Genomic DNA, 71,085 nt, shown 5'->3' on the forward strand with positions numbered 1-71,085 from the left:
CGATAGAGACAGAAAGCCTTCCCTTGGAGCTGGCACCCTGAATTTGGATTTCTAGCCTCCTAAACTGTGAGAGAATAAATTTCTCTTTGTTAAAGCCATCCACTTGTGGTATTTCTGTTGTAGCAGCACTAGATAACTAAGACACTATCTATCTATCTATCTATCTATCTATCTATCTATCTATCTATCTATCTATCTATCTATCTATCTATCTATCTATCTATCTATCCATCTATCTATCTATCTATCTAATCTTTATATATCTATTATCTATCATTTCTTTTTCTATCTATCTACCTGTGCTGAGCTAACGATATGGGGGTTTGATCTAGAGACGAGATCAGCCTGATTATGAAATATCTTTTGTAGAAATACCTTCCCAAAACCAAGGCCCTCCCCCCAGTTGGAGGAAGCTGAGACAGATCTTCCCCTTCTTCTGAGCCTGTTGACATTAAAACTCCATGACGTGGCTCTTGCAAACACCTCCTGCACACTTGCTGATCTGCAGGGCTCTGTCCTTCCATCCACAGGACAAGGACAGAGGAGACAGCCCACAGGCAGTGCCATGTACCCCAACCACTCCACTCTCCTCGGCCTTGGTGAGTCTGAAAATGAAGGGAGAGGATTATAGGAAAAGAGGGCGGGAGTACTATAGGGTGGGGTCCAGGCCTTTGCTTACTCCTGAATCCAGTTCAGGCTGTGCTGATCCCCTGGGGAGGAAATCACCCCCTCTCACCTGCTCACTGAATGTCAACTTGAGCTTATACCTTACCACAGATATAGACCTTTGATATGCGTTAGAAATGGGTACCTGGGTACCAGGATGAGTTAAATAGAAGAAAGGATAGAGAGGGGCCCCCTGGTTGGGAAGGGGCACCTTGGGAACTTGTCTGGAACCTGTTGTATTGGAAGGAAATTTTTTTACTGGGCATTAATGTTGATTGAGGATGACTTAGGAATTGTGTGGCTACATCTCTCCCCTCATCAAACTAATCCTGATACCTCTACTATAAGAAAATCAAGTGATGGGCATTTTTCTCACTGGGGCTTCTCTTCCAGCATTCTATCTGGGATCAGCAACCCAAGCACAAAAGGGTGAGTCATTTCCTCAAAGTTCCTGACCCCCGTGCACCCCAAAGGCAGCTCTGGATGGGAGTGATGTCCATTCCAAGACAATTCAAACCCCAAATTATAGCAGATGAATATCTTTCATCAGTCTTCTCTTGGCTAGCTCCAAATACCTGCACAATATAAATACATAATTGATTGATTCCTAGACCCCTCAAATTGAGTATATTCAAAATTGATCCCAAGGTCCTCCTCCACCACCCTCCCTTCTTTCCTTGTTGAATGTCATATGTTCCAGGGCCAAATACCAGATGTTCAGCCTTCATTCTCCCCATGTCAACCACATATATAATCTGTTTCAGAATCCCGTTGATTTTACTGCCTAAACTGCTCTCATGTCTGTCCACATATATCATAGGCACCCCTCCCCAACCTGAAGCTTGATCATCTCCCATCTCAACTGCAGCTGTTGCTGCCCCACAGGCCATGCTGCCCATACTCTTCTTCTTGTCTCTGCCCACCCTTTCCTCACCCTACAGGTATGATGACTGTAATTTCCAGCTTGAAGCCTTTCAACAGTTTAGCTTCACATCAAATCAGATCTCTTGTCAGAGCACTTTGCCTGACTCCATCTTTTCAGTCATGGAGTCCCTGGGTGGTGCAAGTGGTTAACACATTTGGCTACTAACTGAAAGTTTGGCGGTTTGAATCCACCTTGACTTTTTTTCAGTTTCTTAAACATACCACATACCTGGTGAATTCAGGGCCATCTACCATGCTGATTTCTCTACCTTGAACACTCCAGAATCTATCTGCTCAGCTTAGGTAATTCCCACTCATTTCTCAGATCTCAGTTCATTACCTCTTCCTTGGATGAAGCCTCCTCTGGGCTTGTTACCTGCTCTCCCTGTACCTGAAGGACCTTATCATAGGCATGTCTGGCATCAAGGCTTTTCCTATCACTCAGCATTGTCTTATGACACGATCCTGGCCTGCCCATCAGCACTGAGGCCCAGATTCTAGCCTTTTTTTGGCCCAACTTACTACTCTCTCACACTCAAAGCCTATTAATGAGCTAGTCATCTCCAGTCTTTGCTGCCCCCTCTCCCGTTTCTAGGCCTCTCTCAGAAGGTAGTCGTGGGAAGAGGGAAGAACTGGCTCTGCAGGTGGACACATTTAGGATCTAGACCTGGCTCTGCCTTTTACTAATTGTGTGATTTTGAGCAAGATTGTTATTTTAATGTCTTCCTTTCCCTTTCTGTAAAACGAGAATTTAATAGGATGGTGATTAGGATTAAAATGCATGTAGAATACCATGACCAGATCTTTGCAGACAATCCATGTTCAACAAAGAGAAGTCTCCTTTGTATCACTTAAGATTCATGTCAACTGCATGTAACAGAGCACGTTGGCAGTTCATTACTCTCTCACAGAAAGGCTGTCTCTAGGGAGTGGCCACAGGGTCAGTGATCATGTGGCTGCTCTAGGATGTCACCAGGGATACAGACTCCCTCTTTCTGCTTCACAGTCTTAGTACATGGCCATCAGCATGAAGGTTACTTCTTGGTCCATTATGGCTCCTGTTACTCCAGCCATCATCTGTCTATTTGCTGGGTGGAAGGAGTAAGAAAGGCAGATAAATGAGAAAAGGCATTTGCACATATGGGGTCAGAATTGACTCAGTGACAACTTACTAACAACAGCAACAGCAATAACCATTAGTTAAATCAAAAGAAGAAAAGGCAAAAAGTACACAGGACCCTCTAGGACCACTCAACTCCCTGTAAGCTTTCTTCCATGAGCTCCACAAAATAATTCTACTTACATCTCATTGTCTTGAACATGGCCATACGTACCTTTTTGTTTTTGCAGCTATAAACTGTTGCTCTGATTCAAAGAAGAAAGGGGTGTGAATTTGGGATAGGCAACTTGTGGACTTGGCCACACCTCTTTACACCTGTCCCACATAACAGAGAAAGAGACAAAAATGCTTTCCTCACAATGGACCCTGAGGCCCCTGCTCTGATTCTCTCCTAGTGGTCCTACCTAGACCCTCCATCTTGGCTAAGCCAGGCTCTGTGATCCTCTGGGGGAGACCTGTGACCTTCGTATGCCGGGGCCCTCCTCGAGTTGATATATTCTGTCTGCAGAAGAGGGGAAAGCTTTCCTATGTGGATGTGAAGAACCATCTGAGGTTGAAGACAGAGGCTGAATTCCCCATCACCTCAGTGAGTGAAGACACTGCGGGACTTTATCGCTGCATCTACTATAAACAGTCCAATTGGTCTAAGTACAGTGAATTCCTGAAGCTGGAGGTGATAGGTGAGGAGTCATCTGGGGCCCTCACCTATCAGGTTCTGCCCTCGAGTTTGTCCCCAGGCTCCTGGGTCCTGTTCCCAGCTCCACCTTCTCTCTTCAGACCCTCCACCCTCCTCCTTGCCTTCTCCTCCCACACCTTCTGGGTCCCTCTATCCCTCAGCAAAGAGTCCCCTCTGCCTTTCAGACAGCATTGAGGTTCCCGGAGATCTGGGTCTCATGTGGACACCATGAAAAACCTGAAGAGTCGACTCCAGCAACAGGAGGGGCACAGGGTGGGGTACTGCTGGGCTGGGTGGGGGAGTAAGGTTTCCAGCTCCTTCTGGTTCCTCTGGACCAAGAAAGAGCTGTGGACACAGAGGTCATTGAGGCAGAGGACAGCGCCTCTGTACGAGCTGTCTTTTCTCCTTTCTCTTCACTATGGTGAACCCTTTGCTGGGGATTTGAGAAACAGAAGGTGATGTGACTTCTCTAGATTAGGAGCTGAGTTTGATCAAGGGAAGGGCTGAATTTTCCAGCTTCACCCTGCCACCAGGTCCTATTGTTGAGTGGGTTTTGGGACATGGAGGATGGGAACCTAGGGGTTTAGAGACACTGGTAGAGAGATCAGGGAGAAGGGAGCCTGGGGAGGTAGGAGCATGAGCATTCAGGATGAGGGAAGGTCATTGGGAGGACTCAGGTTGCTGAAGTCAGCCTGAGAAGGGACAGGTAAGGCCGCCCAGCTTTGCACCAGCCCTTTCTGATTCCTAGGTGCACCTGGTGACATCAGCCCCTCACCCACAGAAGCAGACTCCGTGACAGGTAAACCACCTGGAACTCTGCCAAGATGGAAGTGCTGGGTGGAAAAAGGGTCTGGCCAGCAAAGCAAGGAAGGAGCTTCCATCTCTGGGGTCTGGGTTGAATGAGTCTTGTCCACCTTTCCTGACCTCGCTGTCCTGCTTCTAGCCCCCACTTCCAGGAATTACACAGTAGGGAATCATGTACGCCTGGGCCTGGCTGCTGTGGTCTTGCTGATCCTGGTGGCGATTCTAGCAGAAGCTTGGCACAGCCAGTACCAATCCCAACATGACCCCATGGAATGGAGACAAAATGGCGCCTGTCAGAGGAGTCAGACTCCAGGCCCAGGACAGAGACAAGATGATGCCCACCAGAGAGCTATGACTTCAGATTCAGGGAGGATTTAGCCAAGCAATCTGACGCTCACAGTTGGGCCCAAAAGTGACTAGGACTTTGTGTTGTGGTCTGCATCCTGTGAGAAGGCTGCTGGTGAGACAGTGTGGGGCCCCTGCCTGGATCCTAGACCCCACCCTCAGAAGCCACTGGGGAGCAGCAGTGAAGTGCTCCATCCTCTCCTTGGTCAGTCGCCTGTCTCCATGGGTTTGCTTCAACGTCTGATACTGATAATCACACCCACTCGCCTCATTTCTTCCTGAATCTCTCGTCTTTCCCGCTTTCTAAACCACAGATTACGTTTCCCTCTAGCGTCTGTCTTCCTCTTCATTTTCTTCCTCCTCCCACCTCATTTCAGAGACTCCCCAAAGCTAGTGAGTGCCATATCTTCCGTCTCCACTCTTTCCCTTTTGTGACGTCAGCATTTGGGGGGCATCCCATTTCACATCCAAGCAGATGACTCCCACATTGGAATAACCCATGAAATTCCCTCCTTCTGGAGCTTCCTGTTCCCTGCTACCTGCTAGGTGTCAGAACATGACGCTCATGGACACTGACAACCTGTCACCAGCCTTATCCAAGGCTTTGAACTATACCTTCCCTTAGCCTTTGCACATCCTTCCCATTTTCTTCTCTTCCTGGGAAGGTCTCTGTCCTTCTCTGATCGGATACTTCCTAATTGTTCTGTCTTGGATTGAAAGTTCAGGGAAGCCTTCCTTGACACTGATTTTCTCACCCTGCCTTACATTTGAAGTAAATGTTGCTTCTTATTATCAGTTATTAAAATGATTACTGAACTTCAACCCAAGTATTGGATCAAAGATTTTTTTTTTTCTCTATTTAAACACACTTTATTGTGTCTACATAAAATTTGGAAATGTTTAAACAGCAAAGATTATAAACAACCCTGACAGAGTTCTACCTCTAAGCAAAACAAGTACCTGGAAATCAGGGCAGACCATCAGTGGGGCAGGGAAAGGGGTGGGGGAGGTTAAATAAACCAGTGCTCTCTAGTTTTTCTCTGGTCACTACTCAAGTAGAAAGAGTTACAATTTATATAGACCATTGGAGGAATGGAAAAGTCTGGCTACAGTCAGAGCAGACCAGCCTATGAGCTGTGGCCAGTCTAGGCCATACCTGGCCCCCCAGAAAACCAAGTAGATCCAATCAGTGTCATGCCGTAACAAAACCCATAGAACTGAGAATGAATGAACCTGGATCTCCAGACCTGGTTCTGCTCTTCAATAGCTTAGTGACCTGGAGCTCCAACATTATAAACAATATTTGAAAAAAGCAATGCAGATCATAAAACATCTTCCTAAAGAGTATCCTATTTAACTGTAAGCCTGACTCTCCTATGAGGCTGATAATCCCACCAAATTGCTAAATCTCTTTTAACTGATAAATTTAGATTAAATTTCTTCTCTGTGGGTGTTGTTTTTCGGTGTAGTCAAGTCAGTTGGAGTCAGTGACCCTATGTACAGCAGAACGAAACACTACCTGATCCTGCACCATCCTCACTATCATTGCTATATATCTTTTTTCTTTTTTAAAATTTTATTGTGCTTTAGGTGAAAATTTACAGTGGAGATTAGTTCCTTATTCAGAAAATTTATACACAAATTGTTTTGAGACATTGATTGCAATTTCTGCATTGTACCAGCACTCTCCCCCTTTCCCTTTCCACTCTGGGTTCCCTGTGTCCATTCCTCCAGTTTTCCAGTCCCTTGCTGCCTTCTGATCTTTGCATTTGGGCAGGTTTTGCCCATTTGGTCTTGTATTCTTGACTGAACTAAGAAGCATGTTCCTCACATGTGTTAATATTTACTTTACAGAACTGCCTTATCTTTGGTTGAAAGCTGAACTTCAAGAGTGGCTTCAGTTCTGAGTTAGCAGGATGTCCAGGGTGCTATAGTCTTGGGGATTTCTCCAGTCTCTGTCAGACCAGTAAGTCTGGCTGTTTGTTTTTTTTTTTTTTTTGTGGATTTGAATTTTGTTCTACACTTTTCTTGTGCTCTCTCTGGGACCCTCTACTGTGATACCTGTTAGAATGGTCGGTGGTGGTAGCCGGGCATCATCTAGTTCTTCCAGGCTCAGGCTGCTGGGGGCTGTGGTTCATTACTCCTTTGGGCTAATATTTTCCTTGTGTCTTTGGTTTTCTTCACTCTCCTTTGCTCTGGACAGGATGGGACCAATAAATGTATCTTAGATGGCCGATCAAAAGCTTTTAAGACTCCAGATACTACTCACCAAAGTAGGATGAAGAACATTTTCTTTATGAACTATGTCATGCCAATTGACCTAAATGTCCCCTGAGACCATGATCTCCAGCGCTCAGCCCCAGTAACTGGGTCCCTCAAGGTGTTTGGGTGTGTCTAGGAAGCTTCTATGACTTTGCATTGGTCGAGTTGTGCTGACTTTCCTTATATTATGTGTTGTCTTTCCCTTCTCCGAAATCAACACTTGTCTACTATTTAATTAGTGATTTCCCCTCCCCACCCCTCCTCTCCCCTGTAAACTTCCAGCACAATGTCAGATATGAGTGGTGATAAAGGGCATCCTTGTCTTGTTACCATTCTCAAGGGGAATGCTTTTAGTCTCTCTCTATTCAGAATGATGTTGGCTGTTGGTTTTGTATAGATGCCTTTCATTATGTCAAAGAATTTCCCTTCTATTCATATTTTATGGAGAGTTTTTGTCAGGAATGGGTGTTGGACTCTACCAAATGCCTTTTCTACATAGATTGAGATGATCGTATGATTTTTTTCTTTTGTTCTACTTATGTGGTGGTTTACACTGATTTTCTAATGTTGAATCATCCTCGCATACCTGGTGTGAATTCCACTTGGTCGTGGTGTATTATTTTTTTGATATGATGCTGAATTCTATTGGCTAGAATTTTGTTGAGAATTTTTGCATCTATAGTCATAAGAGATATTGGCCTGTAATTTTTTTGTGTGTGTGTGTGGCTTTGGTATCAGGGTTACGCCGGCTTCATAGAATGAATTTGGGAATACTCCTTCCTTGTCTGTGCTCTGAAATAGTTTGAATAGTACTGGTGTGACTCTTAATCATTGCTATATTTAAGCCCATTGCTGCAACCATCTCACTGAGGGTCTTCCTCTTTTTCACTGACCCTCTACTTTACCAAGTATGATGTCCTTCTCCAGGGGCTGATCCCTCCTGATAATATGTCCAAAGCATGTGAGATGAAGTCTCACCATCCTCCCCTCCAAGGAGCATTCTGGTTGTACTTCTTCCAAGACAGATCTGTTCGTTCTTTTGGCAGTCCATGGTACATTCAATATTTTTGACAACACCATAATTCAAAGGCATCAATTCTTCTTCGGATACATACTATTAATTTGCAGGGTTATATTTTGAATCAAAATCATCTGATCTCCAAGAAAATTTGTGTGCTTTTTTTTAGGTAAAAATTTTATATTCCTTAATGTGAACATTTTCTTTTTTCCCCCACTTTTAAAACAAAGGAATTGGTAAACATTTTCTAAGGTCCATGTAACTAAAAAATTCTCTAATACCACCTTCATTATTTTTGATTCTTAGTATAATAGCAAAGTGGTCATTTTTTCCCATATGTATATTTACCCATTTACTTAATGAGCATTCAAGGAACAACTCCCATGTGACAACTACTAGTGCTACAGAGACAAGTGACTCACATTTGGTCAAGGGGACGTACAAGTTAACAATTACAACATACTGTGGTTTGGAGCCCTGTTGGCACCGTGATTAAGAGCTTGGCTGCTAACCAAATAGTCAGCAGTTAGAATCTACCAGCTTCTCCTTGGAAACCCTATGGGGCAGTTGTAGTCTGTCCTATAGTGTCACTATGAGTTGGAATTGACTCAATGGCAATGGGTTTGGTTTTTGGTGGTATTATAGGAGCCAGTGTGATCTTAGAGAGGACACCTAACAGGCGGAAATTGTGGAGTGGAGATGGGCCAAAAGCTCAGTCCTGTGGGGAGTTACAGCTTCATTCTTGAAGGATGGTTTTGTCACGCATAGGATTCTTGGCTGATACAATTCTTTCTTTTTTTTTTTAATTTTAGGAATTTAAATACGTCATCTGCCTTAGTTTCCTGGTGCTAGTATAACACAAATATCACAAGTGGGTCACTTGAAAGAACAGGCATTTATTTTCTTACAGTTCTGGAGGCTAAAAATCCAAATCAGGGTCTTGGCCATGTCTAGTCCTGCCTTGTAGGTAGCCCCAGGTGTTTCTTGGTTTCTTGGCTTGTAGACAGTTCTCACACAGTGTCTGTTTTCCCCCATTTGTGCATGCATCTGTGTCTATGTTGCTATTTATACAAGTCAGAAGCACTGCCAGAAGGCAGTGGGATAATGCGGACCTTCTATGTTTGTTTGAAAGCCGCTCCCTCCACCTGTGAGGTATTGTCATAAGCATGCTATGGTAATTTTTTTACAGCAGCATATAGAGAAAAACTGGCATAGCAGCACTTACCAAAATACCTTGCAGGGGGAGGGAGCAGCTGGCAAACAAACATAGAAGGCTCACATTATTTGCATAAAAATAAATCATCAATAAGTTGAGGTCATACAAGTATGGAATGGATCCTAAACCTAACCACTTCTGAGTTATCAATTTGACTAGGTGATGATTCCCAGTATTGTGTGATTGTCCATCATTTTGTCATCTGATGTGATTTTCCTATGTGTTGTAAATCCTGCCTCTATGATGTTACTGAGAGAAGATAGGTGACAGTTATGTTAATGAGGCTGGGTTCAATCTACAAGGTTGGATTGTGTCTTGAGCCAATCTCTTTTGAGATATAAAAGAGAGAAGTGAGCAGAGAGACAGGGGGACCTCACATCACCAAGGCAACAGTGCCGAGAGCAAAGTGAATCCTTTGGACCTGGGGTTCCTGCTTGGAGAAACTCCTAGTCCAGGGGAAGATTGATGAGATGGACCTTCTTCCAGAGCCGACAGAGAGAGAAAGCCTTTTCCTGGAGCTGAGGGCCTAAATTTGTACTTCTAGCCTACTTTACTGTGAGGAAATAAATTTCCCTTTGTTAAAGCCATTCCCTTGTGGTATTTCTGTTATAGCAGCACTAATTAACTAAGACAGGAGTTCAGCTGGAGAATGGAAATGGCTCAAGTAGTTTGATTTTTCTCTTAGTTATTCTGCCTTTGTCTGGCCTCTGCCTATCTAAGAGCTCTTTAATCCCAAATCTGTACTATAGGAAATCTGGCTGGAAGATGAGGAGTTTAGATGCCCTGAGGCCACTGAGAATGTTAGAGGCTAGAGCTTTTTTGCCTTTAAGGGCCCCAGGTAGAGAAGGCAAAAGAAAAGCTGTTGGAAGAAAGAGAAATGTTGGAACGTGAAAGATGCTGAGCTCTTATGGAATATGAAGAGAAGGGCATGAAAGATTTTTTTCCTCTCTATCTCTCACCCTAGTTGTAGACATTGTGGTCTCCCTGAGTAAATCTTTTTTGTTTGTTTGTTTAATTTTTTATTGTGTTTTAAGTGAAAGCTTACAGAGCACATTAGTTTCCCATTTGATAGTTTGTATGTAATTTTTTTTTTTATGTAAAGTGTTCCATGACACTGGTTTCATTCCCCACAATGTGTCCCCACTCTCCCTATTTCCATCCTAGGTTCCCCGTTTCCTTTCGTCCTGGTTTTCTACCCCTTCCTGCCTTCTCATCTTTGCTTTTGGACAAATGTTCCCTTCTGATCTCATATAATTGATCGTTGTAAGGGTGTTATTGTTTATTTTATGGGTCTGTCTATGATTTGGCTGAAAGGTGGTCTCCAGGGATGGCTTCAGTTCCAGTTCAGAAGGATGTCTTAGGGCCATAGTCTCAGGGGTTCCTCCAGTCTCTGTCAGACTAGTAAGTCTGGACTTTTTGAGAATTTGATTTTTTGTTCTAGGATTTTTCTCCCACTCTGTATGGGACTCTCTGCTGTGATTCCAGTCAGAGGGGTTGGTAGCAGTAGCCAGGCACCACCTAGTTCTTCTGGTCTCAGGGCCATATAGTCTGTGGTTCATGTGGTCCATTAGTCCTTTGGACTAATGGCTCCCTTGGGTTTTTGGTTTTCTTAATTCTCCTTTTCTCTGGACATAAGAGACCAATAACAGTATCTTAGATGGTCACTCGCAAGCGCTTAAAGACGCCAGACACTACTCACCAAAGTAGGATGTAGAACTTTGTCTTTATGAACTATGCTGTGCCAGCTGACGTATATGTTCCCTGAGTCTATGGTCCTTCATCTTCAAGCCTGGGAGCTTCGCCTTGTGAGGTGTGTGGTTATGACTAAGAAGTTGCCCTGATTGTGGTCCTTGTGTGCTGAATTGTCTATATTAACATATACACAGCACCTACAGTTATGTATGTAGAAATATTTGCGACCAAACATGTATCAGTAGGCGGCAGTGTTCCCTCATATCCTCCCATACCTCTTGGTGTATTTATCTCCCTTTGTATCAATTCATAATTTAGTCTTTGTTGATACTGTTGTTGCAGGATTGTCTATGCTATAGTATTTACTGTTCTTGCACTTTGTTCTCGTGTTCCTCTCAGTGTCCTCCCTCCTGATTTTCTTTTGTTCTTAGCCCACAGTTTCCTTTAGCACATTGTGTTACAGTCTGGGACCCATGGACCCCAAAAAGTAAGTCTTTGTCTTGCCCACGAGAAAAGAATTACTCGGGGAGACTTGGCTGACTATTAAAAGGAAAGCCTTTATTAGAAATGAGAGCACTGTGCAGTGGGGCAGCAGCTGAGTGTATAGCACTCTAGCAGGCTACTCCTGCACACAAGTCTTTGTCTCGAGTTTTTATTGTTCACTAAGATACGGAAGTGGGGTCATAGCGGATCAGCAGCTAGGATTTTTGATGTGGCTCTTTAGTTTCTTATCTGCGTAAGCATTTTGCCAGTAAGACAGAGTCCATGACGAAGGCTTCTGGGAAGGTTGGCAGCACTTATTATGGGGTGTCACGCCTGTGCAGTCACCGGTTCCCCGAGTTCAATTCCCAGCTGCAACTGCAGCTCTTTACTGCCTCTGGTGGAAGGTCATATTGTGGAGGGGGGGAGAGTGTGCACTCAGGAAGAGGAAGAGGCAGGGGGTGGTGACATTCCTCAGTAAGATGGTCCCTACATAGTTAAACCTTAAGCCAAAGAAATAGCCTCCATAGGCGGTCCTGTCCTGGCTTTTAAATATTAACAGGGACAGATAAGAGACAAGAAGGGTATAAAACCCTAAGAAAAGGACTATTGGGGCTCTCAGATTCTCTCTATATCTGAGTAGCCCATTTGATGCTTCCTAGTCAAGTGTACTTTTACTACTAACCCTCTGCTTGCTAATAAACCTCTACTTGCTTGGCACTATTTGTCTCAGTGTTAGAATTCTTTCCTACACCGAAGACAAGAGCAGAGACCATTCTTCGGCAACAATATAGTGGTTGCAGGTGGATGTTCTGCGCATGTCCCTGGGACTGGTTCTATCTGGCTGCTTCTGAAAGACAACTTTGAGGAAGTATATCTTAGGCAATCTGAAACTCTAACAGCCTTTCATGGGGTTGTTTTTCTCAATTGTTCTAGGGAATGGTTTGATCTCAAGAATGTTTCAAGATTATGGACGTAGGCTCCCCAGGGCGACCCGTCTGTCTCAACTGAACATATGTAAGATGGTTGATTTAACATCTTTGACTAATAATTTCAATATCTGCACTTCCTCAGGGAAAGTTTCTCCCAATTTCTATTTCTCCTGTGAATGAGCCATCCATTTCTGTTTCTTTGCATGTTTTGTAATATTTTGTTGAGAACCAGACATTCTGAAGATTATGTTTTTGGTAACTCTGGATATTAAATACTCCTAATTCTCAGAGATCGCTGATTTTTGCTTGTCGAGTGCTGGAGTGATCTGTTTGTCTATTCCAAATGATTTTTGCAAAGTGTGTATTCTTTATTGTGTGTGGTTACTGAAGTTTCTCTTCTGTTACCTCTGTGGCCAGCCAGTGACCTGAAAAAGATTTCCTTAAATCTCTGACTCTCAAAAGAGTAAAAGAAAAAAAAAAAAGTACACTATCTTTAAATCCCTTGAGGGCTTCAGCTTGTGGAGATTGAAACAATGACCACTCTTTGTATTGCCCTCTTAGTGATCAAAAGCAGCAGTCAGCAATCAAAGCACACAGCTCCGATTTTTGTAGAACAAGGTCCTTACTACTCACTCTGTGTCATGGATTGAATTGTGTCCCCCATAAAATATGTATCAACTTGTTTAGGCCATCATTTCCAGTATTCTGTGGTTGTCCTCCATTTTGTGATTGTAATTTTATGTTAAAGAGGATTAAGGTGGGATTGTAACACTCTTACCCAGGTCACATCCCTGATCCAATACAAAAGAAGTTTCCCTGGGGTGTGGCCTGCAATACCTTTTATCTCTCAAGAGATAAAAAGGAAAGAGAAGCAAGCAGAGAGGGGGGAACTCATTCCACCAAGAAAGCAGTGCTGGGAGCAGAGCGTGTCCTTTGGACCCGGGGTTCCTGCTTGGAAAAGCTCCTAGTCCAGGGGAACATTGATGAGAAGGCCGGCAGAGAGAGAAAGCCTTCCCCTGGAGCTGATGCCCTGAATTTGGACTTTTAGCCTACTTTACTGGGAGGAAGTAAACTTTTGTTTGTTAAAGCCATCCTGTTATGTATTTCTGTTATAGCAGCACTAGTTGGCTAAGACACCCTGGCACCAGCAAGCTGAGAAACACTGACTTCAGCCCCCACCAGAGGAATATCTATGGAAAATAGTGCCTATGGCAAGCACTGCAGGGGCATAGGGAAGGTAATGAGTGCCCAGGGGCAATCTCTAAGTTGCACACCCCCTCCTCACCACTCACAATTTCAAGATGAATAGACTTTGATAGCAGCAAAACCTCAGCAGGAACGCCTTCCTGCCTCTTGTCTGGCTACCTCAGTCAGGTGACTTTCATATTTGTGGCCCCTTGGAATGTCATTCCGTGCCTCCTGTGATGCTCCCTTGGACTTGCAACCAGAAGCAAGTACCCCCTTTTACCTCCCCTCACCATGCCTCTGTGTCTACCGTGCCTGAGGAAGGACTTTGGGCTGTACCAGGTTAATAGAAACTGCCTCCGCCCTCAAGTGGTATCCAGCACACATGCCATACCTGCTATACCTTAGATAGATCTCTGGTCCCCACAGCTATCTGCCATGAAATATCAAAGATCACCAGAATTTACCAGCCTCTTCAGGCACTGCTCTAGGTGCTACAAGTATTCCACTAGACTCTAGAGTTCAAATTAGTTGATTCAGACAGCTGCTGCCAGCTCAGTAGTTGTTTTGGTCGAGGGACCAATTCCTGGAGTTTCCTACTCCTCCACCTTTCCACTTTCTTCATTAATTTTCATGACTATCTTGTCCCCGGAAACCCTGGTGGCGTAGTGGTTAAGTGCTACGGCTGCTAACCAAAGGGTTGGCAGTTTGAATCCGCCAGGTGCTCCTTGGAAACTCTATGGGGCAGTTCTATTCTGTCCTATGGGGTCAGTATGAGTCAGAATTGACTCGACGGCATGGCGCTGGATTTTATCTTTTCCTCCAGATGCCCGAGAGTAATTTCACTTTTTAAAATAGAGCTGAGCAAGAAGCTCACTCCTTCCCGGTATCTTTGTGTTTATATACCTTCAAGACAGATATCTAGAGATAAGATTGTTGTGTTAAAATGTTGCTTATTATGTAATTTTCTAGATATGGCAAAAAAGGTTTTGTTTCATTTTTCTGTCCTGCCAGACAGACATAAGAAGAATGGCAGTTTTCCCAAGCCCTCCCAGTAATATTTGTGGTCAAGCTTATGAAATGCTACCAATCTGATGGATTAAAAACCATACTGCAGTGTAGTTTTTGTTTATTTTTCTTTTAAACAAGTGAAACAGCATCATTTTTTATGTTTGAACTTTATTGTGTATATTTGATATAAACTGTCAGTTAATACCTTTTTTTTTTGGTTCTGGATTTTTTTTTGGTAACTGGTTTAATAAGATATAGTTCACATACCATACAATTGATGTATTTAAAATATACAATTCAGTGTTCTTTAGTATATTCACAGAGTTGGGCAACCATCACCACAATCAATTTTGGAATCTTTCCATATCCCCAAAAGAAACCCTGTATTCATTAGCAGCCATTCCCATTTTCCTCCATCTTCTCCAGCCCTAGGTTACCAGTAATCTACCTTCTGTCTCTATAGATTTTCCCATTCTGAATATTTAATATAAATGGAATCATATAATACATGGTCTTTTGTGCCTTGCTTCCTTCACATAGCGTAACGTTTTCAAGACTCATTCATGTTGCAGCGTGTATCAATACTTCATCCCCGTCCACCCACCTTGCCTTTTTTTGCTGAATAATATTCCTTTGTATGGGTATACCACATTTTATATATCCATTCATATCTTTTGACCATTATTCTAAGAGGTTCTTTATGTTCAATTTTCCTTTAGAGCTTTAAAGAAAATATGATTTTAATTTATCCAGTACTTTCTTGCTATTACCATGGGAGTGACTATGTTTTCTGTCCTACTTTGTAACAGGAGATAGAGCTCTTGGATAGTTTCTGTGTCTAAAATTCCAGCAGATGACATGGGGAGGAGGAGCAGGGGCACTGGTTGCAAGAGATGTCTGCATTTAGCTTCATAGCATACAGCTCCAAAACACTGTGTGCTTTAGAATCAAAGTACCCCAACTCGACAGTCTGAGATATGGCCCTATGTAAATCTCTGAAGTGTTTCGAACCCCAGTCAATTTGGGTTCCCTTTCTAGTAATTTGAATTATTAGGGCTAGCACAGTTCTTCCATTCTTGTCCTTCAATATTGCTATGATTATATTTGGCCTTTTGAATGCCTATGTAACTTTTAGGATTATCTCATAAATTTTCACTAAAAACTGCTAATGAAGCCTACCCAGGATAGCAATGCTGTATGATTCATATGCATAAAATCCTAGAACAGTCAAAACTAATCTATGAATAAAAATCATATTCATAGTTCCATCTGAAAGAGAGTATTGTTTGCCCAGGAGGATACGAATTCATATGGAGGCCATGGAACAGGTTTGACAGGAAACTTGAAAGGGCAGAAAAAGATAAAGACTCCTTTTTATCTTTCCCGCTTTCAGGCCAGAATTAAGAGATATTTTAGGAAAGAATTAACACCTCTTTAAATTCAAGGTCTTTTCTGTTCCAGAGCATTCCAAGGATAAACACTCCCTCAAAGTCCACCAGCTCGAACACCACATCTGGGGTGGACATGACCTTTCCTGTAGACAGAACAGAGTGGGACAGCATAGCTGTGCCCAAGATGGCAGAGCTTCCCACACTCAGCCCCATGGAGTGCTCTTCCGGGCCAACTTCCCTGTACAATGCCCCTGTCATACTACAGCTTCCCTGTACAACACCCTTGTCATAATACAATTTTAACAATGTGTCCCCCAGATAAGGCCAGTCTCAAATCTAATGGGACTTGTTGAAGGAGATATGGCAGCCCCACCCAGGCACATTTCTCTTCTGGGATCCCAGGCTGCTTGTTCCCTTCTACTGAGAAGACGTAAAGATATATAGGAGAGGTGAGAAGAGAGTAAAGGGAGGAGAAAAGCCAAATCATGTACTCCAAATGATGGTGTTGGAGGGTGCAATTCCTCTCCTCCTACCTCCCAGAGACCCTCTCTACTGGCATCCAGATAAAGAAGGCAGTGGGGGGTAGATCCTTTAATTTTCAGGTGTCATTGCCTCTCCAAGTAGTCGAATCATAGCCTTTAATTGAAGTAAGAAAAAAGAAAGAATAGGAAGCTAGAATGAGAATAGGGCATTTTCAGACATATATATACAACTATGTATATTTTCAGCATTGATTTACTTTGCCATTTTTTCTCTCTTTTGAATCTTACTTTCTCCATTTTAGATACGTTTTTCTTGTAGCTGAATTACATCATTGTGTATTGATTTCAATGACAGTATAAACATTAGAATATGTATGACTTTGTATTCTTGAAAATGCCCCAATGTCTTCCTTACCCTCATGAAGATGCAGCCTGACGTGACACGAGTCTCAACAGGTCAGCCATGCCCCAAGTTTCCCCATCTATAGAGATTTATCTCTTGATGACCCTTTCACCACTTTCTTTTAATAAAAAATTGGCTCAGTACAAAATAGACTCAATGGCAACTAACTACAACAACAATAGAATTCCCTACTCACAATTAGGTCTTTTAACTTATTTTTCCAATATCTTCTTGCACTTATTTTGCTGTTGGGAAGCCTGCTCCCAAGGAGCTTGTCATTCTAGCGAGGGCAAACTACTTCTCTAGGAAGTAATTTAAAGACTATTTTAAAAATTTAACCTTAATTTTCTTCACTTCACCATGAAGAGTTAATATAAAAGTTCTTTTTGAAATTTATGCACCTTAGCATTTAACTGGTCTTTCTTAATCTCTATAAAATGTTCAAATGTATATCTTCTGGAAATTTGCCAGACATTATTCTCCTTTCTTTCTGATAATAGATGTACATCGGCCCTTCCCATTCCAGCACCCATTGTGATGGTTAAGGTTGTGCGTCAACTTGGCTGGGCCGTGATTCTCAGTGGTTAGTCAGTTGTGGTGTAGTTTTGCAATCGTATAATTATGTAATCACTTTCATGATGGGATCTGATATAATGTGATCACCTCCATGATGGGATGCTGTGAGTAGCCAATCAGTGGAAAGTCAGTTTCCTTGGGGGTGTGGCCAGCATCCAATATATGTAGACTTTCTGGCAAGGCTCACAGGCTTTTGCTTGCTCCGGATCCTGCAGCTGGCTCCTGTTCATCTGATCTCTGGTTCTTGGGACTTGAGCTAGCAGCTTACCTGCCGATCTTAGATTCATTGACTTCTGCAGCCTAGGAGCCAGAAGCTTGCTGTCTGGTCTGCTGATCTTGGATTTGCCAGCCTCTTCAGCTATGTGAGTCAGGAGAAGCTTCCAGCCTGACCCATGGCCTTGGGACTTTCCAGACTCAACAACAAGTGAGCCATTTCCTTGATAAAAATTTCTCTCTATATATGTATATTTATAAAGATGTCACCTTGAGAACTAAGGTGTGCCTGACTCAAGTCATGGTGCTTTCAATCACCTCATATGCATGTGAAAGCTGGACAATGAATAAGCAATACCGAAGAAAAATTGACATCTTTGAATTGTGATGTTGGTGAAGAATATTCAATATACCATGGACTGCCAAAAGAATGAACAAATCTGTCTTGGAAGAAGTACAACCAGAATGGTCCTTAGAAGCAAGGATGACTAGACTATGTCTCACATACTTTGGACATGTTATGAAGAGGGATCAGTCCCTGGAGAAAAACATCAGGCTTGGTAAAGTAGAGGGTCAGTGAAAAAGAGGAAGACCCTCAATGAGATAGATTGACACAGTGGCTGTAACAATGGGCTCAAGCACAGCAACAGTTGTGAGGATGGCACAGGACTGGTCAGTGTTTCATTCTGTTGTGCATAGGTTTGCTATGAGTTGGAACTGACTCGACAGTACCTAACAAACAACATATATATTTATATGCTGCACTGGTTTTGCTCCTCTAGAGAATCCAACCTAAGACACCCATGTAGCTTAACGTTCTATTTGTGTTTATTGTAACCATGGGTCCAAATCAGTGAGCAGAGGTGTTCCACTGTCTGTCCACAAACAAGTGAGAGGGAGTACCACAGCTTCCCAACTCACCAAGATCTCCCTGAATCATCTTCCTGCCCATGAAGATTTTGAGGTTCCTTCCCTGTCTCCACCTCTTGCTAGTCCCAGGTACCAGTGACCACTCGGCTTTGGTCTCTGTTCTTTGCTATGGTTCCCATTCCATTTTGGAAATGTTCATTTCTCTTTTCCTTCCTTTGACTATGCATACACATTTCATATGTATTACATGTAAAATCTCTTTATGTTTGGAGCAGACACATGTTTGGGCTCTTGAGTAGGCTCATCTAACCACCACCTTGACTATAAAGGCCAACACTGTGATCCTCTCATATTCCAACCCCCACATGTCTTAATCCAGTCTAGAAATTAACAAGAATCAAAACCCTTCCATGCCCCAGGCACAACTGCTCCCACAGCCACTCTGAGGAGTGGGGTTCATTACATCCTCCACATGAAGAATATGAGGCTCAGAGAGGAGATGTTACTTCTAAAGATCACACAGCAGTGGATGGTACCAAAAAACAAACAAACCCACTGCCATGCAGTTGATTCTGACTCATAGCGACCCTACAGGACAGAGTAGAACTGCCCCATAGAATTTCCAAGGAGCGCCTGGTGAATTCGAACTGCAGACCTTTTGATTAGCAGCCGTAACTCATAATGACTACGCCACCAGAGTTTCCGCAGTGGATGGTGGCCAGAAATTAAATAAAAATCACTTTCTCCCATATTCAGAGTTCTAACCCCATTCGTTGTCTCCTAAAGCTTGAAGACAGAGCCCCTATATGAGAAGAATATTATCGAAGGACACAAGAGGCACTGAGGAATCAGAAATGACTCAGAGATTTGTTTGCGTGGAGATGAAGACAAAGCTTTTGTTAAGAAAAAAGAGAAGTTGGTGAACGGGATTGTTTAGTAGAAAGAAACCCCACAATCTAGGGGCAGGAGGGTAGGAGACCTAGTGGCAAAGTGATTAAGAGCTCAGGTTGCCAACCAAAAGGTCGGCAGTTCAAATCCACCAGCCGCCCTGTGGAGACCTTATTGGGCAATTCTACTCTGTCCTATAGAGTCACTATGAGTTGCAATCCACTCGTTGGCAAACAACAACAGTGGCAGGAGGAAGAGTCATGGTTTCTTCACATATTTCCCTGTATTTCTCTTTGTACTCACAGCCACAGTGTAAGTAGACTTTAGCTGACTTTAGTTGTTGAAGGCTTGTCTTTGCAAATATGAGCACTGCAGGGCAGATTATGAATCTGTGTCTTCCTGAAGACATGATAACCGGCAATGGTTGTTGTTAGGTTCCAGTTCATAGCAATCCTATGTACAGCATAGCAATCCTATGTACAACAGAATGAAAACTGCCCGGTCCTGCCCCATTCTCATAATCGCTGTTATGCTTGAGCCCATTGTCAATCCATCTCATTGAGGGTCTTCCTCTTTTTTGCTGACCCTCTACTTTACCAAGCATGATGTCCTTCTCTAGGGACTGATCCCTCCTGATAAAGTATCCAAAGTATGTGAGACGTAGTCTTGCCATCCTTGCTTCTAAGAAGCATCCTGGCTGTGCTTATCCCAAGACAGGCTCGTTTGTTTTTCTGGTAGTCTACGGTGTATTCGCTCTTCTTCAGCAAGGCAGTAATTCAAAGGCATCAATTCTTCTGTCTTCCTTATTCATTGTCCAGCTTTCACATGCATATGCCGTGATTGAAAACACCATGGCTTGGGTCAGGCGCACCTTAGTCTTCAAGGTGACATCTTTGCTTTTCAAAACTTTAAAGAGGTCTCTTGCATCTGACTTACCCAGTGCAATGTGTCCCTTGATTTCTTGACTGTTACTTCCATAGGTGTTGATTGTGGATCCAAGTAAAACGAAATCCTTGATAACTTCAGTCCTTCCTCCATTTATCATGATGTTGCTTATTGATCAAGTTTTAAGGATTTTTGTTTTCTTTATGTTGAGGTACAATTCATACTGAAGGCTGCAGTCTTTGATCTTCAAGACCTCTTCACTTCCAGCAAGCAAGGTTGTGTTATCTTCATAACGCAAGTTGTTACTGAGTCTTCCTACACTCCTGATGCCATATTCTTCTTCATATAGTTCAGTTTCTCAAAATATTTGCTCAGCATACAGATTGAATAAGTATGGTGAAAGGATACAACCCTGACCCAGACCTTTCCTGACTTTGAACCGTGCAGTATCCCCTTGTTCTGTTAAAACAACTGCCTCTTGACCTATGTTCAGGCTCCTCATGAGCACAATGAAGTGTTCTGGAATTTCCATTCTTTGCAATGTTATCCATAATTTGTTGCTATCCACACAGTCGAATGTCTTTGCATAATCAATAAAACACAGGTAAACATCTTTCTGGTATTCTCTGCTTTCAGCCAGCATCCAACATCAGCAATGATATCCCTGGTTCCACGTCCTCCTCTGAATCTGGCTTGAATTTCTGGCCGTTCCTTGTCAATATACTGCTAAAACCACTTTTGAATGACCTTCAGCAAAATTTTACTTGTGTGTGACCTTAATGATAATGTTTGATACTTTCCACATTCTGTTGGATCACCTTTCTTTGGAAAAGTGGCATAACTATGGATCTCTTCCAATCGATTGACCAGGTAGCTGTCTTCCAAATTTCTTGGCATAGGCAAGTGGGAACTTTCCGGGGCTGCATCCATTTGTTGAAACATCTCATTGGTACTCCATCAATTCCTGGAGCTTGTTTTTCACCAGTGCTTTCAGTGCAGCTTGGACCTTTTCCTTCAGTTCCATCAGTTCCTGATCATATCCTACCTCCCAAAATGGTTGTACATCAACCAGTTCTTCTTGGTATAGTGACACTGTATTCCTTCCATCTTCTTTTGATGTTTCCTGCATCGTTTAATATTTTCCCCATAGAATCCTTCAATATTGCAACTAGAGGTTTGAATTTTTTCTTCAGTACTTTCAGCTTTTGATTTTCTAACTCCAGGTCTTTGCACATGTCATTATAATACTTTACTTAGCTTTCTTGAGCTGCCCTTTGAAATCTCCTGTTCAATTCTTTTAGTTCATCATTTCTTCCATTTGCTTTAGCTACATGACATTCAAGAGCAAGTTTCAGAGTCTTTTCTGACACCCATTTTGGTCTTTTCTTTCTTTCCTGTCTTTTTAATGAACTCTTGCTTTCTTCACATGTGGTGTCCTTGATGTCATTCCACAACTTGTCTGGTCTTCAGTCATTAGTGTTCACCACATCAAATTTGTTCTTGAGATGGTCTCTAAATTCATTTGGGATAAACTCAAGGTCATACTTTGGCCCTCCTGGACTTGTTCTAATGTTCTTCAGTTTCCACTTGAACTTGCATAGGAGCAATTAATGGTCTGTTCCACCGTCAGCCACTGGCCTCGTTCTAACTGATGGTATTGAGCTTTTCCATCATCTCTTTCCATACGTGTAGTCAATTTGATTCTGATATATTCCCCCACATGTCTGTCAGTTTGTCGTACTGTGGGGGCTTGTGTGTTGCTGTGATGCTGGAAGCTATGCCACTGGTATTCAGATACCATGAGGGTCACCCATGGAGGACAGGTTTCAGCTGAGCTTCTAGACTAAGACAGACTAGGAAGAAGGACCTGGAAGTCTACTTCTGAAAAGCATTAGCCAGTGAAAATCTTGTGAGTAGCAGCAGAACATTGTCTGATATAGTGCTGGAAGATGAGCCCCCCAGGTTTGAAGGCACTCAAAAGATGACTGAGGAAGAGCTGCCTCCTCAAAATATAGTCAACCTTAATGAAGTGAATGGAGTAAAGCTTTTGGGGCCTTCATTTGCTGATGTGGCACGACTCAAAATGAGAAGAAACAGCTGCAAACATCCATTAATAACCGGAACATAGAATGTACGAAGTATGAATCTAGGAAAATTGGAAACCGTCAAAAATGAAATGGAATGCATAAACATCAATATCCTAGGCATTAATGAACTGAAATGGACTGGTATTGGCCATTTTGAATCAGACGATCTTATAGTCTACTCTGTTAGGAAGAGGAATGGTGTTGCATTCATCGTCAAACAGAACATTTCAAGATCAATCCTGAAGTACAACGTTGTCAGTGATAGGGTAATATCCATACGCCTACAAGGAAAACCAGTTAATAAGACCATTATTCAAATTTACGCACCAACCACTAGGGCCAAAGATGAAGAAATAGAAGATTTTTATCAACTGCTGCAGTCTGAAATTGATCGAACATGCAGTCAAGATGCATTGATAATTACTGGCGATTGGAATGCGAAAGTTGGAAACAAAGAAGAAGGATCAGTAGTTGGAAAATATGGCCTTGGTGATAGAAACAATGCTGGAGGTCGAATGATCGACTTCTTCATTGCAAATACCTTCTTTCACCAACATAAACGGCGCCTATACACATGGACCTCGCCAGATGGAACACACAGAAAGCAAATTGACTACATCTGTGGAAAGAGACAATGGAAAAGTTCAATATCATCAGTCACAACAAGGCTAAGGGTCAACTGTGGAACAGACCATCAACTGCTCATTTGCAAGTTCAAGCTGAAACTGAAGAAAATCAGAGCAAGTCCACGAGAGCCGAAATATAACCTGGAGTATATCCCACCTGCATTTAGAGACCATCTCAAGAATAGATTTGATGCATTGAACATTAGTGACCGAAGACCAGACAAGTAGTGGAATGATATCAAGGACATCATACATGAAGCAAGAGGTCATTGAAAAGACGGGAAAGAAAGAAAAGACCAAGATGGATGTCAGAGGAGACTCTGAAACTTGCTCTCAAACATCGAGCAGCTAAAGCAAAAGGAAGAATTGATGAAGTGAAAGAACTGAACAGAAGATTTCAAAGGGCCTCTTGAGAAGACAAAGTAAAGTATTATAATGACACGTGGAAAGAACTGGAGATGGAAAACCAAAAGAGAAGAACATGCTCGGTGTTTCTCAAGCTGAAAGAACTGAAGAAAAATTCAAGCCTCGAGTTGCAATAGTGAAGGATTCTATGGGGAAAATATTAAACGATGCAGGAAGCATCAAAAGAAAATGAAAGAAATACACAGAGTCATTATACCAAAAAGAATTAGTCGCTATTCAACCATTTCAAGAGGTGGCATATGATCAGGAACCGATGGTACTGAAGGAAGAAGTCCAAGCTGCTCTGAAGGCATTGGCAAAAAACAAGGCTCCAGGAATTGATGGAATATCAATTGAGATGTTTCAACAAACAGATGCATCGCTAGAGGTGCTCACTCATCTATGCCAAGAAATACGGAAGACGGCTTCCTGGCCAACTGACTGGAAGAGATCCATATTTATGCCTATTCCCAAGAAAGGTGATCCAGCCGAATGTGGAAATTATAGAACAATATCATTAATATCACACGCAAGCAAAATTTTGCTGAAGATCATTCAAAAACGGCTGCAGCAGTGTATCGACAGGGAACTGCCAGAAATTCAGGCTGGTTTCAGAAGAGGACATGGAACCAGGGATATCATTGCTGATGTCAGATGGGTCCTGGCTGAAAGCAGAGAATACCAGAAGGATGCTTACCTGTGTTTTATGGACTATGCAAAGACATTCGACTGTGTGGATAGCAACAAATTATGGATAACATTGCAAAGGATGGGAATTTTAGAACACTTAATAGTGCTCATGAGGAATCTTTACATAGATTGAGAGGCAGTTGTTCAGACAGAATAAGGTGTTGCTGATTGGTTTAAAGTCAGGAAAGGTGTGCATCATGGTTGAAACCTTTCACCATACCTATTCAATGTGTATGCTAAGCAAATAATCCAAGAAGCTGGACTGTATGAAGAAGAATGGGGCATCAGGATCAGAGGAAGACTCATTAACAACCTGCGTTATGCAGATGACACAACCCTGCTTGCTGAAAGTGAAGAGGACTTGAAGCACTTACTAATGAAGATCAAAGACCACAGCCTTCAGTATGGATTGCACCTCAACATAAAGAAAACAAAAATCCTCACAACTGGACCAATGAGCAACATCATGATAAATGGAGAAAAGATTGAAGTTGTCAAGGATTTCATTTCACTTGGATCCACAATCAATGACCATGGAAGCAGCAATCAAGAAATCAAAAGACGCATTGCATTGGGCAAATCTGCTGGAAAGGACCTCTCTGAAGTGTTGAAGAGCAAAGACGTCACCCTGAAGACTAAGGTGCGCCTGACCCAAACCATGGTATTTTCAATCGCATCGTATGCATGTGAAAGCTGGACAATGAATAAGGAAGACCCAAGAAGAATTGATGCCTTTGAATTGTGGTGTTGGCGAAGAATATTGGATATACTCTGGACTGCCAAAAGAATGTACAAATCTGTCTTAGAAGAAGTACAGCCAGCATGCTCCTTAGAGGCAAGGATGGCAAGACTGCGTCTTACTTAATTTGGACATGTTGTCAGGAAGGATTAGTCCCTGGAGAAGGACATCATGCTTGGCAAAGTACAGGGTAAGCAGAAAAGAAGAAGACCCTCGACAAGGTGGATTGACACAGTGGCTGCAACAATGAGCTCAAGCATAACAATGATTGTAAGGATGGCTCAGGACAGGGCAGTATTTCGTTCTGTTGTACATAGGGTTGCTATGTGTCAGAACCTACTCGATGGCACCTAGCAACAACAACAATATTCCATCTGACAAGGTCCACATGTATAGTCATCATTTATGTTGTTGAAAAAAGTTATTTGCAATGAAGAAGTTTTTGGTCTTGCAAAATTCCATCATGTCATCTCTGGCATAGTTTCTATCACCAAGGCCATATTTTCCAACTTATCATCCTTCTTCTTTGTTCCAACTTTCTCATTCCAGTCACCAGTAAATATCAATGCATCCTCGTTGCAGGTTTGATCAATTTCAGACTGCAGAAGTTGGTAAACATCTTCAATTTCTTCATCTTTGGCCTTAGTGGTTGGTGGGCAAATATGCCTAATAATCTTATTAACTGGTCTTCCTTGTAAGTGTATGGATATTACACTATCACTGACAGCGTTGTACTTCAGGATAGATCTTGAAATGTTCTTTTTGACAATGACTGCAACACCATTCTTCTTCAAGTTGTCCTTCACAGCATAGTAGACCGTATGGTTGTCTGATTCAAAATGGCCAATACCAGTCCATTTCAGCTCACTAATGTCTAGGATATTGATGTTTATGCATTCCATTTCACTTTTGACAATTTCCAATTTTCCAAGATTCATACTTCATACATTCCATATTTCTATTATTAATGGAATTTTGCCACTGTTTCTTTTTATTTTGAGTCATGCCACATCAGCAAATGGAGGTCCTGATAGCTTGACTTCATCCATGTCTTTAAGGTCAACTCTACTTTGAGGAGGCAGCTCTTCCCTAGCTGTCTTTTGAGTGCCTTCCAACCAGAAGGGCTCATCTTCTGGCACTATATTTTATATAGTGTATAAACAGCATTCCACTGCTATTCATAAAGCGATGGTAAGGGCCCAATAATGACATGTTGACAGGCAAGCTAAATGGTTGGAAGAGATCCCATGGTGGGCACTCTGAGAAGGGAGGGGATATCTCTTTGGTCACATTCATCCTAGATAGACACCAGGGTCTGTGTACTGGCTGCAATATCTTGGATCTTTTGAGAAGAGTGCAGCTTAGGCAGACAGCAAACAGGGTCAGACCTCATTTCTGTCTGAAGTGTCTCCAGAGTGCCTGGTGCCTACACAGCTCCACCCCTGGGGAACTGAGAGCCAGGCTGCTAGGGAAGTTCTGTTCCCTCTCTGTGGGGCTGATGATTTGACAACCTCGTCATGGGTAGGACACACCTCTAAGTGCCACACTCTGTATGCCTCTGTGTCCTGCTGAGAGCTGTAGTCCCATCTCTCTTCACAGACAAATATAGTGGGTGGAGACACCATGACTCCCACCCACCCTGATGGTCCTGCTCTGCCTCCATGAGATTTTAAGAGGAAAGGGGGACAATTGTCTGGGAGGGTTGCCTGCTTCAAAGCCAGGATCTGGCCTATCAGGAGACCCCAGGAGCTCAGGAGTCTCAAGGGGAGCAATGGATCTGCTCAGGCTTCAAGGGACAAAATCTCTTACCAGGATGTCTCTTCCAGGGCTGAGTTTGGGCCAAAGGATCCAGGTACAACCCGGTGAGTCCTTCTAGGTTTCCTTCCTAGAGGATCCTAGTATAGGCAGCTGGGGGTGGAGAACAGATCAATGGGGAATGTCTGGGAGGATCCCCGGGCTAGGAGCTGGGGGGACTGAGGGGTGGGTAATATTGGAGCTCCCACCGCTAATTTCCTTCCCAGGGACCCTCCCCAAACCTGGGCTGAGCCAGACTCTGTGATTGCCTGGGGGAACCCTGTGACCAACTGGTGTCAGGGGACCCTGGAGGCCAAGAAGTACCATCTGTATAGAGAGGGATGCTTAGCACCCTGGGACACTCAGAACCCACCGGAGCCCTAGGAACAAGGCCAAGTTCTTTGTTTCACAATTGACAGAGCTCACTGCAGGGCAATATCACTGTTATTATTGTAGCTGCACTGGCTATTCAGCACACAGCGTCATCCTGGAGCTGGTGGTAACAGATGAGAGGACACTCAGGGGCCTAGCCTCAGATTCTGCTGTTCAGGAAGGGGTCTGCTCTCAGGGGGTATCTCCCCTCTCACAGCCCATCCCTGAGGGAAATGGGGGGTGGGGGGAGATTTGAGTTTCCATTCAACAGAGATACTTACTTTTCTCCCAGAAGCCTACAGCAAACCTACTGTCTTGGGCCTGCCAAGCCCTGTGGTGATTTTGGGGGGAATGTGACCCTCCAGTGTGGCTCATGGCAAGGATATGACAAATTTATTCTGTCTCAGGAAGGAGAACACAAGCTCTCCACAACCCTGGACTCACAGCCACACTCCAGTGGTGACTTCCAGGCCCTGTTCCCTGTGAGCCCCATGACTACCAGCTACAGGTGGACATTCAGATGCTATAGATACTATGAGACCACCCTTCAAGTATGGTCAGACCCCAGCGACACCCTGGAGCTTCTGGTCTCAGCTGTTGAAGTCAAATCCTACCCCATAAACTTTTTGAGGCCACAGACAAGTTGGCCCACGAGCCTTGTCTAGAAGTTTCCCAGGTGGGATAATCAAGTGAGGAGAACACCAATTTCCTGGGCCAGAGACACAGAGTGTGAAGGACAGTGAGATATGAAGATCCAAGATAAGAAAGGGAAGGTGTTTGGAAGGAACCTGCCCCTTCAAGTCCACTGCTTGCCTTTCTCTCCTAGGTGAACGTCCAGGAAGCCCTTCCTCCCTCCTGACCCAGTGGGGCCCCATTGTGGCCTCTGCAGAAAGTCTTATCCTCCAGTGTCACTCTGATGTTAAATATGACAGATTCACTCTATCCAAAGAGGGAACACGTGACCTTCCCCAGGGCCTTGGCTGGCAACCCCAGCGTGGGAACTCTCAGGTTGACTTCCCCCTGGGCCGTGTGAACCGCACCCACAAGGGCCAGTACAGTGGATACAATCTCTCCCAAGAGTGGTTGGTCCCCAGTGACCCCCTGGACATACTGGTTGCAGGTAAGGAGTTCCAGGTGGCCTCATCCATGTGCTCTGACTCTGCACAGGCACTGTAGAGGAGCCCCAGGTATGCTGGTCTAAGGCTGGTGGCACCCCAGAAATGGAGGTACAGAAAAAGACAGGAATAGGAGGGGAAGAGTAAGGAACTCAGAGAAACCAGAGATAGACAGACTGAGGGGCCCTCAGAACAAAGACCTGGTGAATTCTCATTTCAGAACCTAGGTGGAGGTGGGGCAACACCACACACTTCCTTCTTCTCTCCAGGAAAGCTCCTTACATACCTTCACTCTCAGCCCATTCAGCACCCGACGTGGCCTCAGGAGAGAATGTGACCCTGCAGTGTCACTCATGGAGCTCGATGGACACTTTCCTTCTCTCTAAGGAAGCAGGAGTTGATTCCCCCCTGCATCTTCGATCCGTACACCAAGCTGGGATGAACCAGGCCTACTTCACCATGGGTCCTGTGACCTCAGGCCACATGGGGACCTACAGGCGCTATGGTTCACTCAGTATCTCCCCCTACCTGTTGTCATATCCCAGTGGCCCTCTGAATCTTAAGGTCTCAGGTGAGGAGCCTCAGCCCCTGTGGTAACTATATCCTGATAGTTCAGAGCATTGTCCCCAGGCAAGCTCTGAGATAAGCTGGAAATGAAGAGAGAACAGATAAGGAGATTCCAGCCTATCAGAAGGTGAACATAAAGCAGAACCTCCCAGGCCTGTGGCATCCCATCCCTGAATTCTCAGGCAGAGCTGAAGGAAGAGAGAGGGAAAGAACAAGATGTGGATAAATCAAAAAGGAAACCTTGTTTAGATTGAGGGGGGAAGACAGAGGCTCCCACACCTCCTGATGCCTCCATCTCAGAATCAGTACCTCTTGATGTCCCAGGCCCTCATCATCAGCTCTTGACCCTGTGGGTGATGAATAACACATTTACCCTGGATTCAGAGTAATTTCTGAACTCATTTCAGTCCTGGTTCCAATACCCAGGGAAGGGATCTGTTCTGTAGAAGAACATGGAGGAGGGTGGACATTAAGCTCAGGACCATGGAACTGTGAGGGTAAGGCAGTTGTTACCTCTGTGGTGGCCAGAGGAGAGGGAGATTCAGAGGTCTGAGCTGGAAGGAGAGAACTGGGGTTGATGGAGTAGAGAAGAGCAGTGCTCTGTCCCTCTCTCCTCCCTGTGCAGATTTCCCTGACTGGTTATGAGATATGAGGGGTAAACCCAGGGGCCTCAGGGAGTTGTGGGTGGGGGGAGAAGAGAGGAAGAGGGAGCAGGTGCAAGGGCATCATGACGAAGGGAAGGTCATGTGGAGGGCTCATGAAGCTGAGATCAGCTTCAGCAGGAGCCCCTAGTGATATGAGCCCCTTTCCCACAGAAGCAGGCTCTCAGACAGGTAAGCCACAGGGACTCTGCCCAGGGGGAAGTACCGGGTGGAAACAGGGTCTGACCAAGAAAGTAGGGAAGGAGCTCCTATTGCAAGGGTCCCAAGTTGGAATAGTCTTGTGCAACTTTGAGTGACCTCACTTTTCTGCTTCCAGCCTCCACTTCCAAGAGTTACACAGTGGGGAACTGTGTGCGCATGGGCCTGGCTGGTATGGTCTTGCTGATCCCGGTGGTGATTTTGGCAGAAGCTGGGAACAGCCAGTGCAGATCTCAACATGGTTGCATGGGATGGAGACAAGCTGGTGCCACCAGAGATTAATTAGACTTCGGGCCCAGGATGGAGACGAGATGGTGTCAGCCAGACAGATTAGACTCCAGGACTTCTGGGAGGACATCCCCAAGGACTCTGAGGCTCACAACTGGAACCCAAAAGAAACCAGAGCCCCCCATGGTCTGTGCATTGTGGGGAGCCAACAGTGAAGAGGTTTTCCCTAGGCCACTGCTGAATTCCTGCCAGGAGTCCTGGACCCTGTTCTCAGAAGTAATTGGGGAGAAGTGACATGCTCCATCTTCCTTTTGATTTGTCAGTCTTCTGTCTTGGTGGGTTTCTCTCAATGTTTGATCTTAATAAATGCGGTACCTTGCCCCATTCCTTCTTGAATTTCTCTTCTCTCCTGGGCTATAAACAACAAATCCTGTTTCCCTGTAGCTTATGTCTTCCTCTTCGTCTTCTTCTTTTCATGCTTTTTAGGTAATTATTAATTGTGTTTTTATTACAACTTTCAATTGTATATAGTTACAGTATAGAATTCAGTTTTTTTATTGTTAACTTTGCGTTCTGCAAACTTGCTATTCTCACATATTAGTTATAATAGTTTTGTTGTAGATTCCTTATGATTTTCTATGTAGCTCACATATAATCTGAGAAGAAAGTTGTTTTATTTATCGTTTATCAATCTTTATGCCCTTTGCTTTTTGGCCTAGCAGTACTGCACTGTCTAGCACCTCCAATACAATGTTAAGTTATTGCCCCTTAATAAATATTTGGCTCAATAAAGAATTATATACTCAAAATTAATTCCTTGACAATACATTTCCAAAATCTCCCGATACCTATATTTGCGTTGGGAAGTCTGGTCTCAAGGAGGTTGTCATTCTATTGAGCATAAATTTCATTTTCTCGAGAAAGTAATTTTAACTTTGACTTTCTTTACCATGAAGGATGAAGATACAAGTTTCGTTTGGAAATTTATGCATCCTAGTTAATAAAAAAAAAAAAATTTTTTTTTTTTTAGTTAATGGTTTGTCTTTTTCTTATCTCTATAAAATGTTTTAACTATTTATATCCAGGTTTGTTGTCAAACATTATTATCACTCTTTCAATTCTGACACTAGTCACAAGAGATAAATGCTGGCGTTTCTCAGCCCGCAATCAATGTGTCTTAATTGTCTATTTAAGCTCAGTGCTGGGCATGGTCTTGGTCAGTGAGCAGAGATATTTCGGTCCCTATCGACAAACAAGAGGAAGTAGGTGCCACACCTTCCCACCTCACCTGGGAGCCCTGATGCCTCTCTGCCCCTGAGGATCCAGGTCTTCCCCTTCTGTGTCCACACAGAGGTGGGGTCTCCACCCCAATGGCCCCTTACAGGATTCAGACACCCATGATGAATCAGCTTTAGCCTTTGTTCTTTGCTGTGGTTCCTTCTCCATTTTGGGAACTTTAATTTCTCCTTTTATGCATATAACTGTGATATTCTGCATATTTCAGAAATATTATATGGAGCATATGGGGCAGTTCTACTCTGTCTTATAGGGTCGCTATGAGTCAGAATCAACTCGACGGCACTGGTATATGGAGCATTTATTGATGTTCACAAGACAGAGCTCTTGAGTGGCTCTTCAATCTTCCAACTTGACTGTGGAGCCTGACACCATGATCCTATCAGGTCCCAATCCCTCATGTCTTCAGCTGGTCTGGAAGTTAACAAGGATTGAGCCCCTTCATGTCCAGGCATCACTAACTCCCACAACCACTCTGAGGAGTGGGCTTCATTACAACATGTTTCATGAGGAAAATGAGTCTTAGAGGAGGGACATTGCTGCTAATAATGATCACAAGGGAAAGGGATAATAGCCCCAAAATTAAATAAAAATCATTGTTTACTCTCAAATCAGAGCTCAAACACAAATCACTGTTCCTAAAACTCAAAGATAGAATCACAGCATGAGCAGGAAAATCCTGCCCAAGGACACAAGGAGCACCGAGGAGGCAGAAATGGCTCAGAGGTTTGTTCCCAGGAAGATGGGGGTAAAGGTGCTGTGGGTAAGAAAGAAGGGAAGTCCATGATGGGGTCTGTGTAGTAGGAAAAAAAAAAAAAACAATATGAGGACAGAAGGAAGAATTATGGTTCTTCCCACATTTCCCTATATTTGTACTCATAGCCACAGTGTAATTAGACTTTAACTGTACAGTTAGTTGTTAAAGTTTGTCTCCTCGGATCTGAGCTCTGTGGGATAGAGTATGAATCTGTGTCTTCCTGAAGCATCTCCAAGAACTGGCATAATGACAGGTAGTGGTAAGGCCCCAATAATGACATGACAGATAAGCTGAGTAGATGAGATGCCCTTGGCATAGGCTCTGAGATGGGACATGATGTCTCCTTGGTCACACTCAGCCTGGGGGGATGGAGACTCAGGATTGGTACCAGGATCTATAGGTTGCTAAGTCCAGCCCTTTCGAGATAGGTGAAGATCAGGTAGAAGGTCTCCAGGGTCAGGAGAAACCTCATTTCTGTCTGAATTGTCTCCAGAAAGCCTAGTGGCCACTCAGTCCCAGCCCTGGGGAACTGAGAGCCAGGGTGCTGGGGAAGAGCTGTTCCCCTTCCTGTGGGGTGGCTGACATGACAGTCCCATGATGGGTAGGACACACCCTCCAAGTGTCCACACCCTGTGTGACTGTCTGTCCTGCTGAAAGTCATGGTCTCACTCATCTGCACAGATGAATACAGTGGGAGGAGACACGATGACTAACCTCCTAACTTCTCTGCTCTGCCTTGGTGAGATTGAAGAGGGGTAGGGGAACACTGGTCCAGGAGGGACGTCTAACTCAGAGCCAGGCCTGATCTGACCCAGGGCATCCGGAGGCAGAAGGGGAGGAGAGGATCTGCTCAGGCATCAGGGACAAATTGCTCACTGAGATCTCTCTTCCAGGGCTGAGTCTGGACCAGAAGAACCAAGCACAGGCTGGTGAACCCTTCCAGGTTTCCCAGATAGTGGTTCTGGGATAAAGGTGATAAGTCTAGGAGGGACCTTGAGTCTGAGAGCAGAGGGAACTGAAGTTAGTAAAGAATCCCGTTAAAATCCACTCTCACTCCCTTCCAGGACCCTCCCCAAACCCATCATCTGGGCTGAGTCAGGCTCTGTGATCACCTCAAGGAACCCTGTGACCATTTGGTGTCAGGGGTCCCTGGAGGCTGAGGAGTACCATCTGCATTGAGAGGGAAGCCCATCACCCCGGGACACTCAGAACCCCTGGAGCCCAGGGACAAGGTGAAATTCTGCATTCTACACCTGACAGTAAAATATACAGGGCAATATCGCTGTTACTATTATAGCCACACTGGTTTGTCAGCACACAGTGACCCCCCTGGAGTTGGTGATGATGGGTGAGAGGACACCCAGGATCCCATCCTCAGGTTCTGCCTCTCAGGGAGGGGGTATTTTTTCACTGATGTCTTTCTGCTCACAGCCCAGCCCCGGGTAATATGCGGGGTAGCAGATTTAACGCATCTGCCTCCTTCTCTCCTAGGAGCTGATCACAAAACCCACCCTCAACCCTGCAAAGTCCTGAGGTGACCTCAGAAGGGAACATGGCCTTCCAGTGAGGCTCATGGTGGGGGTATTGTTACAGGGCAAGGCTTCCCAGCTTGGGACTAAGCCCTGCTTAGGTTCTTGCCTTCTACTAACTAAGAATGACCAGGAGAGGCCCAGAGGTTCCATACAAACAAAGGTTTATTAGCAGCAGAAAGAAAGCAGAGGTTCCCGAGTGGGGAACAGACAGAGACCAAGCAATGCTAGTCTCTGTTCCCCCAAACAAAGTTTTTCTGGGGCTTATATCGGTTTGGCGAGGATAAAAGGGTAATGAATAATTAGTAGGTTTCTTTCAAGGGGCAGGTACTTCTCAGAAATAACAGTGCATACTAAATTAAGCTGGATGAGCATCTGGGATCCAAGATGGAACCCATAGCAAAGGCTTCCTGGATTGGGTGGCAGGATTTATTATGGGGTGACGCGTCTGTGCAGTCCCCCTGTGGTGCCAGTTCAATTCCTCTTGTGGGTACTTGCGTCAGGAGGAAGACACCCATTGGTCATCCTGCGGATGTCTGCACATGCTCCAGGGACCAGATCGGGTTGGTCCTTCTGAAAAAAATCTTACAAGGGAATATGTTGTTTGTGCTTTCCTTATCTCACATTCCAGGATGGGGATTTTGCATTAGCCAAGCATCTAGTACTCTAAGTTGCAAGTTGCAAGTGTTGCAAGGCTCCTTGTCTAGGGGCTCAGTCCCTGTTTCTTCCCTATTTCAGTATGACAGGTTCATTCTGGGCTAAGGAAGGACAGCACAAGTGCTCCTGGACTCACAGCTACACTCTAGTGGGGATACCCATGCCTTGTTCCCTGTGGGCTTCGTGACCCCCAATCACCCGTGGACATTCAGATGCTATGGCTATTTCAACACCATCCCCATGTGTGGTCTAACCCCAGTGACACCCTGGATCTCCTGGTCTCAGGTGAAAAAGTCACAGCCTTGGCCATGAATCATCTAGGGCCTGAGACAGGAAGGATGTTGGGGAGAGAGGAGCACATAGATCCTGAGGCCTGTTCTAGAGTAAAACACCACAAAGTTGTAGTAAAGCAAAAAGAAAGGTTTTATTTGGCATATGTTCAAGTAGGCAAAAGTAGGGAAATAGACAAGCATGCTGTGAGAGCCACGTCTGCCGAAATCCAAGGAATATTACAGAATAGACAAAAGTGGGAAAACAGACAAGTATGCTACTACAGCCACGTCTGAGGAACGTTACAGAATCATCAGTGCATATTGTGACCCCAGTACCCCTCAGCATGTTTTCTCCTTTTCAAAATGGGCGACTGAGAGCTTGACAGAACTAACGCAGTGATGAACCTATAAGTTTTTCTCCTTCCTCTGCCTGCCTTCTCCTTCACATACCTTTGTTAAAGACTTTGTTTTGACCTAATGTTAATGAATTTGTTCTTTGTTTTAATCTGATGCAAATAGCTTAGTTTTGTTCTGTCTGACCACCTGTGACTTACAACTCCCCACAGGAAAATCAGAGCCCAGGTGTCTGATATGTATACCTTTAGTCTCCTAAAGAGTCTTTTGTCACTATCTTGTGATGAATAACTCCTCTGGCCAGGCCATCTGGAGACTACAAAGGCACTTCTAACCCTTGTAAGATTCTATATAAGCTCTAATGTAAAATTGCTCTTTGGGACTCCACAGAGACAGCTTGCGTTGCTGCTGGGTCCCCAGTGATATATATATATCTCCTTAATAAACTTTCTCACTCTTTCTGACTTAGAGTATGTTTCATGGGCTTGACTGCTCCAGGGCAATATGGACCCTAATCAGGTAACATATATTAACATTACAAACCATTGAAAGCTTCACCTTTTCACAGATTGGTTAGAAACTGCTAAGTCATGGTGATTCTACATAATCATTGGTACAGGTTTCAGTAAAGACAGTCAGGAGGGCCTTCACTGGTCCAAAAAATCGTACTATTCACTAAATGTTAATTGAAAAAGATAAGAGTGAAAAGTATGTGGGACCTTTGTGTTCTGTTTTATTAGTTTGTGTGAAAGGTTCCCTAAAAGATGTTTTCTAAGATTGTCCTAGCTATTGCCTTTATATCTCAGAGCCCAGTTTGACGTGTCCTTGTGAACCCTTGTGAGTCCAGCTCCAGCTGGATCACATTCTCTATGCTCAAGGACAGGGAATAATGGCTCCAATATTATCTCCTACATCAGACCAGAGACACAGAGCCATAAACACAGTGACAATGGAAACTCCAGCAGAGAGAAAAAAAAAAAAAAAGCCACCTTATACAAATTCACTGCTTGTCTTTCTTTCCCAGGACTGTATAGGAAGCTCTCCCTCCTGACCCAGCAGGGCCCCATTGTGGTCACTAGAGATAGTCTGACCCTCCATTGTTGCTCTGATATCAGGTAAGACAGATTCTCCCTGTCCAAGGAAGGGGCAAGTGACCTCACCCAGCACCTTCGATGGCATCCCCAGCCTGGGCTGTTTCAGGATGACTTCCCTTGGGCCATGTGAGCAGCACCCATTAGGGCCAGAACAGATGTTATGGTGGATACAACCTCTCCCAAGGGTGGGTGGTCCCCAGCAACTCTCTGGATGTCCTGGTCACAGATGAGGAGCCCCAGACAGGTTCATCCAAGTGTTGTGACTCTGAATAGACCCTGCCCAGGCAGCCCCAGATGTAGTGGTCAAGGGATGTGGTCTGGATGAGTGTGAAGTCACTAGCTAGGTAGAAGAAGAAAGAGACGGGGAAGAGAGGTAGAGAGTGAGGAACTCAGAGAAAACAGCAACAAAACAGAAAAGACCACACATGGGGATGGTGTTGAAATAGCCATAGCATCTGAATGTCCACTCTGAGATGAATGAGTCCTCAGAGTGAGGACCCAGTGAGTTCTCAGCTCAGAACTGAAGTGGAGGTAAAGGCAGCCCCTCGACATTTCTTCTCTCTAGAGTAGATTCCTTACAAACCCTCCCTCTGGGCACAGCCAGGCCCCACTGTAGCCTCAGGAAAGAACGTGACCCTGCCATGTGAGTCAGAGTGCCCAATGGACACGTTACTTCTGTCCAAGAATAGGGAATCTAATCCCCCTCTGTGTCTCGGATCCCAGCTGCAAGCTGGGATGAACCAGGCCACCTCCACAACAAGCCCTGTGACTTCAGCCCACATGGGTACCTAAAAGTGCTACAGTTCACACAGTACCTCTCCCTACTTGTTGTCACAAGCCAGTAACCCTCTAGAGCTCACAGTCTCAAGTGAGCAGCCCAGATTCTGTCCTTCCTGAGTCTGATGGTCAGTTCAGGATGTTGTCCTCAGGGAAGTCCTGAGAAATGTTGGAAATAAAGAGATCCCAGAGTAAGGTTTCACAAGAGGAGGATCCAGTCCATGAGAGAGTGGACATAGACCAGGACAATCCACCCCTCAGCATCCTTTCCCTGAATTCTCAAACAGGGCTAAAGGAAGAGAGCAAGCTGGAAAAGAAGAGATGTGGGTGAACCTACAGAAAATCATGCTTAGAGAAGATGAGACACTCATACTCATTCCCCTCCCGTTGTCTCCATCCCTGAATCAGAACTTCTGAGTGTCCCAGCTCCTCACCACCAGGTCTTGACCCCATGGGTGGTGAGTAACAGCCAATGTCTCGCCATGAGAAGCTTCTAAACTAACCACAATCTTGTTCACAATAATCATGGAAGGGATCTGTTCCAGAGGGGTAGGTATGAAGGTAAACATTAGGGTCAGGGCCAGGTGGCCTCCAGGGAGTATGAGGATGGTGCACTTGTTACCTCTGTGATGGTCACAGGAGAGGGAGAGCCAATGGCCAGAGCCTGAAGGAGGGACCAAGGTTGATGGTGTAGAGAAGAGTGGTGATTTGTCCCTCACCCCTCCCAGTGCAGATTTCCCAGGAGCCACCACTCCCCCCACAGGGAACCAGGTGCCAGGTGAGATGAAAAAGGAGTTGCTTATTCTAGGTGTCTGGGTTATGGTGGAGATTCCCTGGGAGGCAGGAGCTAAGATCGTTTTCCCTCAGCCTCTCCTTGGAAGTTGACATTCTGAAAATGTCTTTTTCAGTTCTGACCATGAGTTTCCACATCTGAATTAGAGAAAAAAACCTGTCATTTATCACAAAAGTCACTCTCATTTGTGACCTTCTGGGCTTCTGACTCAGAAACAATGTATAAATGCAAGGAAACCAGACACTAGAGGGATGCCATCTGCCTAAGCTAGAGAAGGGTTCATTGTGAAAGCAGATAAAAGTGCTGACATGAATAGGGAGAAAATAAAACAGAACCTAGAGGGAATATTGGGCTGAGATGCTTTGTCTCCTTATTCTCTCTGCTTTCCTCATTCTCAGAGCCTCCTGTTAACATCATCCCATTACTGAAGATTCCAGGGTCCAAGAATGGTTAGTAGCCTAGTATGTTCAGCTTGGAGGGTGGGATGCACACAGGGCACATGACCTATTCAAGGGGATGGAGATCGAAACCTCCATTCTAGGATGTTGTGTTGAATGTGACCTGTCATGACCCTCAATGACCTATCTCTCTGTGTGTCATTGTCCCCAGGTCAACCACTCCCAGATTTCATAGTAGCGATTCTCATCCACATGGACCTGTCTGGCTTGATCCTGGTGGCCCTCGGGGTGTTAGTATTTTGGGCATGGCACAGCCAGAGAAGAAACTAAGAGGTTAATTGAGGAAGGAGTTGCATGCACCCTGTGGGGCTGGTAGAGCCTCAGAAAAACCACACACATAAAGTTTTGGTGATGACGAAGGTTCTGAAGAGATGGGGCTTCAAATGTGTGAACTTTGTGCTAAGGATCTAAAGACAAGAAAACAATATTGTCAGTGCAGGATGCAATGACTGGTGACTGGAGGTTGGGAAAGCTCCTGGGAGGAGGCTCCTCTCCCATGAACCTGGTTTGCTTGTCCTTCACTTTGCTGTCTTCTTACATCTTCTTCTCACAGACTTGCAGCTTGCAACAGGATGCTACATCTGACATGAAGACTTCGTGCCTATACTTCCACTTTGCTTTATGCTCTATTCCAACAGTATGTATTGCAAATGTCTTCTTCATAATTTCTGCATTTCCTGATGTGAGTTGCCAAGTTTTCGTGTCTTCAGCTACAAGTACAGAGATTTAGGTAATGTGGTTGAATAACTGAAAGAGTGGACTAAAATTAACACCCAACCTGGACTGTGCACGCCCAGAATGCTACCCCAACACCCAGAGGGTTCTGCATTGTCCTCTCTCTTCACCAGGTGCTGCATGGTATGGCTACTCCCACATCATCAGCACCTGAAATCAGCACTGTGTTGTGCGATCTCATGCAAGTGACAGCCCATCTGTGACCCTCTGTGTCTTCCTGTGTAACCAGTCATGATACTGGTTCCTTAAGGGCTGTGATGCTGATCAAAGAAGATTGTTAATTCTAAGACAATAGGCACCAGTTTGCTGTTATTGCTGTTTTGTTTGTTTGTATTTCAATGTCAATAGTTGGAGAAAGGATGGAGCAAGTAGAATTTTACACACTGCTGGTAAGAGTTATAAACTGCTCCAGCCAGTTTAGGGAGTAATTTGTAATTTTCTGGTTAAGGCTAAGAGAAATATAGCTATGACTAAGGCGACCCACATCACACCTAGAGATACGGCCCCGGGATATATGCACAAGAAATATGAGAGGAACTTTGTTCCCATAAGCCAAAATCTGTAAACAAACAAACGAAAAACCCATGAACAAAAAAGGAATAGATATTTAGTGTTAGATTTATGTATCAGAATATGATACATCGGTGAAAAATGCATAAACTAGAACTACAGACTGATCCGTCCTCCACAAATCTGGAGACACTCAGTGCTTTGGAATCAGTGGGTGTGTGGAATATGGAAATTACCCAGATTAAAACAGCCGGATCAATAGAAAGTCTTTTTATAAAAATGTAGAACTCATTGCTCTCCCACATCCAAAATAAGAATCTGAAAACTTGGAGTGTCTCACTTTAAAAACAGGAAAAAGCTCCAGAGAAAAGCCCTCCACGTATTGTCCTTTAGAAATCCGACTGGAACATCTGCTTGAAAATCTGGTCCACCTAGTCTGTAATTTGACATGTAAATAAGAAAAGCTAAATTTTAGGGAAAAATTTTCCCCCGTCTTAAGTCTAATGGCCTTTGATTGAAAAAAAGCTTGGAATGAAGTCATTCTGGGTTAGAGAACATTCAAGACTAAGTCTTTTCTCATGCCTTTAATTGGGGTTAAGATGATCAATCTGAATTCTGGGGTTAAGTCCACTGTCCATAGGATCCACTACAGCTAAGCAATGGTTGTGGATCAGGCAAGGGCTTTAGTCTATGTTGAGAGTATACTTCTCATGCCCACTCGCTTAGTAGTGCTGAGAAAGGAAGTGAGGGAGTTATGGGTAGGGTGGAGTATTCAGAGTCTAGCACATGCTCCGAATGACACAGCCAAGTGGATAGTTGATCTACAGTAAAGAATAGTACACATGCTGGCGTATGGGGCCCCCCCATATAACAGTAAACTCCCGAACTGATCGGCTTTAACTAAATCCAACAAAAACGTGAACCCCCATCCCAGAGAAGCAACTGGGGATTAGAGCTGAGAATTTCCTTTTCCCACGTTACATGATATGTAATTGAAAATGAAATGTGGGTCATATGAATCCCAGAATATGCCACCAAATCAGAAGAGAGATTAACCATTCATTCCAATTAAGTAGTGCTTTGAGCATGTCACAAAGGCTCAGTTCCAGTATGAAACACTTCCAGGAATCAATTGGACTTAAACACTCCCGTGATATATTTATTTCTTCTAATGTGTTAGGCTTCACTCATTTCAAGATCTTGGCCCATGACAGTCTGTAATGCTTTTCCTCTCCTTCCGCATAACATCTCTTTATTTATGCAATGCCAATTCATTCCTGACACCTGATCTAAAATTCCCCCCAAATACCCTCAATCCCAAATTCATAAAATAGTTTATGTCTGTCTTTATCTTTTGTTGTCCTATTGCTTTAAACTTTTAATTCATAAGGTCCATCTTAGTTCCAATTTTAGATGTATTTGTGTGATCATTTTATTAATGTAGTTTTTTCCTACTACACCGGACCTTCCCTGAGGGCAGGGAATATAACTGCTTTCTCAGCTTTATCTCTTCATTTCCCGCGACCACCACTGGGACGTGATTGAAATGCTTAAATTCCTTTGCAATAAAGACCGGTAAGATTTACTCAATGATGAGTAGATGAATAAACGAGCAAAACTCAAAAAAGACTCCTAGAATAGTTAGGGTTGGGAATGTTGAGGAGTTACAGAAGGGATCGTATCCATGAACACAAATCTCACGACAGTTTCAGTTCTCTGCTATTCCAAAAGCAGGACCTAAGACGAGGACATGCGTGCAGGAAAAATTACCGAGTTATCTCTGCTGTAGGTCATGTGGACAAGCCTCCACCAGCATCTGTAATAGTGTACAGAATACTATCCAGAAATTTCCTTAAAAAGAACAAGACACATGGGTATATAGCCATTCGCTTACATCCTCTATTCATTTAGGTTCTCCTGGGGATTGCTAGATTCTTCACAGTTTTGAGCTACACTTGTTTCCGATAAGATCCTTACACAGAAATATGGGGAGACACATGGTATCCTTGAAGTGGGAGACAGTCTGCATAATCCTGAGACCTACAGAAGCGTCAATCATATCGAATGTGATATCAGTGGTGACCCAAAGGGATGTGAAATGGATGCTAAATGCATATGCTAAAAAACCAGTATTAAACTATTAAATTCAGTGCATTTAATACAGTTTCTGGCTATTTGATTCCTAGCCTTTCTGCAAAACTCTGTATCTCTGCCTTCAGAACCATAAAACTAAGTTTATTCTACATCTTCTATAATCTCTGTTCCCTCTTCCTCTTTCTCCTACCAATGTTTCAATTCTGAAATTAGAATCTCCGGTCACCCTTTTAAGGAGAACAGAACCAAAAACTGAGTAGTCATGGCCTAGAACAGACTACCATTCCAGATGATTCCAGCCTACACCCCATTAGAACTGATGTTTATTAAGAGTTGGGCAATTGAAACACTCAACACAGCAACTATCTAAAGACGCAGACTATATCTTATAGCCATTTGAAGGTCACTGACTGAGTGAAGTAGGAAAGGGGCATTGATTTCTTGCCTAGAGCTTTCTGTGCATAGTCTGACACAGCAGAGCACTCAGATAAGAGTGTCCTGGAGCAAAGGAGTTTTGATATAGAATGCTCTAGAAGGCTGAGGGAACAAAAGGCTAAAACCAAAGGGCTTCCTTAACTAGTATGTCATCTGGTTCCATCAGCTCTTAAAGAAACTTCTGGAAAACCCATCCTCAAAAGAATGACTTGTTCTTATGCTTTTTTTTTTTTAATTGTTTTCTACTTCAGGATTTTTGTTTTTGCAGTATTATGTGCACTCCAAATTGGACATCTCACTACACTTCTTCCATTTGCAATAATTTTAATTTGCTCTCTGTAGGCTCTGAAACCACACGCTTCTACTTCAAAAGCTTTTGTTTTAATCTTTTAGTCATCTACAGTACATCTGTGAATGATTTTTTTCAGAGAGGCTGGAATCTTCAGAGCTTGTACATAAATAAGAATTATTTCTGTGACTCTCACACATGACTTGACATATTGAGTCATACATAGGCTTCCCTCGCAACATGTTATATTTGGTTTTAAATGGAATTGTACTTAATCATCAAAGCTAAAGACACAGCATGAAAATAATGACATTACCACTTGAAGTTTGTCTCAGTCTACTGTTCCCCATCTGATATGTCACCCAATTCCAGCAGAAAGCCTAAGGAACTGATGAATCAACCTTCTAGGCACTGGACCAGTGCTAACACATTGAACAACTGGGAGAAAAATGACAGCAGAACATCTTATTTAAACTTTTGCCATAGTAGAAACCCTTGTGAAATCTTTTTCTCATTTTGGTAACAAGATCATTAATACCTTATAGTTGTGGCACACTGTAAGGTTTAAGGAATAAAATAAGCAAGAGAGTTCAGTAATGCACTTGACATAACAATGTTCTATAACTTTTACAAGCACAAGGTTCCTTAAATTTCAAGCAAGTTTAGTCAACCCTCATTCATTAGGACTACTTCAACTAGGCCATCTTCCAAAGAAGCAATACCCTACATATGGCTCTTACCTACTTACAAAGGGCTTAGGATAAACATGTTTATACTTTGAACAGTCACGCGGATATTACAAAGATGGCGATCACACATCACTACTCAGTGAAATTTCTTGCCCTCCTTCATGACGTCTTCAATTTTTTCTCAGTGGATACATTATTTTCTAAAGTGTCTGAATCTTCCCAGTACACTGCAGCTCCCGGTAAAAGCTGGAGTGCCCCATCAGCAGTTAATAATGTGCTCGGCAGCCATCCTTCCCTCCCTTCTAAGGCGCGATGCAAACACAATTTGTGCAAGTCTGAAAGAGAGGCCAAATTTTCTAGTCTTCTTATTTGGTAGAACTGTAAGGGTGCCAACCAAATTGCTTTTGATAGGAACCTTTCAGTTGCTTCTGACGGAGATGACCACTAGCAGCCCACCACCCTGGCCACGTCCGGACCCGCGGCCAGCGGTTAGCTCAGGCAGCACGGAAGGAAGGCCCTGTCCAAGCGAGGGCCGCCGGGGCGCACGAGCGGTGGCAGCCAGGCGCTCCAGTCGTGCAGCGCCCAGATGTCCGGCGAGCAGCCCAGGCGCGCGCACAGGCGTGGGAAGTGGCGTGGGTCGCTGCGGACGCGAATGCGCCCAGCGGCCAGGTAAGGCGGCGGCGGGAGAGCGCAGCCTGGCTCCGGCCCTGCCCTGGCCCCAGCCCCGACCCAGCAGGCCCAGGTGCGGCGGGGGGTCCCGGGCGGGCTCGCAGCAACAGGACGCCTGCCTCCTCCAAGGCCTCGCGGATTATTAATTATGTTATTATTACAACTTGCAATTGTGTTGTTACAATATAGAATTCAATTTTTTTATTACTAACTTTGTATCCTGCAAACTTACTATACTCACTTATTACAATAGCTTCATTGTAGACTCATTACCTTCTATGTAAGTCGTGTGTAATCTGAGAATAAATTTATTTTATTTATTCTTTATCAATCCTTATGCATTTTTTTTCTTTGCCTAGCCATATTGCACTGTCTGGCATCTCCAGGACAATGTTAAATTATTGACCCTTAATAAATATTTGTCTCAGTATAGAATTCTATACTCACAATTAATTCCTTGTCGATATCTTTCCAGTATCTCCTGGGACCTATATTTGCTTTGGGAGTCTGGTTCCAACAAGTCTGTCATTCTGTTGAGGATAAATTCCTTTTTCACCACAAAGTAATTTTAGGATTATTTTTTAAAGTTTAAACTTGAGCTTCCTTACTTTATCATGAAGGGTCAAGATACAAGTTTTATTTGGAAATTTATGCACCCTAGCTCATGGTTTGTCTGCTTTTGTCCCTATAAGTGTTAAATCAATTATATCTTGGTCTGTTGTCAGACATTATTCTCACTCTTTCAACTCTGATCTCACAGGAGATAAATGCTGGCCCATCTCATTCTATAGTCAATGTATCTTAACTGTCTATTTAAGCTCATTGCTGGCCTTGGTCTTGGTCAGTGAGCAGAGATATTTTGATGCCTGCCAGCAAACATGAGAAAGGGGGTGCCACACCTTCCCACCTTACCTGGGGGCCCAGACCTCTCTCAGCCCCCGAAAGCCCAGGTCTTCCTCTTCTCTGTCCACACAGAGGTGGAGCCTCTGCCCTAATGACCCCTCACAGGTTTCAGGTACCAGTGACTTATCATCTTTGGCCTTAGTTCTTTGCTGTGGTTCCCTCTACATTGTGGGAACTTTCATTTCTATTTTTATGCATGTCTGTGATATTCTGGATATTTCAGAACTATTATATGGAGCTTTTCTTGATGTTCAGAAGACAGTTCTTGGGCAGCACGACCATCCTCCACTTTGACGGTGGAGCCTGACACCATGATCCTCTTGGGTCCCGATCCCTCGTGTCTTTAACTGGTCTGGAAATTAACAAGGATTGAGCCTCTTCATATCCAGGCATCACTAACTCCCACAACCACTCTGAGGAGTGGGCTTCATTACAACACACTCCAAGAGGAAAAAGAGTCTCAGAGGAGGGACATTGCTGCTCAAGATCTTACAGAAAGGGAATGAGAGGCTCAAAATTAAATAAAAATCAAATTGTACTCTCAAATCAGAGCTCAAACACAACTCACCATTCCCTGAAACTCAAAGACAGAACCACAGTATGAAAGGAAAATTCTGCCCAAGGACACAAGAAGCATGGAGGAGACAGAAAAACCTTAGAGGTTCGTTCCCAGGAACATGGGGGTAAAGATGCTGTAAATAAGAAAAAAAGAGGTCCATGATGGGGTCTTTCTAATAGGGGGAAAAAAAAAAAAACTTCTGTGTGAGGGCAGGAGGAAGGATCATGGTTTCTTCATACATTTCTCTATATTTCTTTTTGTACTCACAGTCACGGCGTAACTAGACTTTAACCGTATAGTTAGCTATTGACCTTTGTCTCTGTGAACCTGAGCTCTACAGGGCAGAGTATGAATATGTCTTCCTGCAAAATCTCCAGGGACTGGCGTGATGACAGGCAAAGATAATGGCCCAATAATTACAGGTTGCACAACAAGCTGAGGGAGTAGAGATGTCATTTTTTGAATAGTCTCTGAGAAGGGAGGTGACGTCGCCTTGGTCACATTCAGCCTGGGAGGGGTGACTCAGGATTGGCACCAAGATCTATTGACTGCTACACCCAGCCCTTTTGAGATGGGTGAAGATCAGACAGACAGCACCAGGGTCAGGAGAAACCTCATTTCTATTTGAAATATCTCCAGAGAGCCTAGTGCCCACTTAATCCCAGCCCTGGGGAAAGGAGAGCCAGGGTGCTGGGAAGGGCTGTTCCCCTTATAGGGCTGCTGACATGACACATCCCCCAGCGGGCCACATCCTGTGTGTCTGTGTGTTCTGCTGAGAGCCGTGGTCTCATCTGCACAGATAAATACAGTGGGGGGAGACGCCATGACTGCCATCCTAACTTCCCTGCTCTGCCTTCATGAGATTCAAGGAGGGAGAAGGGAACACTGGTGTGGGAGGGGTCCCGGGCTCAGGCCAGACCTTGTCTGACCCAAGGCATCTGGAGATAGAAGGGGGGGAGAGGATCTGCCTAGGCATCAGGGACATCTTACTGGGATCTCTCTTCCAGTGCTGAGTCTGGGTTGGGGGGAGAGGAGGATTCAAGTGAAGCCAAGTGAGTCTTTCCCAGGTTTCCCAGGTCCTTGTCCTGGAATAATGATGAGTTTCAAAGGCACCTCGTGGGTGAGAATGGAGGGAACTGGGTTTATGTGAATAAGCCCATTAAAATCCAGCCTCTGCTATCTTTCCAGGGACTCTTCCAAAACCCATCATCTGGCCTGAACCAGGCTGCATGATCACCTGGGGGAAGCCCATGACCGTCTGGTGTCAGGGAAGCATGGAGGCTGTGAAGTACTATCTGGTAAAAGAAGAAAGCTCAATGCCCTGGGTCGGACAGAATCCACTGGAGCCCAGAAAAAAAACCAAGTTCCCCATTCAAGTCATGACAAACAACTATACAGGGCGATATTGCTGTTTCTATCACAGCCACAGTGTCCAGTCAGCACTCAGTAACATCCTAGAGGTGGTGGTGACAGGTGAGAGGACACTCAAGGTCAGCCTCAGGCTCTGGCCATCAGGGAAGAGGTCTGCTCTCACAGCCCAGCCATGGGTGATAAGGATGGAAGTATGAGCCCCAGTTGAACACATCTGCCTCCTTCTTTCCTAGGAGCCTACAGAAAACCCACCCTGTTAGCCCTTCCAAGCCCTGTGGTAACCACGAGAGGAAACGTGATCCTCCACTGTGGCTCATGGCAGGGGTATGACAGATTCCTTTTCTATAAGGAAGGAGAACACAAGCGCTCCTGGACCCTAGACTCACAGCCACATTCCAGTAGGCATTCTCACGCCTTGTTCCCTGTGGGCCCCATGACCCCCAACCACAGGTGGACATTCAGATGCTATGGCTATTTCGGACCAATCCGCATGTGTGGTCTCAATCCAGTGACACCCTGAAGCTCCTGGTCCCAGGTGAGGAAGCCCAATCCTGACAAAAAACACTTTGAGGCCTCAGGGAAGTTATGGGGAGTCTTGTTGCTGGGGAGCCCCAGGAGGGAAGGTACAGTGAGGGCAGCATAGAGATCCTGGGCCAGAAACTCAGAGTGTGACCGACAGGAAATCGTTGAGGCCCAAGATGAGGGAAGGGAGGTATTTGGGAGGAACCTGTCCCTTCAGGTCCCCTGCTTGTCTTTCTGTCCTAGGACTGTATAGGAAGCCCTCCCTCCAGACCCAGCAGGGCCCCATCATGGTCCCTGGAGAGAGCCTGATCTTTCACTGTAGCTCTGACTTCAGATACAACAGATTTGCTCTGTCCAAGGAGGGGACAGGTGAACTTCTCCAACTCCTTGGCTGGCAGCCCTAGGCTGAGCTCTCTCAGGCCAACATCCCCCTGGGCTGTGTGAGCCATGCCCATGGGGGTCAGTACAGATGCTAAGGTGGGTATAACCTCTCCCAAAAGTGGTTGGCCCCCAATGACTTCCTGGAAGTCCTGGTCCCAAGTGTTGTGACTCTGAATAGACCCTGCCTGGCAGCCCCTGATGTGATGGTCAGGGGGTAGGAATGTGTGTGGAGTCACCAGCTAGGCAGAAAAAGAAGGACAGGAAAGGAAGGTGGAGAGTGAGGAAGTCAGAGATAATAGCGACAAACTAGAATGGATGGGTCCTCAGAGTGAGGACCTGTGAATTCTCAGCACAGAACCAAGGTGGAGGTAGGGGCAGCTACTCACTCTTTCTTCTTCTCTCTAGGACAGATTCCTTGCAAACTCTCCCTCTGGGCACAGCCAGGTCCCTCAGGAAAGAATGTGACCCTGTGGTGTGAGTCAGAGAGCCCAGTGGACACTTACCTTCTGTCCAAGGAGGGGGAAGTTAATCCCCGCCCCCCCCCCCCATTTCTCAGATCCCAGGTGTCAGTTGGGCTGAACCAGGCCATCTTCACAATAAGCCCTGTGACTTCAGCACACCAGGGAAGCTACAGGTGCTGTGGTTCACACAGTACCTCTCCCTACCTGTTGTCACAACCCAGTGACTCTCTGGAGCTCATGGTTTCAGGTGAGCAGCCCAGCTTCTGTCCTCCCTGAACTGATGGTCAGTTCAGGGTACTGTCCTCAGGAAAGTCCTAGGAAATGTTGGAAATAAGGGGAGTACAGAGTGAAGTTTCACAAGAAGAGGATCCAGTCCATGAGAGGGTGGACATAGACCAGGACAACCCACCCCTCAGCATCCTTTCCCTGAATTCTCAAACAGGGTTGAAGGAAGAGAGCAGGCTGAAATAAGTTGTGGATGAACCTACAGGGAATCTTGCTTAGAGAAGACAGAGGCACCCATACTCATTCTCCTCCTGTTGTCTCCATCTCTGAATCAGAACCTCTGGGTGTCCCAGCCCCTCACCACCAGGTCCTGACCCCATGGGTGGTGAGTACCTGTCATCCTTGGGCAGTGAGTAGCTCCTAAACTCACACCAACACTGTTCCCAATACTCAGGAGAGGGGTCTGAATCCCAGGGGAGCAGGTGTGAGGGTGAACATTAGGGTCAGGGCCAGGAGGCCTAGAGGGACCGTGAGGATGGGGCAGTTATTACCTCTGTGATGCTTAGAGGAGAGGGAGAGTCAGTGGTCTGAGCCTGAAGTAAGCTACCAAGGTTGATGGTATAGAGAAGAGTGATGGTCTGTCCCTCACCAACCCAGTGCAGATTTCCCAGGAACCATCACTACTCCCTCAAGGATCCAGGTGCCAGAAGAGATTACACAAGAGGTGTTTATTCTAGGCATCTGGGTTATGGGTGGGATCCTCTGGGAGGCAGGAGCTGAGACTGTTTACTCTCAGCCTCCCCTTGGAACTTCAAATTCTGAAAAAGCCTTTTTCACTTCTGACCATGAGTTTCCAGGTCTGAATTAGAAAAAGAAGCCTGTCCTTGATCACCAAAGTCACCCTCGTTTGTGAACTTCTAGACATCAGACCCAGAAACAACATATAAATGCAAGGAAACCAGACACCATAGCTATGTCATCTCACCAAAGCCAGGATAGGGTTCATTGTGAAAGCAGATAAAAATGCTGACGTGAGTATGAAATAATAAAAGAGAGCCTAGAGAGAATGTTGGGATGTTTGTCGCTTTATCCTCTCTGCTTTCCTCATTCTCAGAGCCTTCTATTAACATCACTCCATCAGTGAAGATGCCAGATTCCAAAATGGTAAGTAACCTAGTATGTTCATCTTGGGGAGTGGGACGCACACAGGGGATGACCTGTTCAAGGGGATGGAGATCAAAACCTCCATTCTAGGATGCTGTGTTGAATGTGACCTGTCATGACCCTCAATGACCTCTCTGTCCCACTGTCCCCAGGTCAACCACTCCCAGATTTCATAGTAATGATTCTCATCCACATGGGCCTGTCTGGCTTGATCCTGGTGGCCCTAGGTGTGTTAGTATTTCAGGCATTGCACAGCCAGAGAAGAAACAAAGAGGTTTACTGAGGATGGAGCTGCATGCACCCTGTGGGGCTAGTAGAACCTCAGCAAAACCACACACATAAACTTTTAATGACGAAGAAGGTTCTGAAGAGGTGGACCTTCAGATGTGTGAACTTCGTACTGAGGAACTAAAGACAAGAAAACAATATCACCAGTGCAAGAGGCAATGATTGGAGGTTGGGAATTCTCCTTGGAGGAGGTTCCTCTCCCATGAGCCTGTTTTGCTTGTCTGTCACTTTGCTGTCTTTTCGTATCTTCTCACACACTTGCAACATGATGCCACATCCAACATGAAGATTTTGCGCCCAACCTCCTCTTCGCCTCATGCTCTGTTCCGACATTGTCCATTGCAAATGTCTTCTTCATAGTTTCCACAATCCCTGATGTGAGTTTCCAAGTCTCCATGTCTTCAGCTGAAAGTACTGGGACTCAGGTAATGTGGTTGAATAACAGAATCGATGGACTAAAATTTACATCCAACCTGGACTGTGCATGCCCTGAATGCTACCCCAGCACCCAGAGGGTTCTGCATGCTCCTCTCTCTTCACCAGGCACTGCATGGTACGGCTACCCCTGCATTGTCAGCACCTGAAATCAGCACTGTGTTGTGCCACCTCATGCAAGTGACAGCCCGTCTGTGAGACTGTATGTCTTCCTGTTTAAGCAGTGATGATACTTTCTCCTTAAGGGCTGTGGTGCTGATAAATAAGATTGTTAATTTTAAGCCAGTAAGCACTCGTTCATTCTTGTTGCTGTTTTGTTTGTATTTCAATGTCAATTGTAGGAGGGAGGATGAAGCAAGTAGAAGTTTACAAACTGCAGATATGAGTTATAAATTGCATCAGTCAATTTAGGGAGTAATTTGGAAATTTCTGGTTGAGGTGAAGTGAATCGTAGCAATGACTAAGCTGCCCCACACCACACCTAGAGACAGGGCTTCAGGATATATGCAAAAAGAATGTGAGAGAAACTTTGTTCTCATAAGCCAAAATCAGTAAACAACAAAAATCCACCAACCAAAAAAAGAGTATTTTGTGTTAGATTTATGTATTGGATTATTATACATCAGTGAAAAATGCATAAACTAGAATGACAAACTGGTCTGTCCTCCAGAAATCTGGAGACACTCGGTGTTTTGAAAAAACTGGGTGTGTGGAATGTGGAAATTACCCAGGGTAAAAACAGATGAATCAATACAAAGTATTTTTATAAAAAAACGTAGAGCTGTTTGCTCTCTCACACCCAAAATAACAATCTGAAAACTTGGAGTGTCTCACTTTAAAAACAAGAAAAATCTCCAGAGAAAAGCCCTCCACATTTTGTCGTTTAGGAATCAGACTGTAACATGTGGTTGAACGTCTGGTCAACCTAACCTGTAACTTGACATGTAATTAAAAGAAGCTAATTTTAGGGAAGAAAATTTCCATGCCCGAAGTCCAATGGCCTTTGATTGAAAAAAACTTGAAGTTATTCTGGATTAGTGAGAATTCGAGACTAGATTTTTTCTTATGCCTATTATTGGGACTAAGATGATCAGTCTGGATTTTGGGGTTAAATTCATTGTCCATAGGATCCACTACAGCTACGTAATGGGCTTTTTTCTATGTTGAGAGTACACTTCTCATTCCTACTCACTTAGTGCTGAAAAAGGAAGTGAGGGAATTATGGGTAGGGTGGAGTATTCAGAGTCTAGCACATTCTCCGAATGACACAGCCAAGTGGAGAGTTGATCTACAATAAAGAATAGTACACTTGCTAGCGTATAGGGTCCCCCATGTGACAGTAAACTCCCCAATTGATCAACTTTAACTAAATCCAACAAGAACGTGAACCTTCATCCCAGAGAAGCAACTGGGGGTTAGAGCTGAGAATCTTCTTTTCCCACGTTACATGAAAAGAAGATTCTCAGCTCTAACCCCCAGTTGCTTCTCTGGGATGAAGGTTCACGTTCTTGTTGGATTTAGTTAAAGTTGATCAATGTAATTGAAAACGAAATGTGGGCCATATGAATCCCAGAATGCATTCTGTCCCATGCCCCCAAACTAGAATAGAGATTAACCATTCATTAGAATTACATGGTGCTTGGAGGACATCACAAAAGCTTGGTTCCAGTGTGAAACACTTCCAGGAAACAATTAAACTTATGCATTCTTGTGATATATTTATTTCTTCGAATGTGTTAGGCTCCACTCATTTCAAGACCTTTGACCGTGATAGTCTGTAGTGTTTTTCCTCTCCTTCCCCGTAACATCTTTTCATTTATGTAACGCCAATTCATTCCTGATATCTGATCTAAAAGTCCCCCCAACTACCCTCAATCCCAAATCCGTAAAAGAGGAATGCCTCTCTTTATCTTACATTGTCCTATTGCTTTAAACCTTTTACTCATAAGATCAATCTTAGTTCCCGTTTCAGATGTATTTGCATCATCATTTTATTAATTTAGTTTTTTCCTACTACACTGGACCTTCCCTGGGGGCAGGGAATATAACTGCTTTGTTAAACTTTATCTCTTCATTGCCTGTGACCACCCCTGGGACATGACTGCAATCCTTAAATTCTTTTTTAATAATGAGTGGTAAGATTTACTCAATGATACATAGATGAATATATGAGCAAACTCCAAAAAAAGATTCCTGTACTGATTAAGACGGGGAATGTTGAGCATTTAGAGAGGGATCATACCCTTGAAAACAATTCTCAGGGTATTTTTCAGTTCCTGGGTAATTCTGAAAGGAGGACCTAAGACAAGATCAGAAATGTGGGTAGTTTTTTTGGAAAGCAAGAATGAGGAATGGTGTAGGAAGAAAGTGAAGGAAAGAAATTCCTGAAATAAGGATGTATTATGGAGGTCTCTGCTGTAGATCATGTTGACAAGGCTCCACCACTATCTCTAATAGTGTACAGAATACCTTTCAGAACTTTCTTTCCAAAGGACAAAACACTTGGGAAAATAGTCATTGATTCCTATCCCCCATCGACTGAGGTTTTCCCAGGGGCTGTTAGATTCTTCACAGTTTTAGACAGCATTTGTCTCAGATAAGGCCCTTACACAGAAATGTGGAGAGAGCCCTGGCATCCCTGAGGTGGGATGAGGTCTTCGTGATTCTGAGACCTATACAAGTGCTGATCAGATCTAATGTGAAATTAACACTGACCCAAAGGGATGTGAAATGGGGTGCTAAATGAATATGCTAAAAGACCTAAATTCAATGAATTTAATACAGTTCCTGGTAATTCTGATCTTAGCCCTTTTGCAAAACTCTGCTTCTCTGCCTTCAGAACTGTCTTAGTCATCTAGTGCTGCTCTAACAGAAATATCACAAGTGGATGGCTTTAAAAGAACTGCTGCTAATCCTATCTCATTAGCATCATAGAGGTAGGATTTACAACACATAGGAAAATCACATCAGATGACAAAATAGTGGACGATCACACAATACTGGAAATCATGGTCTTGGCAAGTTGACACATATTTTTGGAGGACACAATTCAATCCATGACAATAACTACAAGGCTAAATTTATTCTAAATCTTCTTTAATTCCTCCTTCCTCTTACCCTTCCCTTCCAATGTTTCAGTTCTGAAATTGCAAACTCCTCTCATCCTTTAAAAGAGAACAGAACCAAAAACTGAGTAGTCATGGCCTAGAATAGACCACAATCCCAGAGGATTCCTGCCCGCCCCCCATTAGAACTGATGCTTATCACGACTTAAGCAATTGCAGCACTTAACACAAGCAGCTATCTAAAGATGCAAACTATATCCTAGCCATTTGAAGGTCACTGACTGAGTAAAGTAGAAAATAGGTACTGGTTTCTTGCCTTGGCCTTTCTGTGCCTAGTCTAGGATAGCAGAAAGCTCAGATAAGAGTGCCCTGGAACAGGGGAGGCAAGTTTAGATATAGAATGTTCTGGAAGGCCAAGGGGACGAAAAGATCAGTCCAAAGGCTTCCTTAACTAGCATGTCATCTGGCTCCATCTTACTTTCTTATTGTTTTCTACTTCAAGGTTTTTGCTTTTGCAATATTATACGCACTCCACATTGGACATCTCACTACACTTTTTGCATTTTCGATCATTTTGATTTTTCTCTATGTGCTATGAAACCAGAACATATCTTACACTGATATGATCTCATTAACCTAACAAAAAAAATCCTATTCCCAAATGGGATTACATCCATAGGTATAGAGTTTAGGACTCCAACACACATTTTTGGCAAACACAATTCAACCTTAACACCTGGTAAGTGAAGTCTGATACAATCTAGAAAACATGGTGATGATAAAGATATGACTGTAAAAGAATGGGCATAGATTGTGGTTATGGATTATGTCCTGGTCCTTGGAAGAATGGAGAAAATTGGCCCCATGGAAGACACACACTAAGGTGACCCCCAATTAGCCACCCCTTTGTATAATCTTGCCTGCTTTGAGTACAGGAAGAAGCCATCACTTGCATTTGGTAATATGGTAAAAGTGATGGGCTGTCACACCCTTGTTTATTTTACATCATGTAAGACTCTATCTTAGTAGACTGGAGCAAGAAATTCTCCTGCTGGCCTTGAAGAAACAAATAGCCATGTTTTGAACTGGATACGGAAAGGGTTACATATCAAGGAACTGTGGGTGGCCCCTAGGACTTGAAGACAGTCCCCACCACCACCCAGTAACAGAACAGAGACCCCAGTCCAACAAAGCAATAAAATCAATTGTTCCAACAACCTGAATGAGTTTGAAAGCATATTCTCCTCTAGTTGAGTCTCCTGATGAGAATGCAGGCCTAGTCATCACCTTCATTGATTGCAGACTGGTAAGGCCCTGAGAAGAGGATCCAGATAAGCTGTGCCTGGACTCCTGATTCATAGAAACTGAGATATGTTATGTGTGTTGTTTTAAGGTGCTAAGTTTGTGATAATTTCTAATGCAGCAATAGAGAACGAATGCCGACCCAGAGATCTCAGATCTTTCCTTGGCAGAATGAGGGCATCTTTCTTTATCACTGAGTCCTTCTTCCTCAAAGAAGTTTGAAAATCTCTCCTTAAATGAAACCAACTTCAGGGTAACCTTAGGAGAAATCCTGACCATCCAGCATCGCTCAAAGCTCCAGTGAAATGCATTTGCTTTCTCCAAAAAAGAGGATTTGTATTGTAAAAGATGGGGGCTGTAGACCTCAGCATCAGTGGTACCATGCGAACTTTCTCATTGGCCCATGGTCCCACCCACAGGGACTTAGAGATGTTATGAATTTTACAGTTGGTAATCCTACATGTAATCATCTCCCAATGACCCTGAGGTCTCTGAGGTGAAGGATCCCCATATTCCAATGAGAATATTGAATGACTACTGCTCAGAGTCTGTGTTTAGGGTGTCTCCAGACTGTGATAAATGAGGGAAGGACTGAGGGAGGACTGGGACAAGGGGAGACCATTATCTTAGAGGGAAAGCAAAAGTAAGGCCTCTAGCCCTCCACATGCCTCCTCGTGCCCTTTTCCCAAGGATCCAATAGAGAAATAGGTAGAAAGAAAGTCCAATCTCTCTTCCTATTGTCAGGGGCCCCTGAGGCCTGGCTCTTGCCCAGGGAATTCAAGTTTCCATCAGAGAAGTAATAAAGGCCACTCTAGTCAGGGAGTTTATGGCAAGTGAATCCTGAAAATCTCTATTCTCACATGTGGGACTCAGTGAACCAGTGATTCCATTAATAGAAGGGATATAATAGCTGCACTGCATTTTTTAAAAAAACGTTTTCATGTCATGGGGGTTTTTTTGACTTGCAAAAAATTTTTATATAAATAAGATAAAGATAACAAAAGAACTTAATTTTTAAATTCTTAAAAGCATCCTCTTGCCTTAAAGCAGGGTTTTCAACCTCAGCATTATTGACATTTGAGATCAAATAACTGCTTGTGGTGGGGGGAATGTCGTGTGCACCATCCCTGACCTCTAGCCAGTAGATGTCAGCAGCACCACACATTCGCAGTTGTGACAACTCAAAGTGTCTCCAGACATTGCCTGGTGTTCCCTAGGGTCAAAATCATTCCCTGCCAAGAGCTACTTTCTTAAAGATAAAATCCCAAATCCTCATTGTCCTTGGTTAAAAGTCCTTACTAGGTGGTCATATTGCAGTTGCTATTGCCTCATAATATCAGCCATAAAAAAGCAATGAGGTATTGATACATGTTACAACAAAGATGAACCTTGAAGACATTACGGCAAGTAGAAAGAACCTGCACACTGAAGACCACTTGGTGTATGTTTCCATTTACATGAAATACCCAGACTGAAATTATATTAGTGGTTGTCAGGGCATGGGGAGAGGAATTGAAAATGATTAATAATAGGTATGGGGTTTCTTTTGGGTAAGGGATGTGTTATGGAATTAACTATAGGTGATGGCTGCAGAACATTGTGAATATACTTAAAAAAACCACTGAATAGTGCTCTTTAAAATGGTGCATTTTGTTTTACGTAAATTATATATAAATTTAAAAACTGAAAATAAAAACAAAACCCAAAAGTGAGCCACAAACACCATGTACTGATGTCTGTGTGTATTCAGTGGTCCCACACAGATGTGGAGGTTGTGGCTCCTGGTACTACACCACCAAAACTCAGTCAGCGTTAACCTATGCTTATCTTTATGAGTCCCATTTACTTTTCTAGTACTTTTATTTCTCTTTGTGTGTTTTGACTGTGGCTACATATTTTTTCCAACATTTCATCCAGCATTTCTATGTGTTTAGAGCAAAATTTGGTCGTGGGGTGTTACTTCAATCAGCCCCTTGATGCGAACTCTGGCCTCATAATCATCTCAGTGCCTCTCACATGTCTTCTTCTGTCCCATGAAACCATTGTAGGTTGAGCCCCTTTCATGTGTCAGTCACCCATGGTTCCTCACAATAACCCTGAGAAGAGAGGGCTCATTATCATCTTACTACCAGGAGGAAAATGAGACTCAGAAAGGGGAAGTCGCCTGCTCAAGACTGACAATGTTATAGCCACATCTTCAGTTAAAATCTCTGAATTGCCTCCAACCAGTGCTCTTATCCAGTTCCTCAAGAAAGAACCCACAGTGTGGGCACAACCCTTCCTCCTTGCCCGGGATTTTGTCCTGTGGGGCTCTATGGTCATTATAATTTATCTGCCCTGCTGAGGGCCATGTGAGGCAGTGCTGTTTTCCCAATGCTTACTGCCCTTTTCTGTCTTGGTGAGCTTTGAGGAAAAGAGGAGGGATGAGGTCCTCTACCACATACTCAGGTACTGGTCCTTGAGAGACTCCAGGGACTTAGGAGGCTCAAAGGGAGGTTGAACCTCTGGGTGGAAGAGAGTTCTGACCAGGGGAGGAAGGGCACTGAGGATCAGAAATGATTCAGAAGTGACAAGAAAGCCAGTGAGAAGAAGTGTTTAGAAGAAAACCGACAACCCCAGGCCAGGAGGAAGAGTTCTGCTTTTTCAGAGAATCAGCGAACAGTCTATAAGCATCATTCCCCTTTCTCCACCTGAGGTCATCCCCTCTTTGATGTACCCACTAACTCCTAAAGTCAACCAAGGCACAGAGTGAGAGAGCCTCACCCTCTACCGCTTCACATCCAATCATCACATTCAAACAGTTCTTCGCTCTGACGCTTTTCCATGTCTTCCATCCATCAGGAGACTCAACATGTCTGTGACATCACCTTAGCCTCCTTCCTGGTCCCGTTCCTTCAGGAAGGCTTGTTTTCTTTGTATTGCTATTTATTCTTCTCATTATCCCCAACCTTACGTGTCATGACCCTCCCTTGCTCAATATCCTCCCACAGGTTCCAAATTCCTCAGAAGATCCAAGTTCCTCCTCCTGACACTCAAGGTTGTTGATGATCAGACCTGAGTTAAACTCTCCAGCCCCAACAATGTCCCCACTTCCCCATCCAATCTCATCACAGTTAACCACCCCTGCCCCAGAACACACTCTTGCATACATGAGTGCACATGCACGCACGCACACACTAACACAGTGAGAGAAACAAACCTAGCTAATTAAAACTTCATGCCTTTTTATGGGCTGCTTCCTCAGCCAATTTGAATACAGAAAGCTCCTTTCCAAGCTCCAGGAGAAGATAAAAATCAAGAAGTCTTCCTGTCACATTTCACTCAACTGTAAATGTATTTGTGCCATAAGTCTTGTGTAAGAATTACAAGAGGAATTCATGTAAATGACCTAGAATACTGATCCACACTTCATTTAGGGGTCAGGTTAGGCAAGAGGTTTTATTATTGTCTGTTATAAATACAGCCTTTCTACAAACTTCTATACATGTTTTTGTTGTTAGTTTCCATTGACTCAATTTTGACTCATGGCAGTATCACGATTGCAGAACAGAACTGCCCCATAGGGTTTGTAAGGTTGTGACCTTTCAGAAGCGGATCTCTAGGCCTGTCTTCCAAGGCGTCCCTGGGTGGTCTGAACTGCCAATTTTTCACCTAGTAGTCGAGTGATTAACCATTCATGCCACCCAGGGACTCCCATTCTCCACATAGTGGTGGTTTTTCTAAACCAGAATCTGTTTATGCTTTCTCTTGCTTAAAATCCACCTGCTTTCATAAAGATAAAATCCAGGTTACTTGGATGATGTTCAAGACCCCCTGTGACCAGGTCCCAGTCTTCCCCAGGTTGCTGTCAGTTCTTACAACAGCTCGAGCTCTTCCTCGTGAAGGATGCCCCCCACCCCACACTACTTTTTGTGCTAATCACTACAAATGCTGTGGTCTCTCCCTCCTTCAGAGGGTCCCCCTCACTCCCATGGCCCACTTGCATTATACCACCTGTTATTGAATCTCTTTGTCCTAGTTTATCTCCTTTTCTATGACTTGTCAAAACTGTAGCTGAATTGTTCGTTATCTATATATATTTTAGTGTCTTATGTTAATCTGAGCTCCATGAGTTCAGGAAGAAATCTGTCTGCTTCACCCTTCATGTTTGTTGATTGCCTGGTTGATGGAAGCAATGAAGAAAATTTGTATTTATGGAGGCTCCGAAAAGGCAAGTGAGTCGTTCCAGGTCTTCCAACCTGTATAAGGGGCAGATTCAGAGCTGGAACTGAAACTGAACTGAATCCTAAACCCTGCCTTCTCCAGCCTCATGCTCTGGGACAAAGGTAATCTCCGGGTTTGGGTTTGGTTTTGGCAAGAAGTGGAGGCAGGCTGGGCTGGCAGACTGTTGGCAGTCAGGTGAGACCCAGATCTGATCTGAAAGCTTTCAAGAGCTTTCTATTTCCTCAACTCCAACCACTGGGGAGGGCAGAGCCAGGCCCCAGGGAGGGGATGTTCCATTTCTGTGAAGCCACTGATGATGAGAGCCTGTGACTCATAACACAGACCTAGGCCATGTCACACCCTGTGCATCTGTGTTACTGGGCCCTATGGCCATTATAATTTGTCTGCAGTGCTGGGTACCATTGGACTCAGGGCTGTGACTCCAACCCTCACTGCCCTTCTCTGTCTCGGTAAGCTTTGATAAAAAAGGAAGTGGTGAGGTCCCCCAACCAGGTCCTGGTGTCTTGGGAGACTCCAGGGACTCAGGAGGCTCAAGGAGAGGCTGAATCTCGGGGGTGGGGTGGGGTAGAGAAAGTACATAGCATCATGCATTTCTCACAAATTTGCCTAAAATCAAAGGAGGAAAACCACAGAATAACCTGATGCTCAGCCCCTGCGGTGTTGGAGAAAGGGTAAGAAGTACAGCCTAGTGATGAGGTGTGAGTGCTTGCTCTTCCTGTAAAAGGAAGAGGTTATCATCAGACTGATATTGTCAGTCTTTTATGAGGGCTTCTCAGCTCAGGCTGTTCCATAATGAGGAATCCTCTGTCCTCATGTGAATATTGTCCAGTTATCCGTGCTGCATGCAGGAGGCCTGGGCTGAGACACTGCCATGATCCCCAGGCTCATTTTCCTGCCTTTCCTTGGTGAGTGCTGCTTAGGAAACTTATGTAGGAAGTGGGAAAGGGAGAGCAATGTAAATACTGAGGTTCATAACCTGGGCCCCTCTCCTGGGACACTTCCTTCATATGTTCCTAGGGTCAGGTTGTCACAGAGGGATCTCTCATATGGCCACCTTTCCTTACCCCATACCCAACTCAGTGACTAGTGGTCAGGTGATTGAGCATCTCTGGATTACAGGGTAGCCATCCCTTACTAGGCATTATCATTCTCAAGACTTTTCCTGGATCCAAACATTTGTACCCAGAATGGTGAGTCTTTTCTCCATGTTTCTCCCAGACAGCTCTGAGTTGGACCGAAGGCACTATGAGAGAAGATTCAGGATCATTGGACTAATTTCAGTCCTCAGCTTGCACTGTCTCGACCTTACACTCTTCAATTTATTTTTTGTCCTTAACCTTTGTACCAATTTTTTTGGGGGGAGGGGGGCAGGAAATCTTTGTCCTGCCCTAGACAGAATCTAGAATTCCAGCCTTCTCCCATGAGTACAGTTGAATCAGGTAAGAATCTCCAGCTTTAATAATGCTGAAGGTAAATAGAGGTGTGGTCAATACTAAACATGTAGACACAGAGAACTAGGGAAATTTACCCAAATCCTATGTCTTGCCTGTGGATACTGAACCAGCAACCTTGAATGTCCTGTTTGTACTTTTCCATTTGCTGTTACCTGGTTGCTTCAAGGTCCCTCCTCTCTGGAGAGGTCTGTCACAGGGGAAGTACTCTTATTCAGGAGACAGACATGGAGTAAAATCCAGACTTCAACATTTGCGTTTCTGTGACTGTTTGTAAGTGATTTCCTGCATTTATCCCCAAGTTCCTCCTTTCTAAAAGGAGAACAGTTAATAGGGTGTTGCATCCATTAAGAAACAACTCTCGTAAAGCTCAGAGAACAACACTGTGTTCAGATTCTGCATCACTGTCTAAAAATAATAATTGCTAAATAAAATTTATTGAGGTTTTCCCATGTGTCAGGATGCATTCTCTGAGTATTGCAAATATTATTTCATTTTATGTTCACATCTCCTCTCTGAGGTATGTTTATTCCTTCATATCCCAAATATACTGAGCGCTTTTGTGCTCCATTATTGTTCCAAGTGGTGGGTCTCTGGCTTTGAATAACCAGAAAAGTCCCTGCCCTCTGTTAGAAGAAAAAGTAAAATCAACAAAACAGGTAATAAAATATATACTATATTCCAAGTCCAAGCTCACTGCCATCAAGTCAATTCTGACTTATAATGACCATATAGGACAGAATAGAACTAACTGACCCATAGGGTTTCCAAGGAGCAGTTGGTGGATTTGAACTGCCGACCTTTTGATTAGCAGCCTACCTCTTATCATTGGTTAATGCTAAACTATACCAAAACCAAACTAAGCCTGTTGTTGAGTTGATTTTGACCCATGGTGACTCCATGTATTACAGAGTAGAACTTCTCCATAGGGTTTTTATGGCTGTGATCTTTACAGGATTTCACTTGCTAATTCTTTTCAGAAGTAGACTGCGATGTCCTTCTTCCTAGTCTCTATTAGTCTGGAAGCTCAGTTGAAACCTGTCCTCCATGGGTGACCCTGATGGTATCCGAATACCGGTGGCATAGCTTCCAGCATCACAGCAACACACAAGCTCCCGCAGTATGACACACTTTCCCCCATGTGTCTGTCAGTTTGTCGTACTGTGGGGGTTTGCGTGTTGCTGTGATGCCGACTGTGGTCCAATCTCCCTTCAGAGATGAGGCTGGAGTCCCTGAGGAACTACATTTCATGTGGGACAGATATTCATTTCCCCTTTTGGACATAAGACTACTTTTGGTCCTGGGTCATTGGAAAATAAGAAAGGTGTTTTTGTTTTTTTATTTTGTTTTGTTTTTGTCCTTGTGATCCCTGTACAGTAGTAAAGGGTGAATGGATGAATTTCACCCTGGCTTCATCCTTTCTTCTCTCAGGTCAGACCATGGGAATGGTGGAGTAGAATGTGGCTCCCTAGAAATAACATGCTCTGTTCTCTTCAAGGAGTCTTCAAGTACACACTGTATCTGACTGTTCATCCAGGCCCCCAAGTGACCTCAGGAAGGAATGTGACCCTCCTTCATCACTCAGATCATCACTGTGACATCCTCCATCTGTACAAAGATGGAAGAAATACTTTCACCCAGAACTGTTTCCATCAGGATTGTAACATCTTTCTCATCTTCTCTGGGACTCTGGCCCATAGGGGGACCTACAGATGCTATGGTCTTCTCTACAACACCCCCTCCTCTGGTCACTGCCCAGCAAATCCCTTGACCTTTTGGTCATAGGTAAGTGCAGATCTGTTACTATCGCTTTCTCTCTGTGCTCCAGGAAGTCCCATGGGGTGTTTAAGATGGTTTCTTAGTCATCTAGTGCTGCTATAACAGAAACACCACAAGTGGATGGCTTTAACAAACAGGAAGTTTTTTTCTCACAGGCTAGGAGGCTAGAAATCTGAATTCTGTGCACCAGCTCTAGGGGGAGGCTTTCTCTCTCTGTTGGCCTTGGAGGAAGGTCTTTTGTCTCTTCAGCTTCTGCTTCCTGGTTCCTTGGAGATCTCCATGTGTCTTGACATCTATTGTATCCCATCTCTCCTCTGCTCACTTGTTTAATCTCTTTTGTATCTCAAAAGAGATTGACTCAAAATATACTCTACACTAATCCTGCCTCATTAACATAACAAAGACAATCCATTCTCAGATGAAATTATAACCACAGGCATAGAGTTCAGGATTTACAACACATATTTTGGAGGGACACAATTCAATTCATAATATTTCACCCTTTGGCCCCCAAAAGTTCATGACCTTGCCATATGCAAAACATATTCATCCCATCATATCATTTCAAAAGTCTTAAATCAACCCCAAGTCCAAAATCTCATTTTCTGAACCATCTAAATCAAATATGGGTGAGAGTTTATGCATAGTTCATCCTGGGGTAAAATTCCTTTTGATCTGTGAACCTGTAAAATTTAGAATACAAGTTATATGCTTCCGAAGTACAATGGTAGAGCAGGCACAAGGTAGATACCTCCCTTACAAATGGGAGAAATTGGAGGGAAAGAAGTGATAACAGTCACCAAGCAAGTCCAAAACCCAGCAGAACAAATTACATTAGCTCTCAAGGCTTGAAAACAATCCTCTATTCTCTGAGACCATCTGAGCAATGGCTCTGCCCTCCAGACTCTAGGTTTTGGCCATGCCCTCTAGATTCTGGGTGAAGATCCCTTGGCCCAGGCCTTTAGCTCCACCTTCTAAACCCACTGGGACAGCAACTCTGCTCCTCAGCTTTGGGTGGCCCCATTCTGCAAGTGACCTCACCCCCTCAGCCCCCGGCAGGCTCCATTATTCTGCCCCTTGGGCATTGCAGCTCTACCCCTTCAGCTTTGGGCAGTGATCCCATCCCCATGGCACACGTTAATAGCAACCCCACACTCTGGAACCAAGCTGGTGAAGAGCCAACTCAGAAACCTGAGAGGCTGTGGCCCAACTCTTTGAGATCCGGGAGACTCCGCCCCTTGAAACCGAGAATGCCCTGCTTCCCGTGCTCCTGCCAACAGTTCTACTGATCTCTAAGCTGCTTCAGGGATGCTCCTTTTCTTTTCTTGGAGAACAACAGAAGCAACTCCTTAAGCCTGTTTCCTGCCTGTAGAATTCCAAGAGATAGTGTTCTTTCCTTTCATTCTTTCTTTGTCCCCTTCAGTCTAAACTGATGGATTTTCTGCTGTGGTGGTTGGTTAGATTCATGAGTCATATGCTTAATCTTTTGAACAAAAGATTGTATAGATACATCTTTGGTTTGTACAACAGAATTTTCCAAATCTTTAAATTTTGTTTTCATTTTGCACAGTTAAGTCCACCTCTTTCCTCTAACATTTTACTGGAAGCAGCAAGGAGAAACTGTGCAGCCCGTTTAAGACCTTGCTTACAAATCTCCTCAACTAGACATACAAGTTCATCACTTACAAGCTCTGCCTTCCACCGAATATCTGATCATAATTCAGACAAGTGCTTTGCCACTGCATAAAAAACATCCCCCTTCCTCCATTGTCCAATCACACGTTCATCATTTTCTTTTAAAGCCTCACAAGAAGCACATTTATCGTCCAGATTTCTAGCAACATTCTGTGGCTGGTGCCATATGTATTCTCTAAGACAATAGAGAATTTCTCTATAGCCCCCCTCACTTCCTTCTGAGTCCTCACCAGAACTGTCTTTGACATCCATAATTCTGCCAACAGTCTCTTCAAGGTAATCGAGGATTTTATTATTGCTGCTGTTAGGTGTTGTCTAGTTGGTTTTGACTCCTACTGATCCTATGTACCATCCTCACAACCATTGCTATGTTTGAGCCCAATGATGCAGCCACTGTATCAGTCCATCTCATTGAGGGTCTTCCTCTTTTTCACTGACCCTCTACTTTATCAATCGTGATGTCCTTCTCCAAGGACTTGTCCATCCTGATAACATGTGCAAAATAGGCCAGATGAAGTCTCAGCACCCTTGCCTCTAAGGAGCATTCTGGCTGTACTTCTTCCAAGACAGACTTGTTCATTCTTCTGGCAGTCCATTGTGTATTCAATATTTTCCCCCAACACTATAATTCAAAGGCATCAAATCTTCTTCGATCTTCCTTATTCATTGTCCGACTTTGACATACATATGAAACAATTGAAAATACCACAGCTTAGATCAGGCACAACTTAGTCCTCAAAGTGACATTTTTGATTTTTAGCACTTTAAAGCAGTCTTTTGCAGCAGATTCCAAAATGAAAACCTGTTGTGGTTGAGTCAATTCCAGTTCTTAGTGACTCTGTAAGACAGAATAGAACTGCCCCATAGGGTTTCTAAGGAGCGACTGGTGGATTCAAACTGCCGACCTTTTGGTTGGCAGCCAAGCTCTTAATCACTGTGCCACTGGCGATCCTTGCATCAGATTAGGCACCTTAAAACTCTTCCAGTCTCCAACCTTACCCAATTCCAAAACCACTTTCACATTTTAGGTATCTGTTAGAGCAGCACTCCACTCTAGGTACCAAATATCTTAGGCTGCATTCTCTAGTGGAGTAAAACCAGTGAAGCATATATAGATATATATACAGAGAGAGAGAGAGATTTATTTCAAGGAAATGGACCACACAGTTGTGAAGGCTAACAAGTCCGAAATCTGTGGGTCAGGAGTGAGGCTGGAGGCTTCTCTTCACAAATGTGGTTGCGGGGGCTGATGAACCCAAAATTGGCAGGTCAGATGGCAGACTGCTGGCTCACCAGGTTGTAGGAGCTGGTGAATCCCCAAATCTGCAGGTTAAATTGTCAAATGGCAGGCTACTGGCTCACATTCCAAGAACCAGAGCTCAGAGGATGATGAGTTGGATGCAAGATTGTCAGATCACAAAAAACAAAAGATGATTACATAATATCGCCAAACCACTGAGAATCATAGCCTAGCCAAGTTGACACACATAACCTTAATCATCACAGTCCTCTAAGGGTCATCCTCAGGCACCCAAAGAATCAGGCCCACAATATGAACAGTAAAGGGGGCCTTTATTTTGGGTATTCATCATGATTGGAGGAGTCAATGGAAGTCATAGTCTTAAGCTGAGTTGGCTCAATCACTCTTGGGATCGAGACCATGACAAAATTTTATCCAACTCTGGGTCTTTATTCTCCATCTGTCAAAGGGTAGAATCCTATCCTGATTTCAACAGGCCCAATCAGTACAGAACTTCTGTGCCTGTGACTTCCCAGAGGTTTCAGAATGTGTCTGACCTGGGGCTTCAGTCCACTGTGAATATTTCCTGTCTCCACCAGCAACTATGGCCATTCTGTGGGAAGAAAGATGGAGGGAAGGAAAGGTACATGCAAGGGCTTTTGCCCCAATTTCCATAAGCACCAGTTTGTAAGCCTGGTAGAGGCATCTATGATGTTTTGGAGCAGTGAGGACTTGAAATCTAGTCTCATCTAGGGTTTGAAACTCAGCTCTGCTACCTCCCACAGCAGACTTCTCACATTCTTCCTCAATAAATTATCACTCACAGGCTCAGCCATCAACTAGTTTTGGGAGTGAAAAAAAGGAAAAGAAAAGTGAAAGGATCAGTTAGGAGCATTTTTGGTTCAAGCTGATGGAATAGGCTGTAGTCATCGAAGAGAAAGTAAGGCCAGGCTGAGTTTTGGGGAAGGAGGGACAGACATTTCCATGTATAACTTCCACTTTCTGAATCCAAGAGGCTCTAGAGTTTGTGTTTTAGCAGAAACATAGTCATATGAAAAGCACTTGGACACCTTCAGATGAAGCAAGGGGACTTCAGTTGTGTCAAACTCCAGTCTTCTTGGAGGGAATTTGGAGGCTCCTATGTCAGAAGTTTCCTTTTGGGGGAAATCTTCACAACTTTGGCATCTAAATCTTCACAGTCCTGCCTATCTAAGACACAACATCTGAGCTTCAGTAGCACTCATTACCCACCTTTGTCTTGGGGATTCACACAATTGACTACCTCATAAAAGTTGAAGTCATTGGCAAATTCTTTACTATAGAAAGCAAATCCAATCTGTTATAAAGCCTTGGTGACTCTACAACCCACACATATCTCCAAACTAACCATGACTGTTCATATTAATTCCACTAATCTGATACTGATACAAGTCCCACTAATCCAACACCAGGTCACTTCTTACACCAACTATGTGCATCTCGTCCTTTCACACATCTTTGTGAAATCTATTTTCCCCATTAAAGCCAAGTTATCTTTTTAATTTTGATTCATGCACTCTAGATAAAAAATACTGATACATGTACCAGAGATTATACAGAGACTAGAAAAGTTGCCCTCACATTAACAACAAAAAAAGAAAAGTAACAAGTTACCATTGAGTGGACTCCAACTCAAGGCGACCCCATGTGTGTCAGAGTTGAACTGGGCTCCACAGGTTTTCAATGGATGATTTTTCTTCCAAGGTGCCGCTGAATTGACAGAAACCTCCAAACTTTCAGTTAGCAGCCAAGCAAGTTAACCACTTTCACTACCCAGGGACTCCCACATTGCTGACAACTATTCCTTCCGTCTCAGTTCCTGTCCCCATTGGCAGCCAGTTATCTCTTGTGTAGGATTTTATCTCAGAAAATTAATAGAGAAATACTCAGGTTTATCATGCATACTCCATCAGTTTAATAAAAGATAGTCAGCAAGGCACACAAGTAAGACCTCACAATATTCATTTAGACCTGGAGAAACAGGATTAACAATTACAATGTTAATTCAATGGTTAGGGCCCACATCTTTAGCCTTCAGGTTTTTCCTTTAATGAGAGGTCTAGGGAGGAAGGCTTAACCACGACTCGAACTCCATGGAGGTCATAGATAGGGTCCAAGGTCAGCAGTGGTGGACAGAACCTCAGCTCTATCTCTGCCTTCTCTCAGTGAGTGAGCAGAAATTCAGGGCTTATATGTGAATTTGTCAACTTGGCTCCACACAACAAGGCCAGTGTAACATCAAAGACGGGTATGTTGTTTCTTTTCTCCAGGGTTAGAGAGTAGCCAAATGATGCATCTTCTCTTCAGAGGAAGTTGTTTAAATTTACGTTATGTTTTCTTGCATTCCGACATACTGGGTCAAAGTAAACGTAAAAGCCGTTTACATACTCCACATGCTTTTATGTTTCTATGTCTAAGTTCTGGTGGCATAGTGGTTAAGTGCTCGGTTGCTAACCAAAATATTGACAGTTCAAATCTACTAGCTGCTCCTTGAAACCCTAATGGGGTAGTTCTACTCTGTCCTAAAGGGTTGCTCTGAGTTGGAATCGACTTGATGGCACCTAACAACAACATGTCTAAGTTCAGAAATGTTCTAAATAACATTCTTATGATTTATAGGTTTCTGATGATTTATAGTTAATGTTAGAGAGACTCACAGAGGTAGACATATTTCTAATTCTAAGCTCGTATTACGACTACATATACATATGCATTTTTAAAGCATAATATTGATACTACACATAAAATTTTCATTATCTCATACCACTTTTTTTTAATTTTAATTTTTTTATTGAACTTTAGATGAAGGTTTAGAGAACAAACTAGTTTCTCATCAACAGTTAGTACACACACCGTTGTATGATATTGGTTAACAACCCCACGACATGTCAACACTCTCCCTTCTCAACCCTGGGTTCCCTATTACCAGCTTTCTTGTTCCCTCCTGCCTTCCAGTACCTGCCCCAGGGCTGGTGCACCCCTTTAGTCTTGATTTGTTGCATGGGCCCGTTCAATCTTTGGCTGAAGGGTGAACCTCTTGAGTGACCTCATTACTGAGCTGAAAGGGTACCTGGGGGCCATACTCTCAGGGTTTCTCCAGTCTCTGTCAAGCCAGGAAGTCTGGTCTTTCTTTTTGACTTAGAATTTTGTTCTACATTTTTCTCCAGCTCTGTCTGGGACCCTGTATTGTGATCCCTGTCAGAGCAGTCAGTAGTGGTAGCCGGGCACCATCTAGCTGTACCGGACTCAGTCGGGTAGAGGTCGTGGAAGATGTGGTCCATTAGTCCTTTGGATTAATCTTTCCCTTATGTCTTTAGTTTTCTTCATTATTCCTTGTTCCTGAAGGGGTGAGACCAGTGGAGTATCACAGGCTTTTAAGACCCCAGACGCTACTCACCAACGTAGAATGTAGAATATATTCTTTATAAACTCTGTTATGCCAATTAAGCTGTGTTCCCTGAGACCATGGTCCCCACAGCCCTCAGCCCAGCAATTCGGTCCCTCAGGGAGTTTGGATGTATCTATGGAGCTACCATAGCCTTGCCTTGTACAGGTTGTGCTGGCTTCTCCAGTATTGTGTACTGTCTTACCCTTCACCAAAATTACTACTTATCTATTGTTTGTTAAGTGTTTTTCCATCCCCACCCTTCCCCTCCCTCATAACCATTAAATATTGTTTCTTTTTGTATGTAAATGTTTTCATAAGTTTTTATAGTAGTGGTCTTATACAATATTTGTCCTTTTATGACTGACTTGTTTCACTCAGCATAATGTCCTCCAGATGCATCCAGGTTATGAAATGCTTCACAGATTCATCATTGTACTTTAGCTTTGCGTAACACTCCATTGTGTGTCTGTACCACTGTTTGTTTATCCATTCTTCTGTTGATGGGCATCTACGTTGTTTCCATTCATACCACTTTTTCAGTTCCTCATTGTCAGTACCTTTTGACACCCTTAGGATTCTTTCTATATTTCTATATTAAGTAATGCCTAGGCATTACTTAATACAGGTTTTTACGAAAGATATTTTGAGGATGTAATATTTTAGGTCAGAGACGAGCAATGCAAAGAAACTCATCCTATGAGTATCAAGAAAAATAAAATTACATGGAGAAGGAGCATGGAGAGGGAAAAGAAATTTTGGTATCAGGAAATACAGAAAGAATCCTAAGGGCGTTATGAGGGAGGGGAAGAGTGGGGATGGGAAAACACTTAACAGACAATAGATAAGTGGTAATTTTGGTGAAGGGTAAGGCAGTACACAATACTGGGGAAGCCAGCACCCCCTTCCTGGAAACCCTGGTGGCTTAGAGGTTAAGTGCTACAGCTGCTAAACAAAGGGTCGGCAGTTTGAATACGCGGGGCGCTCTTTGGAAACTCTATGGGGCAGTTCTACTCTGTCCTATAAGGTCGCTGTGAGTCAGAATCGACTCGATGGCACTGGGCTTGGTTTTTTTTTTTTTTGATTTTACCACCTTCCTAGTGTTCCCTCATATTACTTTTATAAAACTAACACAGCCTATTAGATACCTTTAAGAATCTGTATTGTTGTCGCTTTATCTATCTAAACATTGTTTTTAATCATTTATCTGTCTTTGCCTGTTTCTTATCCATCTCCTCAACTAGACTGTAAGTGAATTATCAATGGGAGGTTATGGTAATTGTAGTATTCCTTGCAGCTAGAAAATATAAGTGGTGTGTTATAGATATTTCACCCTTAATTGTTAAAAGAAGGAACTCATAGATGGAAGAATAAAAAGTGAAGTATCAATTTACTAGGCTGACCCAGAGAAAGAAGGGAAATGGCTCAAATAGAGCAAAACAAAGGCAGCCCAGCACTCCCTCGCCAGGGTCCTGACTCTCAGGACAAGCTGAAGCCCTAAATGGTCACCTTTGGATTCTGTACTGACAAATGATGAGATACCAAACGTGTTGCAACTGAGTCAATTTCAACTCACAGCAACCTTATAGGACAGGGTAGAGCTGCCCCACAAGGCTTCCAAAGAGCAGCTGGTGGATTTGAACTGCTGACCTTTTGGTTAGTAGCCAAGCTCTTATGTAAGGGCCCTCAAATAAATAGAATTGACTTAATTATAATTGTTGTTATTAGTTAGTTGCCATCTAGTCAATTCTGACTCATGGAGACCTATGCGTGCAGAGTAGAGCTGCTCCATAGGGCTTTCAAGACTGTGATCTTTCAGAAGTAGATCTCCAAGCTTGTCTTCAAGGCATCTCTGGGTGGGTTCAAACCGCCAACCTTTCAGCTAGCAGTTGAACACACAACCGTTTGTGTCACTCAGTGACTCCTTAATTAATGGGCTATAAAACACACAATTGATTCCTGCTTGCAAGGCCCCTTTAAATGTATCTAATTAATTTTTTTTTTTTTTAAGTAACACTCCTCAAAATATTTCTGGGGATTCAAAAAATTTTTAGATGATGTGGGGCCTTCTGGAACCAGTTCGTGAAGGCAATACTTGCCATTCATTTCAAATGACATTTTAAATTACGCATTACATTTATCGTTATTGTGGTTAAGCTACGTGTTACGAATGGAGATTTAAAAATTGGGCATATAATCCAGGAATAAGCCTCCCAATTTTATGTTCTACAACAGCATTTTTACAGAGAACAGTACTCAATTAGAATCCTTAACAAAAAATTAACATTTAAATTTAACAGTTTTGTTAAATCTTTTGAAATTTATAAGACATTTGACCCTCACTTTCAAGACTCACAACTATTGATATTGTCGGTACTCCAATTACCATTGTTATCCCTTCTCTGTATACTCTGACCTCTTTTCTATTTATTATGCCATGGTTTGTTCTTATCAGACCAGAATATAGTTACTTCCTTTATACTGAACTTTATGCTAATTAAAAATAGCGTTGGATTAAAAATAGTTAACACTTTTTCTTTTTTTTGCCTCACCAAGTTGTATAAACACTGTTACACTATCTTCTTGGCAAGAAACCCACAAACACCTTCAAGTGCATTCAACCAAAGTCCGTAATCACAAGTTCTTTCTATTTAAAAAATGTTCCGTAATTTCAGACAGGTATTTGCTTAATGTCTTTGTTTGGGGAAAGCTTTCCACGATTGATATCTTGAACTGTCTGGATTCCACTTTTAATTCAATAAACGTATAACACAGGTTTATGAATCACAATACTCCATTTTATTTGTTGAGTTATTCTCTTTTGAATAAAAGTAATGATCTTATATGTTCAATAGTTGCTTAAAGTATAAAAACAAATCATAGTGTTGATCTTCTAATAGCTCCTCTTAAAGCGTAATTATTTAATTTAATATTAACAACTAACTTATCCTCTCCCTTAGCCAATCGAATCTTATCTGGGGCGTGGGAAAAATAGCAGAGCCTGACAGTAGCTGGTGGAGAAAATGGTACTATCAATCAGGGACAGATTACCCAGGCTTACTTGTGCTTACTTACTAATCTGTAGTGAATAATTTCACATTACGTTCCATACAACACATGTGAAACTGTTCACAGTGAAACACCTGTGAAATTGTTCACTACAGCTTAGTAAGTAAGCACAAGTAAGCCTGTGTTTCCCTTGCTTACTTACTTACTGGGTAATCCACCCCTGTCCGAGAATGTAAATTTGAAAAGAGGCTTTGATTCTGTAGGAAGGTGCTGTGGGATTGAGAGAGAGACAAATGCCAGCCATACCGAGAAGTAAAATCTCTGATGTGGTGAAAAAATTGTTCACTACAGATAATCTATTGGATAGATTGGATAATCTGCCCCACTATCAATATAGACAGAATGTGTTATTATCTAGTTGATTTGAATTTGGATGTGACCTATACTCCAGTAATTCTTTTGTTGTAAGTTGCCCTCAATTCACCTGTGACTCACGGAGACTATGCATGACAGAACGAAACATTGCCAGGCCCTCCACCATCTTCATGATGTTTGAGTTCATTGTAGCAGCCGCTGTCTCAATCCTTCTCACTGAAGGTTTGCCTCGTTTTCATTGTCCCTCCACTTTACCCAACATGATGATCTTTTCTAGCAATT

At 43.7% G+C, this 71,085-nt stretch overlaps 3 protein-coding genes and 2 pseudogenes across 24 annotated transcripts in view; 4 read left to right on the plus strand and 1 right to left on the minus strand.

Annotated features, from left to right (window-relative positions):
* Nucleotides 1-430: 430 nt before the first annotated feature.
* On the plus strand, nt 431-30,526 carry LOC100666435 (leukocyte immunoglobulin-like receptor subfamily A member 6). Of its 11 annotated transcripts, none has more exons than XM_064293331.1 (9): nt 431-599; nt 1,060-1,095; nt 3,219-3,390; nt 4,135-4,185; nt 12,140-12,220; nt 26,413-26,448; nt 27,579-27,872; nt 28,088-28,438; nt 29,413-30,526. In XM_064293331.1, exons 1-9 carry the CDS (start codon nt 462-464, stop codon nt 29,574-29,576), a joined length of 1,323 nt encoding a protein of 440 aa, XP_064149401.1. In that variant the 5' UTR covers nt 431-461; the 3' UTR covers nt 29,577-30,526. The 11 variants fall into 11 exon arrangements, with proteins under 11 accessions (XP_064149401.1, XP_064149403.1, XP_064149400.1 ...); XM_064293330.1 differs by having other exon boundaries at nt 456-599; nt 3,106-3,390; nt 29,413-30,525; XM_064293334.1 differs by having other exon boundaries at nt 456-599; nt 3,106-3,390; nt 28,166-28,438; nt 29,413-30,524.
* Nucleotides 30,527-31,482: 956 nt separating this feature from the next.
* On the plus strand, nt 31,483-35,737 carry LOC135232686 (leukocyte immunoglobulin-like receptor subfamily A member 6; annotated as a pseudogene).
* Nucleotides 35,738-42,308: 6,571 nt separating this feature from the next.
* LOC100667003 (acyl-coenzyme A diphosphatase NUDT19-like) lies at nt 42,309-43,963 on the minus strand (annotated as a pseudogene).
* Nucleotides 43,964-45,666: 1,703 nt separating this feature from the next.
* LOC100667291 (leukocyte immunoglobulin-like receptor subfamily A member 6) lies at nt 45,667-49,361 on the plus strand. The gene is made up of 4 exons (XM_064293184.1): nt 45,667-45,690; nt 46,214-46,298; nt 47,000-47,392; nt 48,669-49,361. The coding sequence occupies exons 1-4, from the start codon at nt 45,667-45,669 to the stop codon at nt 48,797-48,799; spliced, it is 633 nt and encodes a 210-aa protein (XP_064149254.1). The 3' UTR covers nt 48,800-49,361.
* Nucleotides 49,362-58,182: 8,821 nt separating this feature from the next.
* LOC111749568 (putative killer cell immunoglobulin-like receptor like protein KIR3DP1) overlaps nt 58,183-71,085 on the plus strand; it is a 24,669-nt gene continuing 11,766 nt past the window's right edge. For 2 of the 12 annotated variants that reach the window (XR_010323270.1, XM_064293327.1), the window contains exons 1-2: nt 58,383-58,735; nt 60,780-61,066. The gene's annotated coding sequence lies outside the window, so the exon portion shown is untranslated. Of the gene's footprint in view, nt 58,280-58,382; nt 59,270-60,779; nt 61,067-71,085 lie in introns of those variants that run through there. The other 10 variants (XM_064293320.1, XM_064293317.1, XM_064293324.1 and 7 more) reach the window with 7 other exon arrangements.

Source organism: Loxodonta africana, chromosome 11 (genome assembly GCF_030014295.1).
Source record: "Loxodonta africana isolate mLoxAfr1 chromosome 11, mLoxAfr1.hap2, whole genome shotgun sequence".
Classification (NCBI taxonomy): Eukaryota; Metazoa; Chordata; class Mammalia; order Proboscidea; family Elephantidae; genus Loxodonta; species Loxodonta africana.

What these genes read in the sequence shown, in the direction of transcription:
- LOC100667291 (XM_064293184.1), top strand. Translation starts at nt 45,667, where the DNA reads ATGGAGGCTGTGAAGTACTATCTG. An exon ending in CCTGAAGCTCCTGGTCCCAG is followed by an intron (nt 46,299 to 46,999) that starts GTGAGGAAGCCC and finishes CCTCAGAGTGAG; the next exon opens with GACCTGTGAATTCTCAGCAC. An exon ending in AGGTGAGCAGCCCAGCTTCT is followed by an intron (nt 47,393 to 48,668) that starts GTCCTCCCTGAA and finishes CACTGTCCCCAG; the next exon opens with GTCAACCACTCCCAGATTTC.
- LOC100666435 (XM_064293330.1), top strand. Translation starts at nt 566, where the DNA reads ATGTACCCCAACCACTCCACTCTCCTCGGCCTTG. An exon ending in CTCCACTCTCCTCGGCCTTG is followed by an intron (nt 600 to 1,059) that starts GTGAGTCTGAAA and finishes CTTCTCTTCCAG; the next exon opens with CATTCTATCTGGGATCAGCA. An exon ending in AAGGATCCAGGTACAACCCG is followed by an intron (nt 26,449 to 27,578) that starts GTGAGTCCTTCT and finishes TTTCTCTCCTAG; the next exon opens with GTGAACGTCCAGGAAGCCCT.